The sequence below is a fragment of the Hakea prostrata genome, chromosome 3, assembly GCF_041222555.1.
Source record: "Hakea prostrata isolate BN-2017 chromosome 3, UWA_Hpros_2, whole genome shotgun sequence".
NCBI lineage: Eukaryota > Viridiplantae > Streptophyta > Magnoliopsida > Proteales > Proteaceae > Hakea > Hakea prostrata.
The window spans coordinates 33,239,826-33,311,914 of NC_142602.1; the positions used below are offsets into that span (position 1 = coordinate 33,239,826).

The following is a 72,089-nucleotide window of genomic DNA, read 5'->3' on the forward strand; positions in this document are numbered from 1 at the left end:
ATGTGGATCGTGAGAAGGAGACTGTAAAGATGAGAGAGACAAGAGAAATAGAGGTCAGAGGGCTGGGCGAGAGACAATAGAGGTTTTAACCTTAGTAGGAAGAATTTGTTTATTTGTTGCATGAACGATGGAGGAAGTTAGAAGTTGTGTATGAAAGAAATTTGGATCTAATATTCTTTTTTGTGCCTAATCTTTAGATGTGTTTTTTTTGTTTTGAGAATGACGAAACAGGTTAAAGTTATCTAGCAAAAAGCCTTTTCATATGCAAAAATTGGAGTGATTCGTTTTCTAAAAACGATAGAATGAAACCTATTTTACCAAACGCTTTTGGATATTTTTTGGTGTATGAGAACGAAAGAACGTAGAAGACTGTTCATTGGCTCTTTGTCAAATGTGTCTTTATTTCAATTGAAATGGATACAACATGGTAGTGTGGCAACCAAATGACACTTAGCAGGATATTCTTATGTACCATTCCCTTATGTTAGTTCAAATCTCTCACTTTATGTGACTCAATGTCACAAGAGAATATACTTTATGGTTCTTAATGATACAATATCTTGTTTGACTGTCCGAGCTTGGTTCCTACAAAAACATGTTGGACCTTGTTGGTCGAGGTACACATCCGACGAGCAAGTCAATCACAAATCAAGTAGTAATGGGCTAGAAGCTCAACTACTTTTAGAACCTAGAGTAATTGTTTTCACCAGAAAAACTTACCTTCCTTTCCTTGCCTGTGGGGTTTATATACCTAAGTTGGTAGAGTTCGATCAGAAGTCAAGTTGTAGATAGAGTGGGGAACCGTTTAAGGTAAAAGTATTTCACCCCACTACAAAGTTTTATTCCGAACATCTTGGTGGTTGAAGCACCATTAGTAACTAAATAACTTGATTACTTAACCTTTACGTTTTCCTGTGGTTGAACTGGCCGCTTGGTTAGTTTAGTGAACCAAGTCAAATAGGTTTTCCTAACCTAGTTTGCCCATTGTGTTCTTTCTGGCCATTAACAGTCTCATGAACATATATGTCATATTTCAATAGCTCGAGTTTAACTTTACGTGTTATATACCTTAAAGCTAATAAATAATTGCCCCAACCTTTGCTTAATGTTCACACACCTTAAGACTTAAACATTATGTAACATGATAATAATGTAGACATCCATGTGCCAATGCACATGTAAATAAATGTCAATAGACAGGTACAAATGAAGAACATTATCAATTGATAGAGCAACTCCTACTAAACAACCGTATCTAAGGATGTTCGCAAGCCCTTAGTCACTGCATATGTCTCAGAGACCCTTAGTTAGGGGATTTGCACCCATATAATCCGTATCAGTGTATTCTATTGTGATATCACCTTGTTTAGTCTTTTTCTTGATGATCAAATATTTGATCTCCATGTGTTTAATTCTATCATACCTTCATTATTGTTAATAAACAACACAATTGAAGTGTTATTACAATGCAACCAGATAGGTCCAACGTTTGAACCAAAAAAAAAAAAAAAGAGAAGAAGAAAAAGATAGTTCCATCCACAAAATTAAAGAGTGTCAACTACCTAATGAGAGTTCTTAGCCAAACTAGTCGAGTTGATGCTCCATAGCAAGTTCTAAACTTTGTCTGCATAATGGAAGAAATAATCATACCATCCTTGGCACATTTCGATGATACAACTCGGAAAATATAACTTGATGTGAACTTCCTAATGTCTTGACAATTAGCAAAGTTAAATTTTGTATATACTCTACCAGTTGTAAGTATCCTATATCGTCTTGACAACCTACAAAACTAAATTCTTGGTGAGGAGAAGGGAGGGGAGAAGGTGGGGTGGGGTGGGGTGGGTGGGGTGGGGGGGGAGGGAAAGCACAGTGACTAAAAATAAAAGCTAATTTGGATATCAAATCTAGGGTTTTTTTTTTATGGTGGGGTGGTGATGGTGTTCCTCCCCCCCCCCCCACCCTTTTGTGGGGTGGTTTAGGTTTTTGGCGATGGTTTCAGTAGTGGTTTCCACAAGGTGAAGGAAAAATCTTTCACCCATCTATATGGTTGATAAGAACAGGGTATTGAGGGTATTTTAGTTATATCATATGTATTAAACAATCATGAGGGATATTTTGGTCCCTCCAAGTTTAAATAAATAAGAAAAATTAACAAGGAGAAACAATGTTAGTTACTTTAGGACTTAGACGTAATTTATTATACTAAGAAGACCCGCACACATAAAAAGCTCTAAATTAAAAATACTGAAATGGGAGAATTTGATTAAAATAGACTGAAATTGGGAATTAATTTTAACATCAAATTTGAAAAAAAAATGCATTAAAACCAAAATTAAAAAAATAAACTTAATATCAAAGTTGAACTAAAATACCAAAATTGGGAAAAGAATGCAAATAAGTAAAAGGATAAACTAAACCAAAATTGAAAAAAAAAAAATAAGGCATATTGAAATGAAAAGAATACAATAAAATATTAAAGCTACAAATATATTTGTACTCAAAAATAAAAACCTGCAAAGTGTTATAAAATGGAGAAATATATTCAAGACAAGAAAGAGAATTAGGACAAGATGAATTTAAAATTTTTTATTAAGTTATTCATTACATATTTATAATTGAATTAAAATCTTCTCTGATATTTCTCTGATATGGAAATATCAAAGTCTACAAATAAATACAATATATGATTCTCACATACCATAAAATTATCTTAATATGGAATAATAGATTACTAAGATCTTTGGTTAATATGGGAATACGGAACATCAAGATCGCATGCTAAGATGGCTAGGATCTTCATTTCGAAGTTACATCTTTTGGTATGATTTATTTGGGATAATGGACATTCATAAATAAATATTATTTATAACACAAAGCTTGTTTTATAAACATAAAGTTGAAAATAAATTCAAAATTCAAAAAATAAGTTTAAAAATCCAATTGGAAAAATAATTAGAAAGAGAAATCAAGAATAGTGAAATTGGAGAATTAGATTAAAAAAATCATTAACATTGGAAAATTAATTGTAAACCGGAATTTAAAAAATGAATTAATAACCAAAATTTGAAAGAAAAAAAAAATCAAAAGTATTTGGAATTCAAAAGATAGATTTAAGAAAATAAATGAAAATCATTACAAAAGTAAGCTAAAAACTCAAATTGGAAAAAATAAATTCATGAGCTTATTTCTTCTATGAGACTTTTATCAAATCTTGTCATAGTTTTGAAATTCTTCAAATCTTCTTGTGGTGGAGATTTAAATAAGGTGGAAGTTTGAGAGGGAAAAGTAATGTTTTGTTCTAAATTTTTTGTAATTTTACCATTTTACTCTTGCTTAAGTAGTAATTATGCATGTGTTCATCAATAGAACCTGAAAAAAAAAAATAAAAAAAACAAACAGTTGATGACAACAAATGATAGACAACTCTGTCTATTTATGAATTTACATTTAAACAAATTCATTTTAATGGCAACAAGGTGTCATAAATCATAATAAATATATTTATTTATGTCTATATGTCGAGTAATCATAAATTTAAGGGATAATTACTGTTGCCCCCTCTAGTTTGCTTTTATTACTAATAAAACCCTGTTCTTTACAAAATTACTGTTGCCCCCTTTCTTATAACGGTGTTAAGTAGCCGTTAAGTTTGAATATGTAATATCTAATTTGCCCTTCATTAAAATTAAGAAATCCAAAGAGGATGTTACCCCATTTATAAAAGTCCGATTAAATGTCAATTTTACCCTAAATTTAATTTTTTTGAATTAATGAAATGGGCAAAATTTAAATCCGATTTGGTTTCCCACCTTCACTAAACTTCATTTATTTTGAAAATATATTAGGTGATATTCAGTTTCCAATTTGAGTTGAATTTGATTTTCCTTCCTCTTCGATTTTTATTTGAGTTTTATTCAATTATTATTTCTTTATTTGGTGGTTTTTTTTTTTTAGAATAAAACGCATTATAGTTACTTTTTTCTCCAAAGTTAATTAAGGGTACTATTGTAACTTGACAAAATGGTAAATAAGTAAAGAGGTAAGTATAAGGGTATTTTGGGGTTTTTGAGAAAATATAAAGATGCCACATCATCAGTAAACTAACGGAACTTAACGGTAGGGGGGCAATAGTAATTGTAGACAAAGTTAAAGGTCGGATTAGTAATTTTGAAAAGTACATGGGATACAATAGTAATAAAATCAAAGTACAAGGGGCCAATAGTAATTATCCCTAAATTTAAACTACACCAAATAGAGCCTTCGGTAATTAAACAACTTTCACAAAGAATCTAGAGTATTTTACGTGGGGGTTTTCTTAGTAGAACTTAAACTAATATTTTTCCTAATCCCACCATTAAGTTTTTAAATTTCAAAATTGAAAAGACCAAAATACTTTTCATATTGTTCAATGACCAACATATCCCCTCTACATATCATATTTTTCATTCTTATGCTACACAACTGAACAACAATGTAAGAAAGAAGCTAAATAGTTGCAAGCAATGTATATATATATTGATATATATATATATATATATATATATATATCAGTACTACACAATTTATAACACTAAACATGAAACTCTATCTTGATAGAATGTGTAATACTTGCTTCTGGTAGTTGCTGATTTCCGCCTTTTAGCATCACCTTCTCCGATGCTGATGAAATCTTTTCTAGAGACAACTTAACAATGGAGATGGTGAGAACGCCATTCTCTAGCTTAGCTTGAACTGAATCCAAGTCCACCTTTTCAGTCAGATAGAAAGGTCTTTTGAATTAACAATGTCATATTGCTAGAAAAAGCAGAACCCTAATGTCCAGGTATTATGTGTAAAAATATTTTTTTTCTTTTTTAATATTTTGATACAAACAAATATGTTCGGCAGGTGAAACAGCGTAGATGACGAAAAGTCCTAGGGAAAAGTTAGTAAACACATAATTTATGAACCTAGAATTAGAGATGAAGACATCAAGAAGTAGAAGAGAAACCAATGGGTATCCTTGAGCAACGTTCTTGTCACCATGTATCTTCTAAACCAGCCCTTGAAATGCGCATACGGAGGACAAAAAATAGAAAAGATTAACCTGTGTTTTAGTCCTATTTGGAGCATGGTACTGCTGTATGGTACCTCATTAGCTTTGCCTCAGCTTCCAAAATGGTGGTTGGTTTTATCTTCTCTAGCTAGTTTATTCTTTTCCATCTATGTTTAGTGGCAAATGTCATCACCTTGATTTCTCTTTCCTCTTCTTTCTTGGGGAAGTGGGTACGAAGAGAGAGAGAGAGAGAGGCGAATTGTACTCTTGAAACGGTTCTATGTTGGGTTTTATTGGATGTTTTTCTCATTGTAAAATGAATGGGGGATTTATAGGAAGCTACTGTTCTTCAAGCACCCATAGCAGTTCTCCACCTTGTCCGCTATGTTTCTCTTCCTTTGGATTATTGGACATGGTAGATGGAATGATGTTAGTTGCCCATAATTTGTCAAGAGACATCTTCACATGGTGCAAATAATTTCCGAGAAAAAAAAAAAATCCTCTGTTGTGCACAACAATGCACTTTTTATACCAAATAACAGGTTGAGATTTAATGCTTGACTTCAAAGTTTAAAAGTCCAAAATAGCCTTGTAGTTTATTTGCTTCCTCAGCTAGTTAGTTGGCATATATGTACATGCACCGAAGTGCATAGCGAGAGAGAGAGAGCTGTGCACAACATATGATGTTTTTTCAATGATCCCCTTTCTTCTCCTCTTCCTTCTTCCTTTCCTAGCTCACCTGCAACACTCTGTTCTCGTCCATTTCAATCTTGCGTTCATCTCTCTTCAACCCTAATTAACACAGCCACGACTAATTTCAGAATTTTGGATAAATCATTCCAAGAAATCAATAATAGTAAGACGACCATGAACATTGAGCATTATGACATGTGCTTCGGGAGTTTCTTTCTAGTCAACCCTAGCAGGAGATACGACCATGTCATCCTTCTCTTGTACAAACTATGCCTCGAGAGTTCCAACATTCTAAATGAATCTGGTAAACACAAACTAAGTGGTCGATCCAAAAACTACAGCTGTGAATCCTCGATGTGGAACAAGCATCACAACTACAAGTATAGGATTCGGATGGTTGGAATAAGAATTTTGGTCATTAAACAATATGAGGGGTATTTTGGTATTTTCAAGATAAAATTTTAAAAAATGTTTAATAGTAATAGATGGTGTTAGTTGATTTGGGACCTGTAATTTGTTGCACTAGAAAAATTCAATATTAATTTATATTCTACCAAAAAATCCACACATAAAAAAACTCAAATCAAACAGAAATATTCCAATTAACCAAACCGTTTTGACGTGAATTTTCTAAAATTATATTTTTTAGAAAAGGGTTGCTCAGGGTAAAACGGTCATTTCCTAATACAAACTAAAGTACAAACGACACATGCACTTCCTACGATGGGCCGACGGCATAGCGCACGCGCTTATTAGTTCCTAATCATTTGGTCTTTTCCTTTTTTTTTTTTTTTCAATGAAAATCGTTTGGTTCTTGTCTGAAAAGCGCATCTGATTCTTTTAATCTTCCTACTGTAAATATTTAATCCGCAGAAAACGAACGATTGTGTCTGTCAAATCTTATCTTCTTCTTACCCCAAAAAAAAAAAAAAAAAAAAAAAAAAAAAACTTATCTTCTTCAAAGTCTCTGGTTAGGCGAATCATTTTCTGTGTTCTGCGTGAGGATTTGATGAGATTGATTCCTGCCTAGGGTTTTTGTTGTTTTGATAGAAAGATTTGTTCAATGAATTTCGATTGATTTGTTTGAAGCGGTGCATTTTGTTAAGACGGGAAGGGAAGCTCATAGCTCTGGTTTCTGCGGCTTCTTACAGTTTTCATTCGATTGGTTTAAAGATTAGGTTTTTGAATTCAGAAGCTCTGCATAGCTTCGTGGTCTTATGTGCATGAATATTTTGGATTTCTGTTAGACCTCTCCATATCCAGGTAAGAGCTAAGCTTGGTTTCTCATTTTTTATTGGTTCTGATTTTCTTATGATCTTAAAAATGCACATTTGTTTTTGTTGGATATCATTGCATCTTTTTAGGTTTTTCTGCAACACAATTTATGGAGAAGGATAAATCCCCGAGCCAAGGAGGAGTTTTGCCGCCTCCCTCAACTCGTTACTCCTCTTTTCCTTCATCTGGAAATAGCTCGAATAGCAAATCTGAAGCGTCGTCATCGTCGACTAATATGCCACCATCAGCCCCAGCGGCGGATTCTAGCCATTTCAGCCATGATATTAGTCGAATGCCTGATTTTCCACCGAGGAATGCTGGCCACAGAAGAGCCCAATCGGAGACACTCAGTCTACCTGATGATCTTAGTTTCGATAGCGACCTTGGTGTTGTGGGTTTGGGAGAAGGTGGTCCTTCCTTTTCGGATGAAACTGAGGAAGACTTCTTTTCCATGTACATTGACATGGAAAAATTAAACTCATCATCTGCCACATCTGGATTTCAAGGAGGTGATTCATCTGCTGGGTCAGTTCCATCTTCGAGTCAACCATCTGCAGTGGCGAACATTTCTAATGAGCGACCTAGGATACGGCACCAGCATAGTCAATCTATGGATGGGTCAACTTTAATCAAGCCAGAGTTGCTAGGTCAAGAAGGTGCTTCTCCCGCGGAAACAAAGAAAGCTATATCAGCTGCTAAGCTCGCTGACCTTGCTCTGATTGACCCTAAGCGTGCTAAGAGGCAAGTTTATTTAGACATAAATTTAAAATGTATGTAAAGTGGATGAGCATTATGAAGTTCATTGAGCATATATCCCTATCATATAATTCGTCATTGCTTTCCTCGTTAGCTTATCTATTGCTCAATAAGTCTGCTGGGTTTTGAACAATTTCATATGTAAAGACACTCTTCAAGGAGCCCCATGGATATGGTCAGTGTGCTAAATTCAGAATCCATATTCACATTCATACCAATTGCTTTCAGGTGTTGAGTTATTGACTATTGTGTTAAGTTTCTATAATTATTTTTCAGTCTTTGGAAATTATTAGCTCCTGCCCTAGTTGGTTCTTTTATTATTTAATAATGAATGAAGTGCTGTGTTTGATGCATGCATGTAAATCTTCTGTGATTGCATTTGCAATCATGGAAAGCATCTAATTCATATCAATGAGTGTTCTGTTAATAGGTAAATATTATTGACTCACTAGTTTATGGCAGAAGAGTGGTTTGGGATTTTCAGACATGGTTATAATAGTTGCACAATATTGAGTGGACACAATGTTTGTAAAAACCCTTTCTATTAATTTCTAAATGTAACCTGCAAATTGCATTTCTTTTATACATACTAAATGGGCTTTGCATGTGGAGTGTCCTTCCAACAATCATACAGATCCATGGTTGGGATTTTCTGTATCAACATCCAACAGAAATAGAAATCTGTGTATGCTGTAAAACCATGTCAGAATTAGAAAGCTAGCATTTAACAATTTTAGCAACTGAAAAAAATCTAACATAAGTTCCAATTTGCAAGTATATTGACCATCTAATTTAAGACAATTTTGGCCTCGTGAAGGCTCCTAAGAGTCAAGATAACGGCTGTTATACCCGGAAATATCGGTGATATTTCGCCGATATTTCGGGGTTTTACTTGTTTTGCCGCCCAACGAACTACCGAACCGAAACGATAATTTCATACCTTGGATCCAAACGCTTAGTAAAATAGGATTTTTTTTTTTTTGGATGAATAAATAATCTATTAAAAGGAACCAAGGAACAAGAAACAAATACAAGGGAGCCAGGAGCTCACATCAAGAAGAGGGGGAGAATTGGGAGTTAAGACCCCGTAACAACAATAGCCGCCTTGGGGAGTCAACTACCAAGGGGGGGGGGGAGATCCTGGACATCGAATATATGCATTCCATATGCGTCTTGGGTGGGTTTGGTTCTGGTGCAGTTTCGTTCCCACCAGATGATGGGCCCAAACACCGCTACCATCCGATCCGTGGGAGCCGGGACTTGCTCAATCCAAGACCGCCGGCCACCCGGGCGCGGCGGGGCCATGTCTGGCTTTCCTCCAAGGGCACTAGATAGGGCAAGTATGATGCTCGTGTCCTCGGCACCATTCCGGGATACATTTTGGGTTGCGGATATGCGGTGAATAAGGAAAGATTGGGTTGGCGGGGCTAGGTTTAGGGCTCTCCAAAGGGTGAGAGAGTGCGGGGATATGGTCTTTAAACCAAACCGGGCGGGCCATGGGGGGGGGGAGGGGGCACGGTTCCAGCGGGGCATGGTGTGTTTTGGTGATGGGGGGTCCAAATTATAGTATCATGAGATGAGGGTAATAGGGGGAGAGAATTCTAGCGTGTGAGGCTTGTGTGGGGGGCCCGTGCCTTTAGAGATGAATTCCGGAGAGGGGTAGATTTGGGATTCGAGACTCATATACGGTGCGGGGGGGGCGAGGGGTGCCCATCGGTGCCACGGATCCCGCCGGGAGTAGAGGAACCGGAGATGTGGGTGGTATACGTTAGGCGCGGGGCCGGAGGGGGCTTCCTCCAAGTCCAGGGGATTAGGGGGATGGGCGTCCAAGGGTTGGTTTGAGGGTGAGTGAACCCATTTGACCCGGATAGAGTCATTTTTGGTGACAATTTTCCGGATGAGCTTGAGCAAGGCGCGGATTAACTTCTTGGATTCGCAAATTCCAGCCCCCTCGTTTGGGCCGCAAACATTGGACCAACTTATGGGGCGCATGTCGGGATCCGACCTTTCCGGGAGGCCGGAAGAGGATTCCATGGCGGGATTGCTTTAGGTATCGGGAAGTGCCACCCTCGGGTTGGTTGGGTACCGATCGAATGAGTTCTACCCTACCGCGGGAGGGCGGCTTTTCCGGGAGCACTTCGGATGTGATCTAACATGGGGAGCAATGTGGCGGAGGCCTACCCGGTGGGGGGCCCGGATGGTCACGGGGAAGGATCCGGCTTGCCCCGGTTTGGAGTTGGGCGAAGAGGCTCGAAACTCCGGGAGAGTAGTTTGTCTAGTTGACCCTAAGGTCGGGATAGACTCAAGAAGAGGGTAGAGTGTGGAGGAGTGGGTTGAGGTCCTCTGAGAAATCATAAGATCATCAACGGGCGAGTGGGTGAGTTGTGGCTTTACACTTAGGAATAGGGGAGATTGGAGTTGATCGGTCTTGGCTTGAGGGCGGGATAGGCCTCCAAGCCGGGGGGTAGGGAGAGGGGCCCTTGCCGTGCCACGAGGGGGGCCCGCCGCGCCATTAGTTGACTGAGTGGGGAGGGCAATTTCGTCCAATGGATGAGGGGGAGGGATCTCATGGCAAGGAGACATCACTAATAATCCCCGGATGGTCGAGCTTTGTGGAGTCCACTTTGGGAGGCGCGGGGGTGGGACCTCTCAAACCCCGCATCTTTGCACAGGGTATTATCCGTAAAATAGGACTTACTAGAACCCAACCTTAGGAGATAAGAGACTTAACTCCAAATAGAACTAACTCTTAAGGTAAGATCCCCTTTTTTGGATGAGGAATCTTATCCACAATTAACTAATTGAGCATGAATTTTAAAGGATTATAACACTCAAACTACTGACTCAAACAGAAAAATAAAAGTAAATCCATGATCCTTGGATCGAGGGGATTTTGTCAAGACCCATATTCAGCCCTAAAAATGGGGCTGGAAAAGTGATCAAAATACTCTTGGGGTATTCAGCCGGCTTTAAGTGCTTTTTTTTGTGTCTGGGTTTTGGGCCCTTTTTTTTTGTGGGGGGGGGGGGGGTGGGTGGAGGGGCCCCAACCCTGGTTACATCAGCTCTCCCTTTCTTAAAAACATTCATCTCCTGATGAATGTGCTTGTCATCTGCTTCTGGGTCAACTCTTTGGAGGGCTTGCATGTGGACTCGACCTCTCATCTGGCAGTGAGGATGAAGTAATAGATGCATGGCTGCTTGCACCTTTCCTTGACAGGACCTTGGTGGAATTGGACTGGGGGCAATGTAATCTTCAATCCTAGGGATTGAACCTGAGTGTTAGGAGCCCTAGGAGGGAGGATGGAGTTGATTGCCATGCTGTAGCCTCTTACTGTCAGCGCTTTTATCATCACTGTCACTATAGCCCCTTGCATGTTTATAGTCTCTTCCCCAAGAAGGAAAGTGAAACCCAAGGGAGGTCCAATCTCACTTGGGAGCAGTGCTCGTATGGACCTAATATCTGTGGGCAGAAATGCTCGTCCTGTACTGTAAAGAACCCCTAGAGGAGTGGGTGCCTCAACTCCTTCCTTAGTTGCCATGACCTTGTCAGGCTCTTCTATCACTTCCTCTATAGGAAACTGTTGGATTTGTGAAGAGGATTCTCGATCTGGTTGTGAAGCCTTGGCCTTGGAGTTGGTGGTGGTGTCTTGGTTGACTTCTTGACTGGGTCCTTCAGTTTTTTGGATCCACCAAGTGCTGTGTTTGGTATTGGGGTCGTTCTGAGTTTTTTCGAGGGCCCACTTCTTCTTGATCTCTGTTGATAGGCCGAAGGGTAAGACTACAATTCTCAAGCCTTATGTGTGAACTTACACTTGTATTCCCTACCCATGGTAGTTACATCATTAGCATTCAACCAGGGTCTCCCTAGAATAATGTCAGACAATCCCATGGTACTACATCACACTATATCTCCTTTGAGTAAGAATGGAGACTGATGGGAACTAGGCACCTATGAGGGATTTCTAATTTCTCACTATTTACAAAGGAGATTCTATGGGGTTGGGGATGCCTCTCAGTCTTAAAATTGGCCCTCCTTACAAATTCATTAGTTTCCACATTGGAGCTACTACCACTGTCAACCATTACCAAGGCTTTGTGCTCACCTGATTGGACTCTATTGTAGAAGGGCCAACTCCTTCTTCAGTCTTCAGTCTTCTTCTGCTTTTTGCTCTTGTTCTTCTTCTTGCTCTGCTGGAAGGATATTGTAGATAACGTTGAGGGAGGGGCTGTAATAGAAGTCATCCATGGTGCTGGTTCTTGAAGCTCTGATACCAATAATGCAACCTAAGGTTTTGGGTTAGACATTCGGGATCTTCTTTGAAAGGAACCAGCAGAAAACCAGAGTTTCTGGGTGTTTCAGTTTTCTAAGCCTGCTGTGATTGATGATAAAGGTCTAAAATTTCAAATAGAAACCAAATTAGGGTTTAAAACAAGGTTCGGCCAGGGTTAGGTCAAGCTCTGTCATTGCTGTTTCCACAGGTTCAGTTCTTATTCTAATGGTTCTGGAGCATGGACAAGGTCTGAATCAGCAAGGGGAAGGGAATTCTAGGGCTTGCCGGAGGTAGAGGGGCTGCTGGTTTGGTGCGGTAGCAGGTATGGGGGCTGGGAATGGTTGCACAGGAGAGGGAAGGGGTGGGGGAAGGCCTGTACTTGTATACTGAGAAGGTTTCTGTAAGTGTTGCCTAAGTGCTTGAAGAAGAAGGGGAAAAATTGCAGAATCAATAGCTCAAAACCAGCCGCAGGTCATCTCTAGGGCTCCCATGACTCTCACAGTCAATTCTCAATCAATTTTAATTCATAAACTTAAGCTGAAAAACTTACATTAAGGACTAGGCTATTTATAGCCTCCAAAGCATACTAAACTCAAATAAGGAATTTCTACCTACAACAACAACAACAACAACAACAATAAGCCTTGTCCCAATTAAATGGGGTCGGCTACATGGATTCTTGCCCTCCAATCAGTTCTGTTCGAGGCCATGTTAGATACAAGACCTAAGCTATACATATCCTTTCTCACCACTTCTCCTAAGGTTATCTTAGGTCTACCCCTAGCTCTTCTAGTTCTTTCAATATGGATTATATCACTTCTCCGTATAGGAGCATTTATATAGGTCTCAAAGTCTTCGTTGAACGTGGCCGTGCCACCTCAAACGACTTTCTCGAAGCTTATCACTTATGGGAGCAACTCCCAGACCAACTCTAATATGATCATTTCTTATCTTATCCATCCTAGTTTTGCCACTCATCCATCTTAGCATCCTCATTTTTGCTACACTGAGTTTATCTATATGATTCTTTTTAACAGCCCAACACTCTGCACCGTACATCATAGCTGGTCGAACAACAGTCCTATAAAATTTTCTTTTAAGCTTTAATAGAATACGCCGATCACATACGCACCTCTCCACTTCATCGACCCTATTTTAATTATTTGGGAAACCTCATCCTCTAAATCACCTATTTTACTTATGATTGAACTTAGTTACCTAAAACAATCACTCTGAGGAATCTCTTTATCGTCAAGTATCACCACCTCATCATCTGCCCGATCATGACTAAAGTTTCAAACTAGATATTTTGTCTTTGATCTACTAAGTTTAAAGCCTTTTGATTCCAAAGCTATTCTCCATGATTCTAATTTGATATTAATCCCCACTTGGGTCTCATCAATCAACACAATATCATCCGCAAAAAGCATACACTAGGGGACCTCATCTTGAATGTCTTTGGTTAATTCATCCATTTCCAGTGCAAATAAATATGGGCTTAAAGGAATTTCTACCTAATTGGGATCCAAACACTTAGTAAAATAGGACTTACTAGAACCCAACTTTAGGAGATAAGAGACTAACTCCAAATAGAACTAACTCTAAATACAAGATCCCCTTTTTAGATAAGGAATCTTATCCACAATTCACTAACTCAACATAAATTTTAAAGGACTATAACTGTCAAATTACTGACTCAAACAGAAAAATAAAAGTAGATCCTAGATCCTTGGATCGAGGGGATTCTATCAAGACCCATATTCAGCCTTAAAAGGGGGCTGTGAAAATGAGCAAAATACCCCTGGGGTATTCAACCAGCTTTAAGTGCCTTTTTTTTGGGGTCTGGTTTTTGGTCCAACCCTAGTCACATCAGTTTTGCTGTTAAGAAGAGTAATATTAGCAAGTGTAGCGGAGATGAGGATGTGTGGCATTAAGGAATGGGGTTGCACCAATCTAGAGCGAGCTTTGTAAGAGCCACTGGAGATGGTATGGTCCAACAGAAACATATTGAGGAACCAATAAAGAAGAGTAACTGGATTCATTCAGGTGGAGATTGAAGTAGTGGGGCCATGCTTATCATGATTATTAGAGAAGTAGTAAGAAAGGATAGGCATGTGATAGAGCTTGATCTTAGTATGATTGTGGATAGAATTGTTTGGAGGACGAGGACTTGTGTTGTTGACACCGTGTAGAGGGATGTTCCTTGGATACTTCCTTTTTACATTTTGATCCATGTAGCCAATCTCATTTAGTTGGAAGAAGGTTTGGTTGTTGTTTCAGTTTGAGTCCTACCTTTGTATCTCTTGAGCTGAGTACCAACTTGTTGAGATACTTTGAGGACCATCTTCATTGAGCATACTCTAAAATTGATCCAACTTTGGTGTTGATTTAATCGGGAGTTTGTTAGTGAACATGTCCGTTTACTTTCTATTTCTGTGCAATTTATTAAACCTTGGGTTCTATAAAATTCTGAAAATATTATTTTTCTGTATACTCCATATGGTCGATCAGAACTGGGATTGATCTAACCCTTGGTTCCCTTTTGGTGCCAGAAATTATATCCTCCAGACTTCAGTACACAGTCATACTTGTGGATGGGGTTTAGTTACTTGCTTTTTTAGTGAGTCTTTCCCTATAATTCTGCTTCCTGTTCAACCTCCTCTCTGAATACTAGTTTTCTTGAGGGCATCCATGACATTCTGCACCCCAATCATGATTCTATGGCCGTTCATTCTGTTCATCAGTTACAACCCCCTATGGGTTTGTCTCGGGTTTTATAAGGTCTCATTTTTGTTTCTGCCGAGCCCTGGTTGCTTTGACAAGGCTCTTGTCAACAATAATGGTGGGGTGCGTTCTTTCCTTTAGGCATGACCAAGGATGAAGTTTCAATGGTGACCAAAGTTATGACCAGCAAAGAACTGAAATTTGGTCAAAAGTTGTGGAAGCCAGGTAAATTTTGGGTGAAACTTGGCATGAGCTGGGCTGATCAAAGAAGTTGAGACCATTGAAATTGGTTGAAAAAGTGATGTAGATGCCCAACTGTTTGGCAAGAAATACTACATAAGAGTTAAGGAGAATAGCTTGGTTCACTTTTAAACCAACCCCTGGGGCCATAGGGCCAATTGGTTGCATAGCTGTACCTCTAGAAGAAAACACTGTTTCATATGAACAGTGTTAAGAGTTCTTTCTTTGGATCTTAATGAGAACATTATTAGAAGATTTCATGGGACCTACTTGCATATGCAGCTTTGCAAGACTGAAGATTTTAGTATATTTTATTTAGTTTCTATCTTAACTGTTCCCTGAGTTTCTAAAAGTTAGTCTCTATTTTAGTATTAAAAAATGTGGCCGATTGATAAAGCCTAGTCTTTATATGAATTCTTGTAAGTTTGTTTTTGTCAAGAATATTAACTAGCTCTGTTAAGGCTAGTAGTTTCTATAATTTATATAACTGGGAGAGCAAGTATTAGCACTTCATAAATATGTAATAGGCTGTTCTCAGCCCACGGATGTTATGAACTGATTAGTGAAGCTTTTGCTTTGGTTTGTTCTCCTGTCTTTCCTTGAGTGACAAGAAGGGTGGAGACCTTGCTATTGAGAGCTAAACATCTGGGGCTGAAGGGGCCTTGCTGTCGAGAGCTCAATCCACCTATCCTCCTCCTTTGTGCTCTTGTTGGATGCTTGTTGCTGCTCCTTCAATACAACCAGGTGTGTAACTGAAAACATAGTTGATTGAATCCTCCTTTTTGCCCTTCCATCTCACATTCCCCATCATTCAGACCATTTTGCATCCGTTCTTCACCTTATTCAATCAATAAACCTTAAGTTTCTATTTTCAGTCTACCACCATATCTTTCTATCTAACCATTGGAATCAAACGAAGCTTGCAACAGTTGCCTACTACCGCATTAGCTTCACTTAAACCATACTGGTCTTATTTCTGAGAACTGGTTTGGTACAGACCCTGAAGTCAGTACCACACAAGTGGTATCCACAATCATCAGCTTTGGGTCAATCATTTCTGAACTGCCATCTTGAGTGGACCATCTTTGAGTGTGTCACCTTTGTTGTCCATATTTCCTTCCACATCTGATCTTCCTTTTGTAGATTGTATCATGCTTGACACCTTCTCAAGAAGCCCTGTATGGAGATTACAGCGATCTGTAGAGAAACCATCTCTAATGAATAGGATCAGAAGTTGTAAACATCACCTCATAATGTAGCCAGGTTCAGTTTTGCTGTAAATAAATGTAGTCCCTAAGGGCTGTTGGGTTCAGAATTAGAAAGGACAAAGTAGGTTAAGAATTAAAGGTGGAGGACAAACTAAGAATTAAGACTAAAGTAAAGGCAAGGTAGAGTGAAGGGGTGGGCATTAAAGGGGTATAACAGGAAGTTGAAAAAAAAATATAGGAAAAAAATCCAATAGAGAAAAGAAGGACAAAACAGAATTATTTAAAGGGGTTGACTCTGAAAACGAGACCTAAATAAACTCATGGTGGGAGATCTCGCTCGCTCGAGATCTCGCCACTCCAAAATAAAGAGATCTCGACCGAGATGGCGAGATCTTGGTCGAGATCTACCAAAATTTTGGCGTAATCTCGGTGACCCATCTCGGTGGGTTTTAGGGCCCCGGTTGGGCTGAAATTTGGTATTTAGTCTATTTAAGACCTTTTGAACACATTGGTGGCCTTAGAATTGTGAGAAAATAACCCTAAGTATGTCTTCTAAGTCAATCCTATGTGTAAAACCGAAATGTAGAGATAGTAATTCATGTTATCAACTATAAAGTATTAAATGCATTACACATCAAACTATCAAAGAACTTAAATGTCTTCAAAATTTTACAACCATAAGAAGTTTTAGACTTTTAGTAAGTCATAAATCATAATCCATAAGTTCACAATCACAAGAGTATGTGAGTAATAAGATTACAAGACTACAAGATAGCAAGAGTATCACTCAACATTCTGCATCAACTGATTCTGAACGGTGGCCACATATGACTCCCAAGTCAACTCATCACTATAGTATGTCACATATAGGTTTAAATGTCGCATTAAATTGGTTTCCATGAAAGTTAGATCAAAACTTGTGGATCAACATATATTTACACTAGACTCACACATCCATTGTAGAATATTCTATTTGAAAAAATTCAAATTTGGGGGAAAATCTTACCTTTGTTGAAGATTTAGTTGAAATAGGCTTGAATGATGACAATTTGATGTTGTAGATGTTTAGAAGTTGAATCTCCCAACAAATTCCGGCAAAAAATCAAGTTTCTGGCAAGTTTTGATGGTTGAGTGAGAGAGAGGCGAGATCTTGGCGAGATATGCTGAGATCTTAGCGAGATGTGGCGAGATCTCCCATCTCGCAGATCTCGTCTTTCCTCTCGTCTCGCTATCTCAAAATAGCGAGATATCTCGCGAGATCTCCCACCATGAATAAACTAAAGAGTCAAGTGGGGTAATTAAGGAATAAGAGAAAATAAATAAATAATGAAAAGAAAAGTTGGGGCCGGGGGGGGGATACCGAAAAGAGTCTATTTAGGGTTTGCTGATCCAGAGAGGGAATTGTTGGAGTGAGACAACTCCAAAGGAGATGGACTACTTGTAGGAAGCTTTGAAACTCGGTATGTCGTTCTTTTTTGGGGTGTGGTTTTGAATCTCTGTTTCTCACTTCTCATCCTGACTGGGCCCTTCCCTTTTGTTTCTCTCTCTGTCTGTGTGTGTGTCTCCCTCTTGTTTTTTTGTTATTTCTGGCTTGGGATGGAGGGATTGAGTGAAACTGTGGGAGATAATAGACTGAGGCAGGTGGGGAATGTTGTAGCAGGGTATCTTTTTTTCCTTTTTCTGGGTGTGTGGGTTGGGAAAGAAGAGGGGCTAAGAAAATAAGGATGACGTTTTTTTTTTTTTTTGACAACTGATATTTTATATATACCTTTACCCTGTTGAATGAAATTGTAGCTGTGGGATGGAGTATGAGGGCAGCTGTGGGGGGAGGGGGGGGGAAGGGGAAGATTCTTAGAGGTCTCAGACTTGGGTGGTAGACAAGAAATCATGCAAGAGAGTCTTTTTTTTGGGGGGGGGGGGGCGGCTTGGACAGGGCTTGCTGGCTACTCAATACCAGAATTGACAATTTCCACTCTATCCAATCTACTCAATGTATTGGTTACAAACATAAAGATAGTAAAAGAAACAGAGTTCAATATCCTACTCGGACTATTCCTGCCTAAATTAAGAAATATCTGCTAGAATAATACCTCTGTCTGGACATGTTACAGGATCTTGTTCTTAAGGCCAGAAGCATCTCACCAACTCAATGAAGTGAGGGCATTCAATATCTCAGCAAGGTCTCGCTGAGTTGGTGGATTTTTTACCCCCCAACTCAAGGGGCATTAAGAGTTATTTTGGTTGTGAAACTTCTTGTTCATCCTATAGCAGCCCTTCTGAACAGACTGGTGACCTCAGTTTTATGAAAAGTAATAGTGTAATTGTGAGTTCCTACGTCAAACCCCAAGTTGGAAACCGCTATGCTGAAGTGAAACCTTAAAATGGCCTATTGTACACATCATGTTTAAATTGATTTTGAAGTTCAAAGTTCAAACAAGTCTAATTCATTACACATGTTCATAGTTCAAATTATTAAGTTCAAAGGATGAATCAGTCATCAAAGTTATGACTCAAAAATCTATGCGCTAAGCAAATCACTTCGTCCTGCTAAGTGGGAAACACAAGATACACATGAGATATCACCAAAATCTCATGAGTTCTCGTACTATGGTCTGGACTCAGTTCTTAGTCTGGGTTCCCAAAGGGGTTGGATTTTGTTTGGTCTAAATAGTGGATTTGCATCAATTAGGGACAATTTGGCCATGCAGATATGATACATGGATCTATAGATTAAACAAAGTCAGATTCTATATTTGTGAGTTGTGACTATATCCCATCTTGTTTACAGAAAGACTCTCAGTTCTGAAAGTCCAGAACCCATCCAAAATCTCCAACCAAAGTGGTTAAAAGACCACAATCACAATCATTAAGCCGACTCTGTTTGGGTAAATGGTCTCTGCTTTAAAGGTAATAGCATCACTGATGCAGTGTAGTAAGGCCAATGAACCCCATAACCCTTAAGAGGGTGTCTTAATGGTAAATATGTAAACTAACCCTCTCCTCCTGTGCCACTGCTAATTTCAAGGTATGTTGAATCCTGTTTCTGTAGTGATGCTGCACCAATTAGTTTAAATTTACTTGGATGATTTAAAAGAACTTCCCTTACTTTTATACTAGAGCACAGGAATGTTAATAAGTATTGGTATGTGTCATCTGTTTAGGATCTGGGCTAATAGGCAGTCAGCTGCAAGGTCGAAGGAGAGGAAGATGCGCTACATATCTGAGCTGGAACGCAAGGTGCAGACGCTTCAAACAGAAGCAACTACCCTGTCTGCTCAATTAACAATGTTGCAGGTGTGTTTTTCTTATCGATTTGCTTCTCTACAAAGTGAAGAATTAACTCTATTCATAGAAATAGAGGCTATGGTTCATTATTTGTGCTCATTTTGCACCTTTTTTGGGGTTCTATATTGTGGTTCAAATTTATCATTTTCATTTGGGCTTCCCTTGTGTAGAGAGACACATCGGGCTTGACTGCCGAAAACGCTGAATTGAAATTGCGTTTGCAAACAATGGAGCAACAGATTCATTTGCAAGATGGTAAGGAAATAATATGACAATTTGGTTTATTTTTTGAGTTTCTTTTACTTGGAAGGTGCCAGTCACTAGGGCAGTTTGACAATTGGCTAGCATCCATTGTGTTCAGGTAATGATGCAGTTTCGTCTCCGGAATGGGCTTCTTGTATTAATACTAGGTCTATGGTTGGGTGTTTGGTCCATTGGGTTTTAAATGTTTTAGGCCCCTTTATTTTGGGCCTAGAACATGGGTATTGGTAGTGAACTTATATACAGGATTCCCTCTAGTAGGATTTAGTTTCTTATCGTTAGTTTATTTTTTAAGTAATTTTGGGTTGATTTAATTGAATTGGTTATCTTTGGCACAATTTAAGTTGCAAGTAGTTGTTATTGAGTGTTTTACTTGGCTGGTTTATGCTTCTTCTTAAGTTCTGTCGTTTCCTGAAAGTATCACTTTCTAGTCATTTATGCTACCGTTTTAGGGTGTATAAGTAATCAATCCCTTCACCCCCAAGGAGGGGAAAATGGTATTATTAGGTTCCCAGAATCCCAGGTTGGGTGTATTTGCTTATTTATAAGTAATATGTGAAGTAAATGAAATTCATTCACTTAATTAGTATTTGTCATGAAAAAATGCATAAGGGTACAAGTGGCACTTAAATACTACCTGTCCTGGTTCCTCAAGTTTTGATGGGAATAAGTAACACCTAGAAATGCTAGAAGGTTCAAAGCTGTTTTGAGAGGCCCTACTCAGACCCTCTCTTGAGTGCCAAGGGACTTCCTCTTAGTCTCCCTTCTATGGTTGTGTCTCTTGTTGTTGATCTTCTTTCTTCTAGATCTTTGAGCGTCAAGGTTCCCCCAGAAAATTCCTTTTTCTTGGTTAGAAGTCTTTTGGTGCTTGCCTGTGGCTGGTTGGTTCGAACACAGTTTGATGGTTATTCTACTGGGATCTCAGGAAGGCAGGAATTATGATTTTCTTTTCCTTTTCCTTTTTCTGTTTTACTTTTAAAGAGAGGGGGTGGGGAGGCTGTCAGAAATGAGAATGCTCAGGTTGTCTCTAATTTCAGACCTTTTCTAGGTGTTGCAACAAACTTTGCAGCTGAATTCCTGGCATTCATCATTGGTTTGGAACATGCTGGGTTTGTGTATATCAGAGGTATGGGTTCAATGTGACCCGTTGTCGTTGGTTAATTTGTTCTCAAAACTCATAATTCCTTGGTTTGCTCAGCAGCATTGGTTGGCCCTCTGATGCTTCTTAGAGGCATTCAGTGGGGAATCACTCATTGCTATTGGGAGTCGATGTAAACCAAATCCAGGAGTTCCCAGTGAGGGCCAAAGGGTTTACCAGCATCCTACAACCCTACCAGCAACCCCAGTATTTTTGTCCAAGTATAGCGGTATTTTGGTAATTTTCCATTTCTGGGTGAGTCCAAGTAGGGTCTAGTTGGGTCCAGCGTGTGAGTGGGACACTGGATCTACTTTTGTTTTTGCAATTGAGTCATTATTTTGCAAGCTCTCCTTGTCAATGTTGGAATCCCCTAGTGGCAGTCTACTTTTTGTTAGGACCTAGGACTCCATATATACTCTAAGAATCCAAATTGGATCTTCCCAGAGTAAGATATGAAAGAGTCCTTGTTTATGTGAGAAGTTGTTAGTCAAGCCAGAGTCCTAGTTAGAATTACAAGCTCAGTTTGAAGTCTTGGGTTGAAAATTGCTCCGCCCAACAGACATAACTATTAAGGTATCCCTCTCTGTTTTATCTATGAAAGTCTTGGGTGGTAATGTCCCTGTCCCCTTGGAACTTTTGAACAATGCCTTGGAGGTCCTACTGCCTTCCTGTGGCTGATTGTTGTTAGAGCTCTCACCTACCTCTCGACTGCCAGCAACATTTTTCCAGCTTCATGTTCACAGCTGCAAACATCCGCTGCATCGTCTCCATCAATTCTTGAAAATTTCGATCTTGTGCAGCTATAAGAGACTCCATCTCTGTCTCTAATCCATCCAAGCATGGATTGGCCATGCTTGGCTCTAATGACAATCTATAACGTTCACACACGTGGGATTGGGTGAAGTGTTCGTGAGAACTCAAGTTTCCTCGGATGGAATCTTGAGACAAATAAGAGAGCTCGTGATTGACCTTTGTTCTTATGTCTGCCTATTTTGAGAAAACGGGAGACAAGTGGTTTCTTCGAAGGAAAACCGATCCTCCAAAGTCAAATCATTAATTTTTAAAAGATATGCAACTCAACAAGGATAACCATATTTAAGGAATCCTTCTCCCTCCATATTTAAGGAATCCTATTTTGAGAAAACGGGAAACACAAGTGGTTTCTTCGAGGGAAAACCGATCCTCCATAGTCAATTCATTAATTTTTTAAAAGATATGCAACTCAACAAGGATAACCATATTTAAGGAATCCTTCTCCCTCCATATTTAAGGAATCCTATTTTGAGAAAACGGGAAACACAAGTGGTTTCTTCGAGGGAAAACCGAATCTCCAGAGTCAATTCATTAATTTTTAAAAGATATGCAACTCAACAAGGATAACCATATTTAAGGAATCCTTCTCCCTCCATATTTAAGAAATCCTATTTTGAGAAAACTGGAAACACAAGTGGTTTCTTCAAGGGAAAACCGATCCTCCAGAGGCAATTCATTAATTTTTAAAAGATATGCAAATTAACAAGGATAACCATATTTAAGGAATCCTATTTTGAGAAAACGGGAAACACAAGTGGTTTCTTCGAGGGAAAACCGATCCTCCAAAGTCAATTCATTAATTTTTAAAAGATATGCAACTCAACAAGGATAACCATATTTAAGGAATCCTTCTCCCTCCAAATTAAACTCATGATACAATTTGCTCATTAAAAATAGGAAGACTAACTAATAGACCCAGTGTTATAGACTCATAAAAATAGGAAGATTAACTTACCCACTTACCTACTTTCTAACCCATAACAACCAAATAGGATACGTTACACTCAATCTAACTAATTGGGCCCCACAAATTCAAAATGAGAAAAAAGAATAAAACATAGTAATAAAATTAACGAGAAACCCACATGCATAACAGAGGACCATTGGAAGAGGCAGTGGAGCTTTCCCACGATTCTCTGGTTGGAATCAATTCACCTTAGATGTTGAAGTTGCGTTGGATGATTCATACACATACCGTGGTGACTTTGGTTGATTGCAAGGAAGAAATTTCGACCCAGGAAAAGGCTGAAATTTCCAATTTTCCACCGAAATTTCGGTCGAAACTTGTGATTTTTTTACTGAAGTTTTGAACTTCAGTTTTGGGCATCAGATGGACTCAAAATGATCTGGATTCTTGCATAATACCTATTTCAAGCATAATAAACACTATGAAACTACTAGTTTACCAAAAAACACATTGAAAAGGTAACATTCAAGTATATAGTATATATGAGAAGAAGAGAGAATATTACCAATTCCAAGTCCACTCTATGCCATGTCTCCCTCTTCCGTCTGCACCTTATACAAATGACAATATAAGTCCCATGATGTTTGCCCCATATAGTTGTCGACGTAGTTAGCAACTGCAGCTCTATATGTGGCCTCAGCCACATGCCTTAGATGTCTTGATGGTGGGAAGTTGTGAATCTCCGGATAAGGAACTGGCTCAATTGGATATGGAAAGGCTGATGGTGGCTGTGCGAGTGGAAGATTTGCTTAACGAATGAAGAAACACCCTGGTCATCGGTAGGGGCATGGACACCATAAGCTCCGTACTAACAATAAGGTTTCAGTGGCTAACTCCAATAGGTGACAATGGGAGGGACACCATAAGCTTGACCATAAGGCTCCATTGGTAGCTGACCCTGAGTTTGAAAGCCAAGAGGGATACCATAAGGTCCATAACCATAAGCTCCATAAGTCAACCCAGTAGAACCGATGCTTTCCTCAACATTATCATATGAGGACTCTACAGGTCTATGCCATCCGAGTCCTCTGGAGGTGGAATCTCTGGAATCATCTATGCTCATCAATCTCATAGATCCCACCAAGCTCTTTGCATTAGCTAGACGGTAAGATCCATATGATGGTGTGTCCTTCGTGCTATGTCTTTGCTGTCTCTCCTTCTCCTTCCTCAAATATGTTGAGGAAACATTTTTGCCTTGAGATGCAGCTCCAATATAGTCTGAATCATGTGTCGTGTGGGTGCACTGACTCTCGCCTGTGAGTCTCGGTGGTTGTCCTCCCACTCCTTGACTCTCATGTACTACTAGTGTTGGTGGTTTGTCCCTAGGATCATCGGAATCTTGATCATGAGGTCCAACACCCTCCTCATCCCCTCGATCATCATCATCGTCGTCGTCATCACCATTGTCGTCATCACTAGGGGCTTGAGTCGCATCATCTTCGGTGTCGGACCAGACAATCATATCCTTATTCTCTGTGGATGCACTAGGGTGTGGCACGAAGGGATGGGCGGGCACTACATGTGCACTCCCCTCCTGGGCCATGAAGTCCTCCACATCAACCCGCATCTCCTCTACAATCTGTCTACTGGGACGACCTCCCTCCTCATCTAGCAAGGGCTCTCCATTGTCCCTGATCTAGTCAACTATAGGGTTATCATCATCATTCATCTCAAATATGTCGGCCAACTCGATATTGTTACTCTCTCTATCTATCCCCTGTCTAATATGATCCTCCCTCAGTCTCATATTATAGTGTAAATAGACAAGGTCCTTTAGGCACTTCACACCCAATCGGTTGCGCATCTTTGAGCGGATGAGGCTGAAGGTGCTCCAATTTAGCTCTCAACCAGTGGCAGAATATGTCTGGGAGAACATTTTGCTTGCAATCTTCCTCAAGTGGGGTGAGTCACGTCCAAATTGCAACCACCATTCTGCTGCAACAAACATAGACTCCAAGTTATTTCAATACTTAAATAACTAAGTTAAAGATAGAATATAATTAATTCAATATATAATGAATTAACTTACCCCCAAGGGCGGATTCCCATCCCGATACGGCCGTTGAACGACTGAAGCTCCCAGTGGCATCCCTAAATGCCTTTATCTAATATATAAAGAAAAAATAATAATAATTAGGTTAATACTTAAATTAACTTAAAAACTTAATATAAAACTATGAATTGTGAATATCAAATCACTATCTCACCTCCATAAGGATGATTATCTATTTAGATGGATCTGGTTCCAACCTCTCCACTACAGTTTGGACGGCATCCATCAAATCTTGCCTCATCCCAAGATTGTCTTTGAAATGATACTTGGGATTTAAATAGCATGCTGTGTAAGAAAAAGCAAAAGTAAGAGAGAATAGTCAATACAGGATGGACCAGCGGAGTTTGAAGTATCTTTTGGAGCAAAATGTGGTGGCTACCAACAGGCAAAAATGGGCTATGAAATTACTGGGTTACAATTTTGAGGTGCAGAGAACAAGGCTGCCGATGCCTTGTCACGACAGGCCGAGGGGCACTGTCATCTTCGAGCTATATCCTCAAATGTCTGGCAAGAAGGGGAATAGCTGATTGAAGGAGTGAGAAAAAACACTCGGTACTGGGCCATTATTCAGGATTTACTTAGTGGACTAGCATATCATCCCAAATACCAGTTGAGAAATGAGGTTTTGTTCTACAAAGAGAGACTGGTAGTAGCGCAAGATTCCACCTTGATCCCCAGGCTGCTGTCTGAATTCCATTCCACGCCATATGGAGGGCATTGGGGATGTCTATGTACCTACAAGTGCATTGCAGCAGGGTTGTATTGGGTAGGTATGAAGAGAGCCATCCATGATTCCTGTAAGACATGGTCCTGTTTTTGTGCTGCATTTCTGTTGTCCTAATTTATAACATTAGATGTTACATGCTCTATATTTTGGCTATTAAGGATGATTTTTCTAGGGGGAAAAAAGGAAAAAGAAGACAAGATATTATGAACTAAAACATGGTAGTAGTGCACAAGTGAATAATGCGCAGTTGGAGTGATAAACAGTGGAAGTGGATTAAGGATGCCTTTATGTTGCTTATCCTTTCATCCTGTGAATGGATAGCTTAGCATCAATTTTTTCTATTATACGAATGATACTGAGCAAGAGTATTTCAAGGTTTGAGGAATTTGGTTTGGAATCATCTTCACCTGTCTGATCCGAAGGGGTACTGTTGCCAGCTGATCCAGAAGGCTCAATCCAGTTAATCCAGGCTATAAACACCCAGAAAATTCTGCAACTTCATCTTTGCTCTCCCAATTCATTTCAGACTTGATATCTCCGTCAATTTGAAGCCAAATTAATTGACGCTTTTTATTGTAGATCTGTCAGAGTTGATTTTCCAGAAAGCACGGGTAATAGATTAAATACCTGCAATTTCCTGCACCCTTGCTTGCATACTTCTTTTGTTTTGGGTCCAAATTACTTGAAATTTTGGGATCTTTAGGTTTTTACTGTTTTTAGGAGGGTAAAAGACCTACTGGAGCCGATCTTCCGGAAAATACAGTGAAGAAGATCAAATTCACTAGAAACTAGAGTTTTGGAGTATTCACGCAATCAGGTTTTTTTATTTTAAATTTTCCCTTGGGTTGACGGTATTAGGTCATGATTTTCCAGTGTGGCTTGTATGTTGATGATCTGCAACTATTGTAGAGTCTGCATGCAAATGCATGAAATAGTTACTAAAGGTTTGAGTTCCCATTCAGCATCGTTCATGGTTGTTAGGGCGACAAGGCGATAGAGGGCAGCGAAAACCAAGGCGACACCAGGTTGCCTTGACCCAAACGGCCGCCTAGGTGGATGCTTTGACAACCGTGGTGTTGTTAAACTTATGTTTGTGCTTGGAATATTGATGCAGATTTAAATTTTGTATTTTGTAGGATAATTGAACTCTGATCCTGTAAAGTGGACTGTTGGGGAGGTCTTGGCTGATTCCTGGCTGAACCTGCCTATATAGGTTAAAATCGGGTTGGAGATTCCATGGGGGATCCTGTTCCGAATTCTGACTTCTACAACATTGCGGATCTTCTTTGGGCTTCCTTGTTACTGTTGTTTGGTCAGTGTTCGCAAACAGAGTTCCTGGCCTTCTCAAAACATTTTTAGTGGTTTTCCTATTTGAATCCACTAATTGCAATTTGCAAATGATAATCTGCTTTTTGGAACCAATGATTTGTCTTCTACAGGGTAGAGGCACAAATTGTGAGCATCTGTGATGTAACCAGGGAGGAACCCTGCCCTGCTTCCTGTGGCCCTCCAAGAAGGCCGAATCTAATCAGGGCCAAATTGGTCATTTTGATCTCTCTTATGTTGGGGGGGGGGTCCCTAATGGATCTTATTGGATGCAGAGTACTGTTAGAAGTCCATATATACTTCTATTTTTGAATTTGAGTTAGTGTTTGATTGGTTTTGAAAGAGGCTCAATTAGAAAGGGATCTCCTTAACTGCGCCGTGCTTCCGACAAGGAGTATATCTACACTTATTTGTAATTTGAATCATCCTATGAGTTGTGTGAGAGTCCTTAGTACCGTGGGAGTCCCAAGTCAAGTTGAAGTCCTTCCTTATTTTGGTTTCTAAGTGGGAGTCCAATCTCAAAAGGGATTCCTTCTTAATTAGAAGTCTTTATGTGTTTGCATTTTTTTGTAAGAGTTCTTGCTTGCTTTGTTGTCCAATTTGAGTCCAATTAGAAGTCTTAGTTTGAATCACCTTCTAATGTTGAGTCCTAGAGTGAGACTGTTCACGTAAGCTATAAATTAGCCCCCAAAAGTTGTGACAGACTTGATGATTAATAAAATTTGAAGAATTGAAGGTGACTTGAGAGGAGTCATGGGTTTACCAAGGTGGGAGGCCTGGGGTTGTTTTATGCTTACTATTTTGCTGCAAATTTCAATCCCTTTTCTTCAGTAGAAGAGGCAATCAAAACCCTGCAGCACCTGCTGTTTGTGATCTTCTTCATCAAGCCCTCACCCTCAACAGTAATCGACATGTAAGTAAACACCTCTTCCCATCCCCTTGACCCTAATTCTGCCATCACAGCCCTGTTTCCCCATTGCGTAGGTTCCCTCCCCTTTCCCCTACCCTGCGGCAGCCTCCCATTCCCTCCCCCAGCCCTAAATCGCTAACCCCTCCCCTCCCCAATCCTAGTAGGTTATTCATTTCCAGCCCCCGCTCCCTCTCTTTCTTCTTCTTCCCCTTTCTAGCTTGTGGCAGCTTAGGGTTTTTCCAGAAAATTCAATAGAAAATTAACCTTACGTAAAACCCTATGCTTCTGCTATCTGATACTAATGCCTATTAGGAATTAGAATCCCTTCCCAATCCCCTACCTTCGACCATAAGTTTCAGCCCCTCCCTCCCCTCTAAACCTTAGAAAATTCAACAATTCATCTTCTTCTTTAGGAAACCCTAAGCTCAAAAACTTTGAAACCCTAAATCTCCTTAACACCTCATCCAAACCCTAAACCCTTTTAGGATTAGCCTTCGTATTACCTATTGAACACTCGATGCTAACCCTATGCCTAATCTAAACCCTAGAAACCCTAAATTCTTAAGAAGCCCTAAATTTCATACCATAGACTCAAAATTCAATTTTGATATTTAAATTACCGCAAGGTTTTTGACTTGGCACCCTAAAGCCTGGCCTCTAAACGCTAGCCTGGCCTAATTCCCTCAACCTTAGGGTGTTACAAACCCTAGAAGACTGCTGATTCACTTGAAGAGGATCTTGAGAGTGAACCTAGACCTAGGGCTTGCATTAATCTATTGAGTCCTGGATCCTGGTTCACGTCAATCAGTATGGTGAAAGGATATAATAACCTAATGAAATTGTCAGTGACATACAAGGATATCCCTCAAGTCTGTCAGCACCTCCTCAGTTCTAGTGGGTGTTAGCCAGTTGGATTTTTCCCCCTCCGGTCACTTGCGTATTTGAGCTCCAACACCAAGTTACGAGGATAGCTCTTCAATTCTGTCAGCACATTCTTGGTTCTTGAGCTCTAGGGGTGTTAACTGATCAGTATTGGCCAGCCCTTGGTCCTGCACATCAGAGTCCCTAGGTTGAAACTGAATGATTATACAAGTCCTTAGAGTGAAAACCAAGACTGATTAATAATCGGCTGGTTGGTTTCAGTTTTTTAATTGTTTTAGTTAAGTGGTCGTAATTAATTGGTTCTGTCACTTTAGTCCCTTCTCTGGGGTTTCGGTTTTTTGGGGGAGGGGGGTGAGGGGTATTAATCGGTTCTTAACAGTCAGGTTATTAGGTTCTTGGTTGGTCTGTCAGGTTAATTGGGTTGGCCAATACTATCTGCTTACTAAAAAAAATTGCCCAAAAGTTGGTTCCATTAGTCTTACTCAGTTGAGTAAGGCCTTTAGTGGGGGTTATGAATTTGACACTACTACCGGAAGGTTTCTTTATGGATGGTGAGCATTTATGGGGAATGCTCATTAATGGGTCTTACTATGACCTTATTCCTGTTTTAAGATAAAATTTGTCCAATGTCTTGGTTTTTCTTTGGCATATATAATTTTGTGGGGACAGAAAATCACAGATTAGTACCTGAGCCTTGTGCACTAGGCACGGCCTGTCAGAAAGTCAAAGATTGGCCTGGGATTCACCTAAAATATTGTGTGATGAGGACGGTGTTTACTAACTCTTTCCAATTCATTCAAGTCATTTATTTGTAAAGCAGAGCTTGGTTAGGACTTCTGACACTGCCTTCTTTTGGGATGACCTGATCCTGCTTTATGTACACTACAAGCACGAGGACATATTCATAGAAGAGGGGTGTTTGTTTTTTATTTTTTAAACTAAGCGGTGTGTGGGGATTGGGGAATGGGGGTGGGGTTGGTAAGGACTAGCTCTCCAATGTATATTAGCAACATTACTTCATCCAGGGAAAAAAAACTTAGCAACGTTATTAAGAGTTAGGTGTTACTGGTAATGTATAATGAACTAGTTAGTTCTTTTTATTTATAATTAGCAAATTACATCACTTCTTTTTATTCGTAGACCTAAATGAAGCACTGAGAGATGAAGTCCAAATGTTGAAACTGATGACTGGACAACCCGTTCCAAATGGTGGTCCGACAATGAGTTATGCGTCCCACTTTGGAGCTAATCAGCAGTTCTACCCAAACAATCATGCAATGCAATCTCTCTTACCTACTCAACAGTTTCAGCAGCTTCAGATTCGTTCTCAGCAGCAGCAGCAGCAGCAGCAACAGCCACCCCAGCCTCAGCAGCAGCAACAGCCTTCACAGCCGCAGCCACAGCACTCACTTTGGCATCACCAGCATCAGCAGGTGCAGCAGCAGCCACAGGTTCAGCAGCAAGACCTGAAAATGAAAGGTGTTATAACTTCTTCAAGCCAGAGAGATGGTGCAGTGGACGTCAGTTCATCCGAGGATTAAAGGGTGAAATTTGCCTGAGGGATTGGCATCTCTTTCCAAATCCTTCATTTGGACTCTTACTGGATTTTCAACTAGTTATTAGTTGACAGATGGATATAACTTATTAACTTCTCAGAGATTGATAGAAACACTGTGGAATGATTTTCCATTCAACTCTGGAAAGGGCTGTTCATCATTACACCTGCATCTTACATTAGAAGTCCAAATACTTGATGGTTACTACAGTTATCCACCTTGTAAAACTTTGTGCTGCAAGTTCTCCAATGTTTGCAGGTTTGACTGGATTTGGCGTGGTATATCATTCTAATCCCAAAACTGAAGTAGACGCAACCAATCCAGTGATGTGTTTTATTTAATTACTTATTATATGAATCCCCCTCTTTGGAGTCCAGATTTTCTATCCAGATGGGTATAGGTGGAGGACAGATCTGAACCATCTGTAGGATATGGATCTCATACCTGTAGGGAAGATGGATGTCCATCTCTTCTATATAATTATAATACAAATATTACTTTATGATTTGATTTCTGAGTTGTAATTCTATAGATTTAATCAACATTATTTTATTATTTTAATTACATCTTTGTTTTCAATTATAATTTCAATTAAGCTTACCTCAATTTGGTGTTCGATTATAATTTCAATCAATTTTATGGGTTTCTAATTATGCATTTCAAATTATAATTTATTCAACCTTACTTTATAATTTCAATTTCATCTCTGTTTTTAATTATAATTTCAATCAACTTTACTTTCTAATTTAGATTTTTAATTGTAATTTTAATCAATTTAATCGGTTTTTAATTATGCATTTCAAAGTTTTATCTTACCTCACTTTATGCGTTCGGGTCAATCAGTTTTACCTTTCTCCTTAATGATTTATATTAATGACAAAAAGTTGCCAAAATATTCTTTGATAAAAAAAAAGACAAAAAATCAGTGATTGTTCTCCGATATATTGTAAAGTTCGTATTGTAGCCCCATTTTGTACCACTCTCTTTTGAAACGGCAAAATCGACTTTTACTACCATACTTGTGAGATTCAATGAAAAATCTACTCACTCACAAAGGTTTTGCTTTCAGTGTGAGTTTCAGTGTGAGCCCAAGCATTAATTTTTGGTAATTAAACTTCTATTGAGAAAGGCAGGAACAACACACTGGCTTAACTCTCTCGAGTCAAGGAACCAGGGATTGGAAAGTGGTCAAAACGTCTTCCTTGAAACAGACGTAGCCTTCCTAGCCAGGCGGTCAGCCGCTCTGTTACCTAACCTGGGAACATAAGAAAAATTACAATCCACAAAGGACAATACCCAACTGGGTAACGTCCGATACAACCTCTCTTACTACTACGGCTGCAGGCATACCTCCATTAATAGAATTTATGAGTTCCAAGCTATCAAACTCAGCAACAATGTAGTCGATTCCTTCACCAATGGCCAATATGAGACACTCTCTCATTGCTAAGGCCTCCCCCAGCAAAACATCACCAAACCGGACTAGGTCATAAACTGCAAGGCAAACCTCTCCCGTATGGGCTCTAATGATAAACCCCATGGCTCGCATCTGAATTTAGCTTGAAGTAAGGTTCCACTGGTGTCCTCCACTTGGATCCCAAGCATATTGACTTTCGATAAAAGTGATGTGCTCAAATTTAATTGAGAAAATTTACGTTTTTTATTCGAAAAGTAAGCTTTGTTTTGAAGAAACGAAATGTCTACAGCAGGCAACCAACCAGAATCCCTTAACAAGGGTTAGGCTGAAGGGAAGGAAGGGGAGGGTACCCCACACAATAGAGGCATTGCTTCCTACTCATTATCTTAATAGAGAACACAACCCAATTGGGCGCTGTAAAAAAACAAAGAATTTGCATATGTTGGTTGATGCTATTGTCTCACATATGCTTACATTCCCAATCAATGCTGATTTCCCATTTCATTCCTTGCATTTTCCATGGTCTTTGGATCCTTCCATTCAAAATATAAACATCGAGCTGGGAATTAGATCTAATCTAATAGATGGCTCCATGATCCCCTCGGATTTACTGATCTATCTAGTCTTTACAGTTCTTGCTTATTCCATATCTGAGACTGATGAAAAATCCTCTTGTTGTATTTTTAATATAATAAAATAATAAACATTTCTTTTTATTGGATTTAAAAGTGCGGAAAATTTTTCTTCATTTATTTTAGGAAAATGTTTTTTTATATAGTCCCACATTGGAAACCGAGATGTCGGAATCCAAGTTAAATTAATAGGTACTGCTTATTAACTTTAATTTATAATAATAATAAGACACGCCAATGATTTTTTAGCATTTAGCACTTAGCACTGCTTCGAGCGAGACAAGATTTTAACCGTGTATTTTGATCAACGGCAGATTTAGGGCAATGGAAGTAGACCCATAAATATCTATTCGATGGTTCATTCTGGACTATTAGATCGTGCGGCCGAACGATCCGACGGCTCAGAGTTACGTTGAACACAGACATTTGTGCCCCTACAGAGAGGTGCACCCATACGAAGTCATGAACTATTTAGTAGATGCACCTCAATGTCTATAACTACACTCTAGTTTCTCATTAGCAAGGCAGTAGAAAAATCCGAAGTTTTTTTTCCGTTCTTGAGTTTTTTCTATGCTTTGCAAAACTTGGGATAACAACTTTGAGTTGGGCTTCTTTGCATCCTAGGAGATGGTTCACTGGTACCTCATAGCACCTTCCGTGAGGGGCGAATTACGTCTTAAGGACAACGATATAGTAACGTGCATAGAAGTTTAAGTTTTCACACAGTTGTCTCGTGCTCATGATTCTAACAAGTTTTTCAATGCCTCATTTTTCCCAATAGAAATTAACATCTGTTATTAAACCCAGGCGCAGAACTAGGATTTAATATTGGGGGGGGGGGGAAGAATGGAAAACACCAATGGTTTTTCGCTACACATATTGTATGGGTCCTTAAGACCCATTGAGGGTCTCACGTATGAATTATTTTATTATATTAAGGAATAACCTAACATATATTTTGTGGGGCCCACATATATTTGATAAAAATAGGTAAATTATTGATAATGATAGTTTTTTCAACAAGATATAGATAAATTAAAGCATCAATAAAAAAACACATGGTTTAAACCCTAAAATGGCAGATGCAAACCAAAATTTTTTTTCACAAGATCAAGAAATGACAACTTATGGTTTTTATGACCAAAATACCTTACTATACTAAATAGACATTTGTCATTTAATAGTATAAAATCAAAAAGAAAAAATTTGTAGATTCCAAACCTATTTAAAAAAACAAAAAATATAAAATCAACCAATCCGGGTTTTTCCCTTAACTCCGTGGTAAATTTTTGAGATCGGTGATTACAAACACTAATTAAGCCTTCTTTTGAGGCTTGTTTATTGAATCTTGTTTGCTATTGGATGCAAAATATCTTTCACTTTTAATTTAGACTCACCCACACAATACAGCCTCTTTTGAGGCTGTTTAGGATTTTAGTGCTATTCGAACACGAGTTTATAAACAAAAAAAGAAAGAATATAAAATCAAATAATAAAAAAAGAAACAATAAATAACTACCCTTATAAAAAGGGAAGAATAAATAGGAAAAAAGAGGAGAGATAACTACCCTTATAAAAAGGGAAGAATAAATAGGAAAAAAAGAGGAGAGAGGAGAGAACAGATATGAAAGAATGAATGAATTGAGAAATAAAAACCCATCCTTGTAAAAAGGAAAGAATAAATAGGAAAAAAAGAGGAGAGATAACTACCCTTATAAAAAGGGAAGAATAAATAGGAAAAAAAGAGGAGAGAGGAAAGAGCAGATATGAAAGAATGTATGAATTGAGAAATAAAAATCCAGAGGAAAGAGCAGATATGAAAGAATGTATGAATTGAGAAATAAAAACCCACCCTTATAAAAAGGGAAGAATAAATAGAAAAAAAGAAACAAGAGAATAAATAGGAAAAAAAAAAACAATAAATAACCACCCTTATAAAAAGGGAAGAATAAATAGGAAGAAAAAAACAAGAGAATAAATAGGAAAAAAAGAGGAGAGAGGAGAGAGCAAATATGAAAAAATAAAAAGGAAGAAAGAAACAAGAGAATAAATAGGAAAAAAAGAAACAATAAATAACCACCCTTATAAAAAGGGAAGAATAAATAGGAAGAAAAAAACAAGAGAATAAATAGGAAAAAAAGAGGAGAGAGGAGAGAGCAAAAAACACTATAAAAAAAAAAAGGAAGAAAGAAACAAGAGAATAAATAGGAAAAAAAGAAACAATAAATAACCACCCTTATAAAAAGGGAAGAAAAAAACAAGAGAATAAATAGGAAAAAAAGAGGAGAGAGGAGAGAGCAAATATGAAAAGAAATAAATAGGAAGAAAGAAACAAGAGAATAAATAGGAAAAAAAGAAACAATAAATAACCACCCTTATAAAAAGGGAAGAATAAATAGGAAGAAAAAAACAAGAGAATAAATAGGAAAAAAAGAGGAGAGAGCAGATATGAAAGAATATATGAATTGAGGAGTTAGTTTCTAATTATAAATGACATTTTGAATGTATAATAAGATTTTTTTTTCCAAAAATTTCCTTTAATCCACGTTTATAGAAAGAGATAAGAATAAATAAGAAGAATAAATAGGAAGAAAAGACGTGAGAGAGAAGTGGGGAGATTAAATAGGAATTGAAGAGTTAGTTTTTAACTAGAGATGACTTTTATATCCATTATTTTACATTTAAAAGTTATTCTCAATATTTGGGGGGGCCATTCGTGACAGAAAGTGAGAAATTATATAAATCTATTGGGGAGCGGGGGAGTGGGGGAAGGTTTATACCCATTATTTTACATTTAAAAGTTATTCTCAATATTTGGGGGGGGGGGCATTTCACATGTGACAAGAGAAAAAAGTGAAAAAATGAAGAAAATTAATATAATAAATCTAAAATTTAAGGGAATTAACTAAAATTTTGAAAAATCCGGCCCCCCAGACCCCCTAGTAGGTCCGCCCCTGTTAAACCTCTACAGAAGCTTCTACTCCAAATAAAACTCCATCAGAGTGAAATGCTATATCATGTGTAATAGTGGTGGTTTAAACCAAGAATAGGCTTCAAGTAAGCAGTCTATTACTTGAGGTAATGTGAATGACTGACTAATACCACCTGATCTCTGGTTCTTTTGTCTCTACAGATTTCTGTTTTATTTCTTTCAGACCACAGATGCTGAATGGTTGCACAAAACTTATGACAATACCTTGCCTATGGAATTGCCTTTTGCAATCTCCTGATCAATTTGCATTCAGTTTTTTTTAGCTTAATTACTAAATAATTATGTAATTATGTCTACATTTAAGTATTGAGATTTCTCTACCTAATTATGTAATTTAGAGAATTCCAGACCAACAGAACCATATAACATTAGGGCAAACTCCATATAAGAACAGGACCAGAAGCAGACTTACGAAAACAACATGGATCCGGAAAAGCAACTACACTACTTTTATTAAGTAAAGAAACAGAAAGATCTTCTTAATCATAAAATCTCCTGTTGTTTGGTGCAATCAGTTGGCTTGAAGGAGACCTTCCCACCTTCAATATCATAGCCAACCAAGAAGTTCACCTGAGCTATGTTACCAAATATGGCCAGATCATCACCACCAGGGACTAACGCAAAACATACTATGTCATCAGAAACCCTAACAAATGTATTCACTGGAAACAACTTCACATCAGCACCAGCAAAATGTGCAGTGATTGGAACACCAATATCCTTTTTAGTTTCATAGCATAACTTGAGCGGGCCATCAACAGGAGTAAGATCAATGGCATCCTTCACAGCAGCTTCAGTCTCATCATAGAATTCTGTTGGTAAAATTGTTAATGTTGTTCCGGAATCTATAATTATGTTACCCTCTTCATAGCCTTCTTCGTTCGGCCTCTTCGCGGTTGCGTTCGATGAGTTCTTGTATCTCAATTTCTTGTCTCCAACGCTAAGACCTTCAAGGGTGACGAAATAGAATGTGGCAACCGACTTTGACACTAATGGGGTTGAAACCACATTTTCTCCAGAAACCTCAGCTTCAGAACCAAAACTCAACTTACTTGTAGCATTTTCAGCTGAATATGGCACCAAACAGTAGGAGAACTTGCCTTTAATTGATGAACCCAGTTGGGTGATCAATGACAGAGCACCACCTCCAAGGCCTACCAGACCTGCAACATTTTTATCAAAGGTGCCATTGTTGTTATGTCCACAACCAAATGCCTTCCCTGGTAAGGAGAGAGACTTGCCAGAACTGGAACCCATAGTGAGTGTTTCTGTGGCAAGATTGCCCATAGTGAAGGATTGATCACCATATTGATAAAAATATTTACAAGAACCCCGATGACAGGAACCTCCGTCTAGCTTTGCACAGAAACTTGAGTTACATGAAAGGTCCTTATAAGTTGAGGAACTCTTAGGATCAAATAAAGGGGCATTTTGCTTGTAACACCCTTTACAAGGCTTGCATTGTGTCCATATAAGATCACTTCCAGTATCAGCTATGGCCATAATCTCTACTGGTGGAGTTCCAATGGAGATATTCATGAGATACGCACCATCGTCTGCAATCACAGTAGATGAAACTTCTTTTTTGCAAAGCCGTTTGAAATTCTCAAGACGGGCTGCTGAACGATGGAAAGCCTTCTGCAATCTGTGAAAAAGAGCGTCTGAAGGATTGTAATATGGAGATCGCAATGAGTCACGATGGATGAAATCAATACTGAAACCATCACCACCATTTCTGGCATTGATGAGGGAGAGGCTAGAAAGACAGAAGAGCAAGAAGAATGAAACTAAGTTGAGAAAGGTTGCCATGGTTGAAGCCTGAAGGTAGAGAAAGAGATGAGAATGCGTTAGATCCGTGGGTGGTGAATTTAAAGATGGAGAATGGAAGGAGAAGCGGAACCATGCCTGGAAGGTGAAGAGTGATATTGGGTGATCATTTATTAAAAGTTTTCTGGATTTCAATAGTTTTCCTTAATTGCTCGGTTATTTAATTTATTTCCAAAATATCTTCAATTTATTATTATTATTATTTTTTAAATCTACAAATGAGGGAAATGAATCCTATGTATCTAGTTATATGTAGTATTTGCTACTGACGGCCATTGGACTGGTATTATAAACCAAGTAGATGAAATATATAAATATGGTTACGCCCAGATCGCCTACCTGTCAAGGGACAGGTAGGTGCTCCCTTGATTCTTTTCTACCACATAATAGGGATAGAGATTTATGTGAGACCCACTAAGGTCTTGTGTCCAATTCATTTTGTTAGCATTTAGAGGTAGACCTCACCCCTCACCTCTTCTGTGTGGTAGAAAAACATTTATCTATTCCCCCAAGGGGAGGAGATATAGACCTTATATGTGTTTTTATCTATTTCCCTAAGGGGATGTGATCTAGACCTTATATAAACAAAACAATCATTTGTTTCGCATTAGATTTCGAGTTCACATCCTCTACCCACAAGAGTAGAGGATTGTGAATTTTTTTTTTGGGATCAGCATTCTGTTAGGGTAGCACCCGACGGCTTTACCATGACAAAACATGTGGGGGCCCACAACGGTTGGATGATGATTTATTTTTTATTTTTTATGTTTTATTATTTTTAACCTGTGGGCCCCCCATGTTTTGAGGTGGTAAAGCTGTCGGGGAGCACATGGTGCTCCCCTGACGGGGTGCTAATCCGGACTCCGAGGATTGTCTTCCCTTCACATTCCTCCAACTTGTGGGTACCCAAGTCTTAAATATCTATTTGTGCCATTGGATGTATACATTCACATATTGATACCACTCGATCTAACATGATTAACTATAGATAAGACTGCTGCAACATGCACGGCCATGCATTAAATTTTTTACCTTACGAATATACTCTTCTCATGTCACCATGTAAGAGTTCCTAATGGTGTTTAATGAGGTCCTTTTGTTTGCTCGTAACTGTTAATCAAAAGAATGCAACTGAGTCTCCACTGTTCTCTTTCTTTCCATAACGTTTGGATTAATATCGCATGCATCTCATAGCGATCTCTCAGTTACAAGTCTTGTGACCCAAATCAGTTCTAGGATTCAAATCAAAATTGTGGCGGAACCTACACGGGTTCGATTTGATTATGGTGCTAATTCGGTTTAATTTTGTATTATCTTAAATGGATTTTTTTTGGGGTTGTTGCATCCAAATCTGACCCCTAGAGTAGATTGCAACAAAGCCTTGTAAGTTCAGTTTAAAATTTGTTTCCAGAAACAAACAGTAAGTGTAGGCCAACCTGAGTGAACGGGCAACTACCTCCGACAAGTAAGTTAGACAAAAAAAAAACAACAGTATCCCAAGATTTGGGTTTTAAGAACTCCAAGCTAAGTAGTTAAAGAGTAATATGAAGTAAATGAGCATTACTTTTAAGTGAAGTAGGTGAGATAGTAGAAGACTCAATGGCTTTGTTGAACAGGTTTAGACCAATTTTTTTTCTTTCATATTTCTTGCACTTGTATGGTGATGCCCACCTATTCGCAAAGGGGCTTTGCCTTTTAGAATTTCAAAAACTTGGTGGAGTGGGGAGTGGGGAGTGGGGGTGGGGAAATAGGTAAGGGGTATTTATAGTGTAACTTGACCATTGAGAATAGTCAGATGATTCAATTGGCATGGATCTTCTCCCAGCTTGACATGTCAACCCTTGTAGGCATAAGTTTTGAGTAGACACAACGGGCCTTGCAACGTGTAGCGAACAATTTGATGGGTATGCTGCCTACACAGATATGGTGTCAATCAAAGTATTATATGCCTGGAACGAGCTTGGGAATACCTAAGATGATTGGATTTTTCTCAAGCTTTATCCTTGTGCACAAGCACCTGGGAGAGAGATGTGTTGAAGTCTAGGTCATTGGGAGAGATGCACGAGTGATTTTGATTGCATTTTCCGGAGCATCGACCTTCTTTGTAGTTCAATTGTTATTCTGAGGTCTAGGGTCAAGCCCTCCAAACTACTTTGGGTATGTCTGGTTGGAAGTTATGGTCTTGATCAGGCCATCGATTGAGGATTGATCGAGGGTACTTGGTGCAATTAGCACAACAGGGTTGAAACATTTTAAATAGACTAAGCCTATCAAATAAGGCCGCTTTGTTGAGTTGGTTTTGCTTCCCTTGAGGGTAGCGTCTTCACTTCCAACATCATACAATAATAGGGAAAGGAGGGGTGAGGGAAAGAGAGGTCACCTCGTTTGCTTTAGCGGTGGGATACCTGTCTTTTTTTTTTCTTGGGGGGGGGTTGTTCAATGGATATCTCCTAATTATGTGATGGAAACTGTGGAGAATTCTGAGAGGTGGTTCCAATTCTATTTTGTCACTTACTCATATTCTAATGCGTGAGTCTCATTCATGGGGATGGGGACCTATCAAAAGAATAGCATTGATGCTAAAATGAATATTGAGTTTGGATCCTCTACCCTTGCATTGTGCTTTCCTCATACTTCATCATCACACATTTAGGAGAAGGCCTACCTCTAAGTACTAACAAGATAAACTAGAAATGAACCCTCTCCTAAATATGTGATGTAGAGGTATAAGGGGAGCACAATCTTTTACCTTGTAGGTAGATGACCCTAACTCATAAAAATTCACCTAATTTGGTAGTTTGGAACCTTGCAAGGTCTTTGGAAAGCTTCATCAAAGGGTTAGCAAGAAAAAAAAGAGAGTTCTTTTGTTTGGTTTGCATGGAGAATGCTACAATGATCAATTAGGGGAGAATTTAGCGAGAAAAGAAGGAACACTTCTACTTATATCAAAATATGGAAGATACTTGAAAATATGGTGAAGTAAATGAGCAAATGAATATCTCAATACCATCAAAAGGTTGCTCAATTGGTAATGATCAACATCTCTTAGTGACAATACCATGGGTTTGGCTCTCTTTGGTGATAGATATAATAGTCCGTACCCCCAATAAAAATCTACTAGTCCTTAAAATAGAGAGAGAGAGAGAGAGAGAGAGAGAGAGAGAGAGAGAGAGAGAGAGAGAGAGAGAGAGAGAGAGAGAGAGAGAGAGAGAGAGAGAGAATTCACATTAATCAATTATTTTCTCCCATTTTCAATTTTGGGAAGTAGTTTCCTTCTTACTTATTTGTATAATGAATTACTTACATTATTATTTGCTTGACTTAGAAACAAGGTATAATTACTGTTGCCCCTTGTACTTCGATTTAATTACTACTATATCCCCTGTACGTTTTAAAATTACTAATCCAACTTTTAACTTTGTTTACAATTACTAATTCTCCCAATCGTTAAGTTCCGTTAGTATACTAATGATGTGGCATCTATATATTTCTTCAAAAATCCAAACATAACCCTAGAGTTATCTCTTTACTTATTTACCCTTTTGTCAAGTAATAATACTACCCTTAATTAAATATAGAAAAAAATGAACCTAAAATCCATTTTTTTCTCAAAAAAGAAACTTCCAAATGAAGGATATATATGATTTTTCTTCTTTAAAAAGAAACCATCGAATAAAGGAAAGAAATGAATTTTATTTTCTAAAGAGAAACTACCTAATAAAAGAAAGATGAGATTAAATAAATTTTTTTTTCTAGGACAACACTTCCATTAAAGATGAAACTTACCTAAAAATTTATATGATTTATATTTTTTTAGTGCAATACTAAGACCTTCATTAACAAGTATTACGCTACAACAGAGATCATTGTTGTTTTGTTCTTTTGTATAAATTTCAAGAATTACAACACACACACATAGAGATTCATTTATTTTCTCCCAAATCACTACGCCTATTGTTAAAACTTAAATTTATACTGTGAAATAGTTCTTCTTTACCATGATGCATATTTTGATGGAGTTAAGGATGAAGAAGCAAGATCTCATGAGGTAATATTCTTTACCATGATGCATATTTTGATGCATATTTTGATGGAGTTAAGGACGAAAAAGCAAAATCTCAAGAGGTAATATTCTTTACCATGATGCATATTTTGATGGAGTTAAGGACGAAGAAGTAAGATCTCAAGAATTAATTTATTATTTATAAACTTTCTTGATCTGGATCTTTATCACATTTTAAATGGAGACGACTAGTACTTTTTCAAATCCAAAATTGATTCTAAAATATAAGATTTTAAGGCTATAATTGGCATTCAATATAGTTTGTATAAATGAGGGTAATGTCATCTTTTTAACTTCTTAATTTTAATGAAGGGCAAAATAGACATTACATATTCAATGTTAACAGTCACTTAACATTGTTAAAAGTAAGGGGGACAATAGTAATTTCATAAAAAATGAGGTTTAATTAGTAATAAAATCAAAGTATAGGAGGCAATAATAATTATCCAAAGAAACAATTTTGAATGCAAAACATAAACAATGGCATTGCAATTTGTTTGTCAAATTATAAAATTATCAAATATTTGCCTGTCCAAGGCTCTAAACAAGTTGTTTAGTTGATCAACTTAAAAACCAAATCTTTTTGGTGAAAACTATTTGTTAACGGTCTTCCCTAAGAACAACGTTTAGAATCGTCTTTAGATGTTTTCATCAAGGAATGGTGGTCTGGGCACAATTTTGTTGAACTTTTAAGAATGGTTGTTGAACAAATTGGCATTTGGTAATTTATGTTCTTAAAAACAATTTCTATGATAAAAAAATGCCAGTATTACATCTATAAAATAAGCCCTTTTTTTTTTTTTTGTTGAAATTTAATATACTAAATCATGTATAATTTTTAAAATACATGAGTTGGTTTATTACCTTTTTAGTAAATACATAGTAATAATATAGAATTGTGAATTGTTTTACTATTTTGTGTTTAGAATCAATGTCAGGTTTGAGAAGTAGGCTCGACTTAACCCCACTCAACATGTTTAGAGCTAGATTACAATACTTAGTGATGCGTCCAAAATCTGCTCAGCCCTTAGATCACTAATGAATGACCTGCAAAACAATCGTTAGATGTGGTCCGACCGTGGGGGTCGGGAGTCCACCTCCGATGGCTAAGTCAGTTAATGAACTGATCACAAAGGCTTTGGCTAATTGTAGAGCTAAAGTATGAATGCGATTATTGGGAATACGATTTTGTTACCTTCTTCGTACGTTGGTTATGGCTTATATAGTGTGTACGTTCTAATCCTGTTCGTTGAACTCGTTCGAGCCTTCTTCTGACGATCGTCAGATCTTGACGGTTAGACCCGTTAATGGGGTGATGGACAACTTCCCTTGATCACACGATCTTTTGTTGCGGGTGTGGCGGTTATCCAAGTTTGCACGATCGTTTGCTCTCGTGAGTGCTGGATAACCGTCTCTGACAGGTTAATCCATCCCGAGAATCTCGGACTCGTGCTTGCCTGCTGATCGTGTAAGGTTTCTTCCTTAGCATGCTATCTTCAAACCCGGTTCGTACGAACCTAAGTTGGTCGGTTTGTCCCTGACCGGGGTCAAGGGTTGAACCAAGAATGGACTTGGTTCAACGATATTTTTCCCGTATCACGAGCCCCCCCAGGGCAAGCGTTGGGGAACGCCGAGGGCTTGGTTTGATTTAAACTGAACATGAATACCGAACAAGGTGTTGCTACACAATCCTGTTCGTCCCTTCAGCCGGTTGAACCTGCAAGAATGAGCTCGACCATGGAGGTCAAGTTTTCACCGCCGACGATCTAGTTAGGGATCTGACTAAAGAAGGCAAGAAAGTAATGAACAATAAGAATTCGAATAGTGATAGTTCTATTCAGCGTACCTTTCTCTTGTGTTCTCATACCTTTTTATAGATTTTTAATGTATGAGTTTGAGTGGGACTCAAACTTAGTCAGGTTGCAGTATGAATCTTAGTCATTGAGTCCTACTCAAATATGAGTAGTTGAGTTTTGATTGAATAGCGTTTCTTTAGATAAGAGTCTTATTCATATTCACTTTGCTACTTAGCCTTTGTACTTATTCGACCGACCTTGACTTGGTCGGTTTAACTTGATCCGAGCAGGTCGGACTAGGTTCAAACCGAACTGGTTCGAGTTTAACCGAACTGGTTCAAGTTTATTTATTCTTTCCTCATCATAAGCCCCCTAGTCTCTGAAGTCCGGGCTTGATTTTGTTCGGGCTTTAGAGATTTGGCGACCGAACATGTCAACATTTCCGACCAGCGTTACCTTGGTACATTCACTGCCTGGTTTTGGAAGTTTTATGGCTGACGTCATCTGACAGGGTACTGCGCCGTAAAATGGGAAACGACGGCGCACATCTTTTTCGCACGTCTTCCTTTAATGACATGTGGCACTGTATTGATGGCTACTAATAATGACCTTTTGGGATTTCAAAAGGCTGAGAAGATTAACCGTTTTCAATCCAAGATCTTCAGCGCTAGATTGGAATCTTCATGAAGAAAGCTTATATTGGATTGTTGGATGGGGAAGTCCTTAAAGTCATTAGATTAGGATCTGTCTATACATTTCCTTTTTCATCCATTAGATTTGGATGTTTTAGGAAGTATATAAATCTATCCCTCCTTTTTTCATTTCACTTTTTACTGTGCTCATTGCTGTATCTGGGGAGAAGATGAAGGCTGCAGGACTTCTATGACCTTATTTTGACCTTTAAAGGAGCTCTCTTATTCGATTCCTCTTACAAGTGGGTTCGTTTTTTCTTCACGAACCTTTTGATGGTCTTTGTTTTTTATTTCGAGCTGTATTCTGAGTGTATTTTCCTTTTTTCTTTATCTTGGGCTCTGCTTGTCATTTCTTCCATTTCTGCAAATGTAACTCCTCTGTAGCCTTAGTTTCTTATCTGTAATGGGTGTTAAAAAGAAAGCTTTTAAACCCTCTAAGATTCCCTCTATACACCCATCTTCTGAGGGTGAGGCTATTCGTTCTGGGAACAGTGAGGCTTCCTCTTCTGGGTACAGTGACACTGAGAGTGATACCTCTGTTGACCCGTCCTTGTCTCCTGGTGTTGTCCCAACCTGCTTAGTGATGAGGAGTTTAGGACTTTAAGTATTCGTGCTTGGTTTGGCACGAAAAGGAGGAAATGGCTGAAAAGTCTTTCTCCTTCCGAGCTTGAATTTGAGAGAAGTCGTCCTAGGACCTCCGAACATATAGACTTTGATCCTAGTAGTTCAGGTCCTAGCTTTTTTCCTTCCGAACTTACTGAGAGTGACTTGGAACTCATTCGAGCTCGGTACGTGATACCAGATGATATTGTGCTTAGAGTCCTTGTTCCTCATGAGCATGCTCACCGACTTCCTTCGGATGAGTTTGCTGTGTTTGAGGATGCTTTTGTTAGTGGCTTTAGGCTTCCCGTGCACCCAGTCTTTGTTGAAACTCTTAATCATTTTGGGATGTGCCCAGGGATGTTAGCGCCAAATAGTTGGCGTAACATTTGTTTTTGGAGCTTCTGTAAGCAAGGTGAGGTCGATGTGACTCCGACCTTAAATTTGTTTCTTCAATTTTTTCATGCATAAAAAGCAAGAGCAAAGTCGTTGGTTCTATCTCTCCAAGCGGACTGCTCTCCAATCTGGATGGGAGGGTAATTTCGTTGGAACAGGAACCCTTCCCTCAAATACTAAGGGTTGGAGGTCCAGGTATTTCATTGTTCGTCCTCCCTCTCCTCCTGATTTTCCGATCTTGGCCCAAAAAGCCTAGGGAGGGTTCAAATATCCTTCCTCCCCTTTCATCATCCGAGCAGGAAGCAAGGGATTGTATTCGGATGATCCCCACTGAAGATCAGAACTTGGTTTCTGTGAATGGATTTTGTCCGGAATATCCTAATATTCTTCACCATTGGGGTTTCTTGACCGGTAAGATGTATGCCTTTTCTTTTGCCTTATCCATCTTTATCCTTATTTGCCAAGTTATCTTACTCGGGAAATGATGCAGTGTTGCTCGGTGAGGATGACTTTGAAGATGCTGCAGTTACTATGTTGGAAGTGGAGGCAAAGCATTCGACCAAGCCGGATAAAGTACAGGCTGATCGGGCTTCTCCATCTAAAGATAAGGCTGCTGCCAAGGATAAGTCATCTTCTCGTGTTCGGAAAGGAAACCCTTCTGAGTTTCTTCCTGACCACCAAAAAGGGTGGCCAGTAAGAAGAGTTCAGATCCTGATCCTCATCCTTCCTTAGGTGAGGATATTTTTGGTCAAGAGACTTCAGCTGAGGTCAGGGCTTCAGGCTCTTCGGGCTCCACCAATATTCTTCGACCAAAATGGTCATTGGATGGTAACTCTTCAGTATTCAAGGGCGATTCCCGCTCAATGTCTAGAGTTGCCAACGAATGGTTAGGTGGAGCTATTCTTCCATCCGACCTAGAATATCTTCAAAGTTTTGGTTGTCTGGCAGCGCACAGTATTATTGTGAGGTATACATACATTTCCTTCTTGTGTTGAAGGTTATTTTATTTCATTTGTAATCTCATTGCTTCTTCTTCTTCTTCTTCTTCTTCTTTTTTTGTGTGTGTGTGTGTGTGTGTGTGTGTGTGTGTGTGTGTGTGTGTAGGATATCTTGTGCTTTGGTCCAATCTCTGGGTCAAAGTATTGACTCTGCTTGGCAAGATTTCTTTTCTCTTCAGGAAGTCGAGCAACGCAACAAGAAGTTGGAGGAGGAGCTGTCAGCTTTGAAGTCAAGTAACAATGCCTTGGTTGCTTGGGAGGCCGAGCTGATGAGTGAGCTGGCAGCTGTGAAGGGGACTAACGAGGCATTAGTGCTTGAAAAATCTTCTCTTCAAACTAATTTGGAAGAAGTTGAAGGCTCCTTGGTCGGTAAGGATGCAGAGATTAGTAGTCTTCGAGCTAAATTGGAGAGCTCGGACAGTGCCGTTGCTTGGCTGACCAAGATGGTCGAGGAGAAAGCCCCCTGCGTTTTTGAGTATCTTTCTAACGAGCTTCGCCATGAAGTTATTAAAAGATGGGTCAAGACGGCTGGGTGCAGAAAGTTTATGGCCAAGGTTGCGTCTCCGGGCTATATCTATGCTCGGCGCCAGACCTTTCCAGGCATTATTGGAGCTTTCAGGGATCTGGACCTGGAGAAGTTTCAAACGTTGATTGATCCGGGGATTTACGACGACCTTAAGATACCTCGACCACATTGGTGTGCAAACGCTCCTAGATTTCCGAAGCCTCAGAATGTTGAAGTGGTCGGTTTTTTAAAGTCGGATTGGGATCCGATGCCTGAGACAGGGACTTCAAAATCCTGTGTTTTTAAAGGTGGAACCGACCAGGCCAAAACCGACTAAGTTTTTCTTTTTGAACATATGTATGGCCATTTTGGTCCTTCTTTTAATTTATACCATTTTCCCTTTTTTTGTAATCTCTGCTTGCTTGGAACGGAATAGTTTATTTTTATTTAATACCCAAGGTTTTTTCTTGGTCTATTGATGCCTCTGCCTTCCCGAACAAAAGAGCTTGATTGTTTGTAGAAATCTAATAGATTTTTGATCTTTTGGTGCCCAAGGAGATTAGGTCTTCTCTTCCTGACCTTAGTAGATCGGTCTTTGTTGCCTAGTAAATTTCTAGGTCTCTTAGTGTCTAAGGGACTTAGGTCTTATATTTCCGACCTAAGTAGGTTGGTTTTTGTTGCCTAGTAAATTTCTGGGTCTTTTAGTGCCTAAGTGACTTAGGTCTTTCAGTGCCTAACGATCTTAGGTCTTTTAGTGCCTAAGGGACTTAGGTCTTTTATTTTCGACCTAAGTAGGTCGGTTTTTGTTGCCTAGTAAATTCTAGGTCTTTTAGTGCCTAAGTGACTTAGGTCTTTTAGTGCCTAAGGATCTTAGGTCTTTTGTGCCTAAGTAGCTTAGGGCTTTTTGTGCCTAAGGAGCTTAGGGCTTTTTGTGCCTAAAGGATCTTAGGGTTTTTTTGTGCCTAAGTAGCTTAGGTCTTTTTATGCCTAAGTGACTTAGGTCTTTTAGTGCCTAAGTGATCTTAGGTCTTTTTGTGCCTAAGGATCTTAGGGTTTTTTGTGCCTAAGTAGCTTAGGGCTTTTTTGTGCCTAAGGAGCTTAGGTCTTTTGGTGTCTAAGTGACTTAGGTCTTTTTGTGCCTAAGTGACTTAGGTCTTTTAGTGCCTAAGTGATCTTAGGTCTTTTTGTGCCTAAGGAGCTTAGGTCTTTTAGTGCCTAAGTGATCTTAGGTCTTTTTGTTACCGACCTTAGTAGGTCGGTTTATAAATTTTAACTCCTGTCTGTACTCCCCCGATCATCTTAGCTAGGTATTCTAGCTTGAGCTGTGATGATATGTAGAAACTTCAAAAACTTTATTCAATAGAGAAAAAATCCATAATGTCTAATCACAGACTATGGCGTGAATATCTAAAAAAATTTAAAAGAGACTGAAAAATTCCAAAATTTGTTGAGGATTTAATACTATACTCTTGATAGTATTTCCTCAAGTTGTTTGAATTCTAGGTCCGAGGTATTAGTTGCCCGGTCTTTGGATCTCGCAGCTTGTATGCTCCAGGGGCAACTTGTTGCACTACAATGTACGGTCCTTCCCAGTTTGGAGCAAGCTTTCCTTGATTCGTGGGGTCAGAAGCAGATGATTTGTGGAGGACTAGATCTCCAGGGAGATACTGTCGTGGTTTAACCCTTGCTTTGTAATATGTTGCAATGCGTCTTTGGTATTCTTCCAGGCGATATTGTGCTTTATCTCTAATTACCTCAATGAAGTCTATGTTTGCCCTCATTCCTTCAATGTTTGCTTCTTCATTGAATTCTTCTTCTCTGATAGATCCGACCTTAACTTCCACGGAATCCGAACTTCTACTCCATAAGCTAGTCAGAATGGAGATTCGCTGGTGGTCGTTCCGGGCGTAGTTCGGTAAGACCACAGAACTTTAGGTAACTCCTCTACCCATCTGCCTTTAGATTGATCCAATCTTTTCTTCAATCCTTCGAGCATTGATCTATTAGTAACTTCTACTTGACCATTACTCTGTGGATATGCTACAGAAGACCAACGGTGCTCTATGCCTTGCTCTTTACAGAATCGTTCGAATTCAGAATTTTCGAACTGTTTACTGTGGTCGATGACGACGATCTTTGGGATACTATACCGATACATGATATTATGTGTGACGAATTTTTTCATTTGGTCGGTATTGATGGATGCCAGTGCTTCAGCCTCCACCCATTTAGTAAAGTAATCAATCACCACCACCAGATATTCTCTGCTCCCTGCAGCCTTTGGTAGTTTTCCTACTAGGTCTATCCCCCATCTAGCAAATGGCATTGCAGGGGCATGAGGTATGTTGGCGTGTTCCTGACATTTGTCACATTTGCGGACATAAGTTTTTGAATCTTCTTGTAGTGTGGGCCAATAGTACCCTTGCCTTATTACCTTGTCTACTAAGGCTCTGTCTCCTATATGACTTCCATAATTTCCTTCATGAATTTCTTTTAGGATGACAGCTGCCTCTAGAGCCTCTACGTATCGTAACAATGGTCGGGTTAGAGACTTTTTGTATAACTTGTCATTTCTGACGGTGTATCTAACTGCTCTTTGGCTTTACGTTCTAGCTTCTTTTGGATCTTCCGGTAGTAAATCACTTTCCAGATAATTGATTATTGGAGTCATCGAACCGTGCTCGGTCTGTACGTGCATCTGGTCGGTTAGACTGATGCTCGGAAAACTGTAGCTCTTCCATATATACGACTGGTTCTGCATCCATTTCATATGTAGCCAACCTAGATAGGGCATCAGCTTGCTCATTTTCTGCTCTAGAGACTTGTTGGATTTGGATGTCTTTGAAGCATTGTCTGTATTGGTTGACCATGGTCAGATATCTAGTCATTCTCTTTTCTTTTGCTTCATATAGCCCGTTCACTTGATTCACAATTAGGTGAGTCGCTTTTGACTTCGATGTTTTGGATATCGAGGGCTTTTGCTATACGAAGACCTGCTATTAATGCTTCGTATTCTGCTTCATTGTTTGAGGCCCTGAATTGGAAGCATAGTGCATACCGTATTTGGAATCCTCCTAGGCTTATTAAGAGTAATCCCGCTCCACTCAGTGCGGTGCTAGAACCATCTACTGACAGTATCCATCTTTTGATACTTTCGGAGGCGGCTTCTTCTTATTGCTTATGCTTTGGTTTAGAAGTTTCGAGGATGAAATCAGCTAGGACCTGTGCTTTAATAGCTGGTCTTGGTAAGAACTCAATTTGATGTTCGCTTAGCTCAACTGCCCATGATACCAGTCTTCCGGCCAAGTCTGGTCGGTGCAATATTTTCTTTAAGGGAAAGTTTGTTAATACTGCGATAGGATGTGACTGAAAATATGGTCTCAGCTTTCTGGCTGCTATGACCAAGGCCAAAGCTTGCTTGTCCACCTCTAGATATCTTGTTTCAGCATCAAGGAGTACATGGCTCACATAGTAAATGGGGTTTTGTTGTTTTCCTTCATCTTGCACTAGCATTGCACTAACAGCCAGGGGCGAAGTTGCCAAGTAGATGATCAGTTCCTTTCCTGTGGTCGGTCGTTCGAGCTGGGGTGGAGTAGTCAACTTTTCTTTCAGATGCTCGAACGCTTGTTGATACTCCTCGCTCCACTCTGGTACTCCTTTTTTGGAGATGTTTTTTAGAGCTTGAAAGAAAGGAAAACATCTTTCTCCTGATCGGGCTATGAACCTGTTTAAGGCTGCCACCCGACCAGTGAGACTCTGTATCTCCTTGATGCTTTTTGGTGGTTTCATCTCTTGTATGGCTTTTATCTTCTCCGGATTAGCTTCTATTCCTCTTTGGGATACCATGAACCCCAAAAATTTTCCTGAAGATACTCCAAAAGCGCATTTTTCTGGGTTGAGCTTCATTTTGTATGCTCGGAGTACCTCAAATACTTCTGCTAGGTCTTTAAGGTGGTTGGATTGAGATGTGCTCTTTATCAGCATGTCATCGACGTATACCTCCATATTCTTGCCTATCTGCCGCTTGAAAATTTTGTTGACCACTCGCTGGTAGGTTGCCCCATCATTTTTTAGACTGAAAGGCATTACTTTGTAGTAGTCACTATCCCTATCCTTCATGAATGCTGTGTGTTTCTGGTCGGCTGGATCCATCAAGATTTGGTTGTATCCTGAGTAGGCATCCATGAAACTGTGCATCTCATGACCCGTCGTTGCGTCGATGAGCAGTCTATTTTTGGTAAAGGATAACAATCCTTTGGACATGCCTTATTGAGGTCGGTATAGTCTGTACATATTCTCCATTTTCCGGTTGCCTTTTATACCATTACCACATTGGCCAACCAAGTTGGGTGGTCAATGGGTTTGATGAATCCGGACTGCTTTAGCTTCTGAACCTCTGTTTGGATGGCCTCGTGCTTTTTCAAAGAAAAATTTCTTCTCTTTTGTATCACTGGAATTGCTTGAGAGTCGATGTTTAGCCTGTGCTCGGCTACTTCTCTGTCTATTCCGGGCATATCTTCTGCCGACCATGCAAAGACGTTAGCATTTTCCTGTAGAAATCTAGTTAGACTATTTTTGAACTTTTCTTCTTGTTCTGCTCCTATCATTGTTCCCTGATCTTCTTTTGAATTCAGCATAATCTTTTCCAACTTTTCTACCGGTTCCGCCCTTTGCATGCTTTCTTCATCGTGATCATCTCTGACTTCGACCGCCATGGTAGAGCTTGTTTTTACTCTTTTTCTCATGTAATTGGCGTAACTCTGCCGGCTTCCTTTTTGGTCGGCGGAACATTCTCCTATTCCCCTTTTTGTAGGGAATTTCATCTTCATGTGTAAGGATGATACTACTGCTTCTAGAGTACAAAGGGTTGGTCGTCCTAAGATCACATTATAAGCAGACAAATCTCGGACGACCATAAAATTCGATTGAATGACCCTATCTCTGGGGTATTTGCCGACACGGAGATCTAATCTAATGGTGCCTTCTGCTCGGGTTGAGGTTCCTGTAAAACCGTACAAGTGTGTTCCATAGGGGACCATCATTTTCTCGTCTAGCTATAATTTTTGAAAGCTTCTATTGACAAGATATCTGCCGATGACCTTGTATCTACCAGAATTCTATGGACCTTTGTTCCGGCCAAAGTGACTTTGATGACAAGGGCATCGTCGTGGGGAGTATTTACCCCTTGTTTGTCTCTGGATGAGAAGGTGATTGGTTATGAAGTGACCTTCTCATCTGGCTTTTCAAGCTCGACGTTCCCCACATATCGTGCTTTTCTTTTGGCTTGTCTACTGGACTCCTCGGTTGGGTCACCGAACACGGTAAATATTGGTGGTCGTTTTTGGTCATCTCCTCCCTCCCGTGGTCGGACCTTGTTTAGGTGTCTTTGTCTGCTTGGAGATCTATATCTTTTTTTACCTCCTTCTACTTGCTTTTGACCAGGTTGAGTAGGTCGGAGGTATTTTGTGAGCTGCCCTTGAGAGATGATCTTGTCAATTTCTGCTTTTAGTTGTCGGCAGTCATCTGTCCAGTGCCCGTGATCTTTGTGAAACTTGCAATATTTGCTTTTATCACGATCTCCTGGACGGGAGTGTAGCTTATTGGGCCACTGGAGAATCCCTCGATCTTTAATTTGCATTAGGATTTCTGATCTCCTCATAGTTGGTGACCCTACCTGGTCAGGTCGACCATCCCTGGTCGGGTCTATGGTCGATCTTCTGACGAGTTGGTGTTTTTCTTTGTGTTCTCTTGCTTCAGTGGTTGGATGCTCCTTTTTTCGAGATTCAATTGTTTCTGATATCTCTACTTGTTTGTGGCATCACTCCCTGAGATCATCATACGTTTTAGGCATGTCCAGCAAGAGTCTCCCGAGTAGGCCTTCATGGCTGAGTCCTTGGTATAAGGCGTGGAAAGCTATCTTTTCGTCCAGATTTTCGAGTGAATCTCGCAAGGAAATCTCTAATGGACTTCGTTCGCCCTTGTTTTACAGAGAACAAGGTATCCTCCCTCTTTTTGGTTTCTACTCCGCTTTGGAAACGCAATAAGAAAGTCCGACCTAGATGGTCGAAACTTTTTATTGTGCCGTCAGGCAGAGCTTGGTACCAATCTATTGCTACTTCGGTCAATGAGGCCGGAAAGCTGCGGCACATAGCTGCTTCATTATGTCTAAAAGTAGACATGACGGACTTATAATGGGTGATGTGATGTTTGGGACACTTTGATCCGTCGTATGCGGTGAAGGTAGGGTATTTGAAACCTTTTGGTATCTCTGCTTTCGAGACGCTTTTGATGAAAGGATCCTCTTTTAAGACGGCATATAGCTCGTCTTTGCCAGGATTCTTCAATTTTTTGATGGTTTCGTCGAGGTCGGTGATGCGCTTATTCATCTCTTCATCCCGCTTGTTTGAACCATTGTGGTTCTTTTTGTCCTTTGAAGCTTTTGCTGGATCTGTGTTGCTTCCTCGATCTCCGTCTTCGTCGACTAGAGGATTCTTTTCTGGAATAACTTCTTTCGAAGTTTGAGAGTTTGCTATCTCTTTCTGCAGCTCCTTTTGAGATGGTCGAGCTATCTGGTCGATCATGGGTGGTCGATCATGCCTGCTCCCTTCGGGACTCTTTTGTTTTTTTTGGAACCCTGCTTCGGGAGCGATTACATGACGCATGGCCATCCTGATCAACTCGCTCAGGGATGAGATTTCTTTCCTGATTTCAGACTGCTCCTTTTGAACTTCGACAATTTGATGCATTGTCGCGTATTGACTTGCTTGAGGGTCTGGAAGAATTGGAGGATTTTGCAGAATTTGGAGTTCGGGAATTTTTTCCATTCCTTGGTCGACCTCCTTTTCTCCGTCAGACCCATCTTCGATTACCAAACCTGATCTTGTCCTCATAATGGCTTTTTTGATAAGAGTTTCCCACAGACGGCGCCAATTGTTGCTACACAATCCTATTCGTCCCTTCAGCCGGTTGAACCTGCAAGAATGAGCTCGACCGTGGAGGTCGAGTTTTCACCGCTGACTATCTAGTTAGGGATCCGACTAAGGAAGGCAAGAAAGTAATGAACAACAAGAATTCGAATAGTGATAGTTCTATTCAGCGTACCTTTCTCTTGTGTTATCATACCTTTTTATAGCTTTTTAATGTATGAGTTTGAGTGGGACTCAAACCTTAGTCAGGTTGCAGTATGAATCTTAGTCATTGAGTCCTACTCAAATATGAGTAGTTGAGTTTGGACTGAATACCATTTCTTTAGATAAGAGTCTTTCAGATTCACTTTGCTACTCAGCCTTTGTACTTATTCGACAGACCTTGACTTGGTCGGTTTAACTTGATCCGAGCAGGTTGGACTAGGCTCAAACCGAACTGGTTCGAGTTTAACCAAACTGGTTCAAGTTTATTTATTCTTTCCTCATCACAAGGAATCCGAACGACTGCTTGTTCTCTTGCATGTCAAGTCGCATTTATTGCTGTTGCGTCATCGTTTTCCTTGAGTTACTTAAACGTCTTTGGCTTTCACGCGGGAGTCGCCACGTGTCTGTCATAGCCGAAACCATCATTGTTTTTAACTCGAAACGAAGGTTCCTCAAAGTGTCAATTTTGATTTGATTCATTTGTGCTTTTTCGAAACGCCTCCCGATCACGATCGCCAATCATGATCGTTGATCTGAACTGATCCTGATCGTACACTTACTTATTGACTTGCTTATTTAAAAACCATTTGTTGCTTTTTTCAAATTTCATTCTTGTCTGCAACTTGAAACTCGTCATCGTCTTCTCTGCGCACTAACTGCCTTCCCACTTTCAAGCTCTTTACTCCGGTGAACAAGTAAATTCAGTAACTTTCTTGCCTTCTTTACTTACTTTAGTTGCTCCTTTCACTTTCACATTCATTTTCTTTATGATTTAAAAACCACAACCAGACTTTCCTTGCAATGGGAAGCGGTAAAACCTCTGATGAGGGTTCCTCTGAACGTAACGCCGGTCAGGACGATTTTGGTGACGAGGCCACTGTCTCCGTCTCCGTTGACCAATCGGGTAATGAAGAGCAGAAATTAACTGAGGTTTGGCGTGAGTTTGAAGAAGTGAGCCAAAAGAAAGAGATTGAGGTTCCAACCCTGCCCCACCAATTCCAGATCATCTAAAACTTCGAAAGTAGCTGCCAAGGCCCCTCGGCAACCCAATAGACCTAAAGAAGGCCCAAGTTCTTTTGTCTCTGAATATACCAACGCCGAATTGACTTCGGCAACCGAACACTTCGATTTCCCTCTTGACTATTTGCTACGAATTCCCAATCCTGACAAGAGGGCCAATTCGAATCCTACTGATGAATTTTCGCTGTATCTGGATACTCTGGAAAGTGGAGTTCGGTTTCCCTTTTTCAATCGTTTGTTTTCCGCAGTTTTGAACCACTGAGAGATTTGTCCCGGAACGCTCCTTCCCAACAGCTGGCGTCATATCATCGGCTTTCCTGGTTTGTGCTTTGAACTTAGCATTGAACCTTCTCTTGCTCTTTTTGTACTCATAGCCATAGTTGGTTATTGGGATTTCCTTTTCGGGAATATCCAGAATATGATAGTCTGACTCCTTTGGAGCCTTGTCGAATCTTGACAAAGACCAGCGTTCAGGACAGGCCTAGGCTTTGTCCTTCTAAAGTCTCACTTAGTGAAAACCGATGCTTCGTCCTTCGAAAGTCTCACTGGATGAAAACCGATGCTCCATCCTTCGGAAGTCTCACTCGGTAAAAACCGATGCTTCGTCTAAGGGTCTTAATCGGTATCACCCGAAGCCCCGTTTGAGTTGTCCTTCCCAAGTATTGCGTTCGGCCTAGTCCTTCCGGAGAAGACCAAACATTTTCCCGTATTTATTTCTGGGTTAACTTTCACAAGAAATTATAACGTTCCTTCGTATTTATTGCACATGGGTAAAATCTACAATGACAAGTTAATTGTTTCATCGGTAAAATCTCCAGGAAGCAACTACACTAACAGTATTTAGTAGAGAAACATAAGGATCTTCTTAATCATAAAATCTCCTGTTGTTTGGTGCAATCAGTTGGCTTGAAGGAGACCTTTCCACCTTCAATATCATAGCCAACGAAGAAGTTCACCTGAGCTATGTTACCAACTACGGCCAGACTATCACCACTAGGGACTACCGCAAAACATACTATATCATCAGAAACCCTAACAAATGTATTCAATGGGAACAACTTCACATCAGCACCAGAAAAATGTGCAGTGATTGGAACACCAATATCCTTTTTAGTTTCATAGCATAACTTGAGCGGGCCATCAACCGGAGTAAGATCAATGGCATCCTTCACAGCAGCTTCAATCTCATCATAGAATTCTGTTGGTAACAGTGTTAATGTTGTTCCAGAATCTATTAGTATGTTAGCCTCTTCATTCCCTTCTTCGTTCCTCCTCTTCACAGTTGCGATCGATGAGTTCTTGTATCTCAATTTCTTGTCTTCAACGCTAAGACCTTCAAGGGTGACGAAATAGAATGCGGAAACTGACTTTGGCACTAATGGGGTTGAAACTACATTTTCTCCAGAAACCTCAGCTTCAGAACCAAAAGTCAACTTACTTGTAGCATTTTCAGCTGAATATGGCACCAAACAGTAGGAGAACTTGCGTTTAATTGATGAACCCAGTTGGGAGATCAATGCCAGAGCACCACGTCCAAGGCCTACCAGACCTGCAGCTTTTTTATCAAAGGTGCCATTGTTGTTATGTCCACAACCAAATGCCTTCTCTGGTAAGGAGACATACTTGCCAGACCTGGAACCCATAGTGTTTCTGTGGCAAGATTGCCCATAGTGAAGGATTGATCACCATATTGATAAGAATATTTACAAGAACCCCCATGACAGAAACCTCCGTCTAGCTCTGCACAGAAACTTGACTTACAAGAAAGGTCCTTATAAGTTGAGGAACTATTAGGATCAAATAAAGGAGCTGTTTGCTTGTAACACCCTTTACAAGGCTTGCATTGTGTCCATATGAGATCACTTCCAGTATCAGCTATGGCCATAATCTCCACTGGTGGAGTTCCAATGGAGATATTCATAAGATACGCACCATCGTCTGCAATCACAGTAGATGAATCTTCTTTTTTGTAAAGCCGTTTGAAATTATCAAGACGGGCTGCTGAGCGATGGAAAGCCTTCTGCAATCTGTGAAAAGGACCGTCTGAAGGATTGTAATATGGAGATTGCAATGAGTCACGATGGATGAGATCAATACTGAAACCATTACCACCATTTCTGGCATTGACGAGGGAGAGGCTAGAAAGACAGAAGAGCAAGAAGAATGAAACTAAGTTGAGAAAGGTTGCCATGGTTGAAGGTAGAGAAAGAGATGAGAATGCGTTAGATCCGTGGGTGGTGAATTTAAAGATGGTGAATGGAAGGAGAAGCGAAACCATGCATGGAAGGTGAAGAGTGATATTGGGTGATCATTTATTAAAAGTTTTTTGGATTTAATAGTTTTCCTAATTGCTCGGTTATTTGATTTATTTCCAATGATGTGGCATCTATATATTTTTTCAAAAATCCAAACATAACCCTCGAGTTATCTCTTTACTTATTTACCCTTTTGTCAAGTTATAATAATACCCTTAATTAAATATAAAAAAAATGGACACCTAAAATCCATTTTTTTTTCTCAAAAAAACTACCAAATAAAGGAAAGATTTGATTTTTCTTCTCTAAAATGAAACCATCGAATAAAGGAAAGAAATGAATTTTATTTTCTAAAATGAAACCACTAAATAAAAGAAAGATGCGATTAAATAAAAAAGAAAAAATTTTCAGGACAACAATTCCATTAAAGATGAACCCTACCTAAAAATCTATATAATTTTTATTTTTTAGTGCAACACTAAGACCTTCATTAACAAGTATCACGCTGTAGCAGAGATCATTGTTGTTTTGTTCTTTTGTGTAAATTTCACGAATTACAACACACACACATAGATATTCATTTCTTTTCTCCCAAATCATTGCTCCTATTGTTAAAACTTAAATTTAAATGGTGAAATAGTTCTTCTTTACCATGATGCATATTTTGATGGAATTAAGGACGAAGAAGCAAGATCTCAAGAGGTAATTTATTATTTACAAACTTTTTGATTCGGATCTTTATCACATTTTAAATGGAGACGACTAGTACTTTTTCAAATTAAAAATTGATTCTAAAATATAAGTTTTTAAGGCTATAATTGGCATTCAATATAATTTGTATAAATGAGGGTAATGTCATCTTTTTAACTTCTTTATTTTAATGAAGTGCAAAATAGACATAACATTTTCAATGTTAACAGTCACTAAACATTGTTTGTTAAAAGGAAGGGGGACAATAATAATTTCATACAAAAGAGAGGTTTAATTTGTAATAAAATCAAAGTATAGGAGGCAATAGTAATTATACCAAGAACCAATTTTGAATGCAAAACATAAACAATGGTATTGCAATTTGTTTGTCAAATTATAAAATTATCAAATATTTGCTTGTCCAAGACTCTAAACAAGTTGTTTAATTGATCAACTTAATAAACCAATTCTTTTTTGGTGAAAACTATTTGTTAACAGTCTTCCCTAAGAACAACGTTTAGAATCGTCTTTAGATGTTTTCATCAAGGAATGGTGATATGAGCACAATTTTGTTGAACTTTTAAAAATGGTTGTTGAACAAATTGGCGTTTGGTAATTTATGTTCTTAAAAACAATTTCTATGATAAAAAAAATGCCATTAATACATCTATAAAATAAGCCCTTTTTTTTGTTTTTTGAAATTTAATATACTTAATCATGTATAATTTTTAAAATACACGAGTTGGTTTATTACCTTTTTAGTAAATACATAGTAATAATATAGTATTGTGAATTGTTTAACTATTTCGTGTTTAGAATCAATGTTAGGTTTGAGAAGTAGGCTCGACTTAGCCCCACTCAACATGTTCAGAGCCAAATTACAATATTTAGGGTCAAGGTTAGGGTCCAAATTTTAAAGAACTGGCCCAAAGCAACATTTTTCAATTCTACTAGTAACAAATTAGTAACTATTCTACATTGATAATGTTTACTATCTATTGAAGTTGGGATCATACTGGAGTAAAGGATCAACAACTTTGGTGGAGCGAAAATCCTGGATTTTTGCTATTTCAAGTTCTCATCTTCCATTTCCCTTAATTCCACTCTAGGAACATGATCCATATGAAACATGGCTATTGGAATCCAACTATCACTTGTAAATCGTAAAAAATCTCTACAAATAACATAAATCTAAATTATATCTCACATATTAACATCTACTTTTCCCCAGCCTATGTCTAAAATAAATCTTGTCCATTTTTAAGTCTAGATCCTTTACTCACATGGAGAGAAAATTCTCGAAAAGTTTAAATACAAGACCTACTGGGTTTTACTATCTCTTCATATGGGTGGAGGATCTAGAGTCTATAAGAGACTGCAACCATTGTGCTAGAAGCATATCCACAAGACATATCTCATGATTAAGTAGAGTCCACAAGTATTGCATTTTCAATAGAAGCTCTGCTAGAATTCTCTTCAAGCTTGAATGACTTCTCTTGGTCTTAACTTTTCTTTTCAGGTTCTCCTTATAACTGGTCTAAACGTCAGAGCCCCACCCCTCCCAAAAAAAAATTACATCAGGAAGATTGGACAAAGTTTTTCTAGATCCAGAATTCTAAAATTTTTTTCCTAATGCTAAACTTATTATGTGAAATTCCCTATGATCTTAACTCGGAAATCCATATTATAGGTCTGAGAACTCCGAGCACGAGTAGAAGACACCTGTGGCCCATCCAAATAGAGACCATTGGGTTAGAACATAAACTAATGGAATTGGATGGTGATGATGATGAAGCTAGAGAGTTGTTGAGTCAGAAGAGGATCTCACTAGAAAGCTGACGGATATGGAAAGTGGACCAAGCGTTCATTGACGACACTTTTGGAAGGTCTCAGATATCAAGTAAGACCCCCCAAGTGTGGGTTAGTGTTGAAGAAGAGCCAATGGATGAACCACCCTCGTAACTGCTCCTGGAGCAATTCTAGGAGTATGGGTCTCCCAGGGCTACCCATATTGGTTACTGTGGATGAAAAATGGCAGTTTTGATATTTTAGCATTTTAGACCCCCTATTTAATGATTTCTTCGACTTAAAACGTGTTATTTCACTCCTAAGACATTAGAGAATATCAGAGAATGTCAAAGAGTATGTTGCAAAGAGAGAGATATTGCGGAGATCGTTCGGAGAGCTTTCTATGCACCAAGGTTTTTGAGGTTAGTTCACTTCTCCTTTTGCCTAGTTTATCTCCGTTTGATTCTTCGCCGTTAGTGGATCCTTGTGGAGAGATCCTTAATTCAAAGAGACCTAAACCCTATCTTTATTATTGCTTTAGAGTGATTCCCCAATTACTCTATTCTATCTTTTTCTTTTAGGACAGATTTCAGAAAAGACTTATTTGTGATTTGTTAGGTTTTCGATTTGATTTTAGTTTGTGAATGCTTGCTGTTGATAGATCTTGTTGTTAGGTAATCTTAGAACTTCGCTTTCGTTTTGGAAGAAGAACCAAATCCTGAAGTCGTCTGAGTGTTGGATCAGATTCTGTTCGTAGACCCATGTTGATAGACCCATGGGGGGGGGGGGGGTGGGTACTGTTCAAGTGACCATACCCCCCTTGGGTCAATTGATCAAAGCTTCCCCAGGAGACCCATACTGTTACTATTTAAGAGACCTATACCTGACAGTATTGGTTTTTGTTTCAATTTTCGACCTAGGACTTCTAGGGTTGTTTCTAACTTTTAGCTCCATTTAAATAGGATTATTTAGGACATGTTAGACCACCTTTTGATTCCTTTGAAGAAGTTCAACTTGCTTGCAAGTTAAGGACATTCATATATTTATGCTTATCTTTAATTCATAGTTTGATGTTAGACTTGTATATTGAACTATATGCTACTGTTTAGAGACTTTTATGTTCATTTAATGTTCTAAAATTGTAGAATCATGTTTGCTTATTGATGTTTGTTTACTGAATTATAAGTGTTATTGTTGAATTAGAATAAGAGTGGACTTGATCTTGGGTTGTGGATTAACCATTACCCTAGGAGCGTTAGAAGGAACATATAGAATATGTGACATGGTTAGGTACATCATCACATTACCCTATCGGCGGAGGTATTGATGCAGAGTGATGATCGTGTCGCTAACCAATTAAAAATAAAATCCTATACTAATCTAGCAAGCAGAAAGTACGGGGTCGAACTATGGGGAACTAAAAGGCTAAGTTACTAAGATTGAATTCAACAAAACTAAATTTAAATTAAATCTATTAATTAATGCAAAAATGTTAACTATGAATATGTGAAGATCTTTGGGATTTCGAATCCCCAATGCTTTTCCCTAACCGATATAACTCTACACTTCAAAACAAATTAGGGATGGTCTTCCTAGATATGCCCTATCTTCGCAAGACTATTGTCCTTCGCGGAAGCTTGGCACACTTAGTTTGCTGAGCTATAGAACATCTTTGGCCAAACTCAAACACAATCAACTAGAAGATATAGAACAATCAAATTAATGAAATAAGCATGGTTCATCTACATCCCAAAGAAAAGGAACTAGCTACTCATTATCACAAAGTTCATAAGAAAAATAAAGATGAAACATAGGGAGAGATTATCACAAAGTTCATAAGAAAAATAAAGATGAAACATAGGGAGAGAGAGAGAGAGAGAGAGAGAGAGAGAGAGAGAGAGAGAGAGAGAGAGAGAGAGAGAGAGAGAGAGAGAGATGTGGTCTTCTTCTTCAGCAATGAGAGAGATGAGAGCTGCGTTCGCCGTCTTTTCTTATTCTCTGTGGCTGGCTTCTCTTTTATGTCTCCCACACACAATGAATCCCTTCTCTTTACCCGTCGATTTAACCTTTATTCTTTCTGATTTTGGAAAAACACGAAACTGGAAAGTTGTAGCTATTTTCAATATTGTTCCATAGCATCTTGAATCACCGAATTCCAAGCTCATATGAGAGAGATATGCCCAAAATATTGAAGTTAGGTCTGTTTACCCGATTTTCAGATTTATTACCAGTTTTGTTCCTTAGACCTCCACCTATTTCCAATTTGACTAAGATCTCACTTTTCCTGATTTCTTGGGCAGCAAGATTGAATGCCATGATTTAAAATCCACCAATATCTAATATATTTGCCAACTTTACTCCATATTATATCTAATACCTAATATCACCTTATTTTTGGAAAATACACAAAAATACTCAATTAGCTCTCTTCAATTAAATAAGTATGGGGAATTAAATCAAATAAATAATGATAACTACATGCTTATCAAGTGACCCGTGGTAGAAGTGTGGAGGTAGTGGAGGCTCAAGAGCGGTAACCAACCTGTGAGAGAACACAACCACATTGTGGGAGTCATTCATTGGTGCATAATAGGCTTGGGCTCATGGGCACTCAAGATCGGTGAGACTTCATGAGAGGACATGAGGGCTTCCCATTCATTATATTTGGATCACCAATAGTGTCACAACCCACATACCGGTCTCGGTTACTCGCCCGACAACCCGTGGATGCGATCCGGCACAGGATCCACAATCTTACCCATCAATAATAATAAATGCAAGTATAGATAAATCAAGAGCAACAACAAGTTCAATAATAAATAAAAGGATTATAGGAGTCCAGATACTCCAATAAAACAATATAGGAAAGAATCAATGTTCAAAAAGAATAAAGAGTTCAGTGGAAGCAAACAAAAATAACTAAATAATCTTCTCTCAAGTTTCTTTTTCTAAAGCTAAAAAAATGCAGTTCATGCTTAGCAAGGAAGGGGGTTCTCCATTTCTCAATACGATTAGCAAAATGACAGGCCACCTGTCTCCTCCGTCCGTCAATGAGTGCTAGAAGCGCACACCATGTAACATCCAGCCCAAACCTAGCCCGGACACCCTATTTATTTTGGGATAAAGAAAGATTGGTTCAATGTTAGACCTTAAAAGTTGGACTTTAATTTCAATATTATTATCTTTGAAAACCTTAGGAAGCCATGTCAGACCTTTCCCTTAGGGTAGATCTGTAATGTCTGGCCTTATCCTAACCTTGACCCGGCTCGGGACCTGTTATGTTTGTAGGTCTGAAAACCCAAAGTGGGGGAAAAGATACTTGTGGACCCTTTTTATTGTTGATTTTGTGTCGGAGCCCAAGGCCTTGGACATTGACGATGATGCCCCTCACTTGAGAGCATTGTCAGTGTTAGTTTTGAATCTGCGCACCGAAGAGGGGTGAATTAGTTGAAATACCAAATGAACTCCTGTGCTCAATCCGAATATATTTCCCGAAACTAAACTTCTTGATGGACTTGTAGGAGAAAACCCCACTCCATTTGACCCCATATAGCCCTCCAAATCCCTGTCCGAAGTTGCTGAACTATGTCTGGCAAATCCTGCTTGCGCATCGAAGAAGGTGAGCTTAGTTGGTGGACCTAATGAACTCTCATGCTTGATCCAAAGGTATTTCTGGAAACTAAACTTCTTGATGGACTTGTAGGAGAAAACCTCACTCAATTTGACCTTGTATAGCCCTCCGAATCCCTATTCGAAGTTGCTGAACTATTTCTAGATTTTCTGATGAAACCTGTTACCTGTTTTGGTCGATGCTCTTTGGTCGATGCCATCAACCAAGGACCATCGACCAAAGTTGCCCAGAATCGAGGAAAATATGCTTTTTGGATATTCCTTCCTCTAGTTAAGTGGAACCTCGAACCTAGAATGATATTTTACTCATTTCAACACCTGAGAACGTGGGAAGGCTCCTCTTAGGCTCCTCCTTAGCTTGGGTGATGACCTTCTACAAGAATCCTTGTCTCTCTTCTCCAACTACCATCTTCTAAGATATGATTCTCTCTCTTGCTCTCTATTCTACTCACTTCCCTTCTTCTTTTACTGATGAGGCCATGGTCAAGGTGCTGCAACCTTGCAAACACCTTGCCATGAACGTCTCTTCCCATTTATACTTGCTTTTCCTTCATTCTTGCTATGCTTCACTTGCATCTTGATCCTTACATATACATTACCATGATTCCTTGCTTAACAACTTGATTTCTTATACTAAACTGAGATGTGGAGTATGATTAGTCTAATCTCTGGCTTGCAAATGATTGTAATCATGTTCCTAACCTATTCCCCAACTAATTCTCTAGCTTCCCTTTCAATTACATCAATTTCTCATGAATGCTAGGATTCTTGTCTTTAGAACATAGGACCTCAATTTGGGGGTTTTCATTTGGACCATTGGATTGTGATAATACTTGCTAGGTAGTGTTCTTACATTTGTTATTAATCATCCCTCCAAGTTTCAGATCGATACGAACCACGGAAGACCCATTTCGGACCAAAATCCCCAAAATCCACTATTCTGTCCCGAAGACAATTTTGGTCAATCCTTTTGGTCGATACCATCGACCAAGACCATCGACCAAACTTGTTGCTGACAGCAACCTTGCTCCGTTTTGATCCGTTTGACATCCGATCTTCCCGACTTCTTCTCTAACTTATTATTGATGTTTGTTTAGGGTCTTAACAATTGTTTTGGACTAATTCTTGGTATTCTCAATTCATCATCAACTCAACCTAAGGTAAGGATGGTTATCTCCATAAACATATAGATCATCAACTTATGATTTATGTTCTTATTTATGAATAGAATCTCTTGATTACTTTTAATCTTTATAAATCTGTTATATATGTGTTAGAACAGTAGTATTGAAATCTTTATACTCTTGTCATGTTACATTACTATTCTTGTTTACTTATGTCTATGATGATTCATTTCAATATCATGATTCAACTTGTATTATGAAGATGTATTGGATGCATGAGAAGTGATGAACTTGAATATGCGATTGCCTACGTATAACTTGGGATTGGGGAGTGTCCTATTGACGCTTCTGTCCTTGGGCACTGGAGGGAATAGTATGGGATGTTCTCCGAAGGTGCCTATCGACTCTTTCCCGGGTTATTGGATGACATACATAAGACTGTCTAGTGGTTTGGCTAGGATGTCCCTGTCGTATCAGACCCGAATCGGAAGGGCATTGAGACCGAACGATCCGTGGTAGCAGTGGGGATTTGTGGGCACTCAATACTGGTAACCAACCCGTGAGAGGTCATAAATCTCATTGTGGGAGCCATTTATTGGTAGGGTTGCAAATGGATAGACTTGGGCTCACGGGCGCTCAAGACCAGTAACCAACCCGTGAGAGGACGTGAGAGCTTCCCGTTTACTATTTGTGGATGACCAATAGGGTTGATGAGTCCGTAATCCGGGATTACGCTGACTCTAGTGAGAAGGATACCGGAAAGGATGGCCGGGGGCGAGGAATGGACGTATCTGGATCTAAGTTGATATGACTGAGTAGATGACTTGCATTGGGCTAGGCTTTACTGTGACATACACCAATACTTATACCAAATGGTGATGTGAGAGAGTGGTGACTAAATCCCCAACCATGGTTTTTTTGAGTACTTTACCGATATTCCCCGGGCATTCCCAAGATATGGAACGGGAGAGTGACAGACGACGCAGAGAAGTATGGTGCTATGACTTAAAGCATGTCTACCTTAGAGACCAACATTCATAGAGTTAGAACCATACTTGCATCATGTGTTCCATATCATATTGCATCATGTGTTCCATATCATATTGCATCATGTTATGGCTTGTATCATATGGTTTATATTTTATGGAATGACTACCTTGCTGAGTTCTTTCGAACTCACTCCTTTTTGCAACATATTTTGTTAGACTTTTCTGCAGGTACTACCACTGTTGACTGTGGCAGTCAACCCTTTGGAGGCCGAGTTGAAGATTTGTATCATACTGGTGGCAATGAACCAGTTGATAAAGAAGAGTAGACCGAGATCGGGACTTGTTTGTAGCAGCTCAGTTTTATATTTGTGTGTTAGGGATGGGATGTCGCCTCATTCCCTTTTTAACCTTTTTATTTGAATTGTTGGGACTATAGCTTAGTTGTTTCACTTGTTATTTGGTGAATCGGTTGTAACCTTTACTTTTAGTCGTTTCATCTTCCACTAATATTATAGGATGGGTTTCCTCCCTCCTTTTCACACTTGATTGTTTATACTAATGAAATCCTTTCCGCACTCTGATGTTATTTGTGAATCCTTCTGAGGTACTTTCTCGACTTTTATTATTAAATTATTTGGAAACAAGGAATTGTTCTTTCTTTTGATTATATTATTGTGCTAAGTGACTATGATCGTTCCTAAACTTGATCGGCGGGACTGTGATTCACTCCCCGGGTAATCCAGATAGGGTATCCCCTTGGTGGATTTAGGACGGGATGTGACACACCATGCACCCGCAGGATCTCCCGTGCACGCTATCTCCATCTCTCACTGACGGTGCACATCTTCTTCATATGAGAAGGGTCTTTCATACGGATCCACTCCAACTTCCAACGTTATGCAACCATTTGTGTAGTTTATATAATACATACAAGGAAAAGGAATGAGTTCTGACGAACTCAGTAATGATAACACAATTCTCATCCATATGTCAACGCAATCAGCAATGTATATATGATATGAATGACATGCGCTAGTATGAATGCTACTAATATCTAACTATGCAAGTCTCTAGATAGTTGACATGCTTTAAGATATAACACCAGTCCTCCTCTGGGTAGGTCTAGTCACTTTGATACCTCACGGACTGGCTACCTCTATTGGGATCTCGGGTAAAGGGGTAAAGTCCACACCAGGCAATCCATGGCTGGGGATAAGTCAACACTCTCTGACCATGACCATTGGCAATGAGTATTGGCACATGTCGGGGTTTCTAATCCAATGCAAGTCATACTAGTAACATACTATATGGAGTCCAGATACTTCCCCTATGGCACCAACCAACTCGGTTTCGTATCCTTCGCAACCTAGGAATGTGAACCCTCACAGACTGGCTACCGCTATTGGACTCTACTCCCTAACCCTATGGTCATTCACATATTATTGGGGTAGGATGCTCTCATGACTCCTCACGACACCCGATCCGCTCCTTGGACGTCCATTAGCCCAACCCTACCATTATATGAACAACAATGAACCACTGAGTCTCTGCATTGACTTGTTACCGCTGTAGGATGAAATAGAGTCACGTCACCATCGTCATGGGTCATTCGGCTTCAATTCCCCTTCTGAAAGGGTAATAGTACGTAGGGAACCTAGTCATACAATTCTAGACTTCCTAGGTATGTCATCCAATAATCATGATAGTGCTGGAGGCATCAGTGAGCCACATGCATTCAACCCCCTAGCACACGCTCACTGATGGCTCCAGCACTATCATGATTATTGGATGACATACCTAGGAAGTCTAGAATTGTATGGCTAGGTTCCCTGCGTACTATTACCCTTTCGGAAGGGGAATTGAAGCGGGATGACCCGTGACGATGGTGACGTGACTCTGTTTCATCCTACAGTGGTAACCAATCCGTGTGGAGACTCAGTGGTCCACTATTGTTCATGTAATGGTAGAGTTGCATATGTTAGGGTTGGGCTCATGGACGTCCAAGGATCGGGCCGGGTGTCGTGAGGAGTCATGAGAGCATTCTGCCCCAACAATATGTGGATGACCATAGGGTTAGGGAGTGGAGTCCAATGGCGGTAGCCAGTCCGTGAGGATTCTCATTCCTAGCTTGCGAAGTATATGGAACCGAGTTGGTTGGTGCCATGGGGGAAGTATTTGGACTTCATGTAGTGTGTTACCAGTATGACTTGCATTGGATTAGAAACCTCGACATGCGCCAATACTCATTGCTAGTGGTCGTGGTAAGAGAGTGTTGACTTAATCCCCAACCATGGATGTCTGGTGTGGACTTTACCCCTTTACCCAGGATCCCAACAGAGGTAGCTAGTCCGTGAGGGATCAAAGTGACTAGACCTACCCAGAGGAGGGCTGGTGTTATATCTTAAAGCATGTCAGCCGTCTAGAGACTTGCATAGTTAGATCTTAGTAGCATTCATACTATTACATATCATTCACATCATATATGCGTGACTGATTGTGTTGACATATGGATGAGAAATGTGTTATCTTTATTGAGTTCGTCAGAACTCATTCCTTTTCCTTGTATATATTATATAATTTGTACAGATGGTTGCACAACGACGGAAGTTGGAGTGGATTCTTATGAAAGAACCCTCCCGTATGAAGAAGATGTGGCACCGTCAGTGGGAGATGGATATAGCTTGTGCGGGAGCTCCTGCGGATGCATGGAGTGTAACAACCTCCGTATTTCTAACCCGAGATCCGTATTGCAGGTCCGAGAACCCGAAGGTCTAGTCGGGTAAATTTGTGGAGTGTCCAGATAGAAGTCCATGATCCATACCCTGAACCCATGGATCTGGATCCTTTGTCTGAAGAGCCGGCCTTGCTTGGTAGTTGGTTTTCTGGAAGACAAGTGTTGTTTGGAGATGTCTGGAATGAAGGTAAGATCTCCCCCATCTCTTCTTTAGGGCTAGGTTGTGCTTGGATATCAACCCCCTAGCAAAAGCACCCTTGTATGGCAAATTACATGGGGGCAGTTGCTAGTGGCGGTCGATCAAACCAAGCGACCGCCTGAGCGACCGCCCGGTCTGTTTTCGGAGTTTTTGCCCTATTTTGTCCCCTGACTTCTATAAAAGGTAACCCTCGTACAAGTAACGAATATTTTATTCGTGGTTGCTAATTTTGGAGGTTAGACGGCTGCGGGGAAGTTCCGCAAGTGGATCTAAAGTGCTGGCAGTGATCTGGAGATCAGTCCTTCCCTTTTTCTGGCTTTCTGAAGAGAGGTAATGAATTCACCCTTCATTCTTTATCATCTTTGTCTGTTAATTTAGTGTTAACCCCTCCCCTCATCATGGTGGTTACCCTCTTTGATCATTGTGACTCTCTTTCCAATCTACTTGAGGTGATTTCTCCAAAAACGAAACCCTGCTTTCGTGAAAAGGATAATCCAGTCAAGGGGAGAGTTCTGGGTAACCCAATGATGGTAATTGCTAGGATTTCCTTCACCCTTTGGCTTTGGGAGTATTAGATTTGAAACTTAGGCCATGATCACTCGAAATCCGGATTGAAAACGGGTGATCAGAAGCTTGAGTTTCGGATTGAAACTCTCTGTTTTTGGGGCGGTCACTAGTGGCGGTCGCTCAACTTAAGCGACCGGCTCGAGCGACCGGCTGGTAAACAGTGACCAAATGACTTTTGGTTTTGATTCACTTTGATTCAATTAACTCATATAATATTGTAACACTGTGTTTAGGTATACTCTGTTTGAAAAGAAAGACTTGTAATAGTTAACGGATCTCTTTTTACGGACAATTTACTTATATGCAGGTAAGGACAATCAATCCTATCTTTTGAATAGACTTGAACATGCTAGTCCAATGTCTATTAGAATTAGTATTTCTTTATATATGCTGCTGTATTCATGTCTTATATATTAATCTTGTTATATTACTGCTGTTTGTCTTGTTTACATATATACTTTGTTGATTATGAATGCTATGTATTGATGATGGTTAGTAAATGGTTCTGATGGAAGAAGTATTCTTTTAGGATATCTTAGTTTGGGATATCGAAGGGCTGTGGAATGGGACACATGCCTGTTGATGTCTCCAGCACTGTCATGACTTAGGTAGAGTCTAGAAGTGCATGGCTAGGTACCCCACATGCTACTACCCTTTCTGTAGGGGGATTGAAACCTAGTGACCCGTGATGACAGTGATGTGAGGTTGGTCCACTGTTAGTCATGTAAATGGTAGGGTTGCATATGTTAGGGTTGGGCTCATGGACGTCCAAGGAACGGACCGGGTGTTGTGAGGAGTCATGAGAGCTTCCGCCCCAATAATATGTGGATGACCATAGGGTTAAGGAGTGGAGTCCAATAGCGGTAGCCAGTCCGTGAGGATTCTCATTCCTAGGTTGCGAAGGAGACTGAACCGAGTTGGTTGGTGCCATAGGGGATGTATCTGGACTTCATGTAGACATGTTACCAGTATGACCTTGCATTGGATTAGAAACCCCGACATGTGCCAGTACTCATTACCAATGGTCGTGGTGAGAGAGTGTTGACTTAACCCACAACCATGGTTTGAGAACCAGGTGTGAACTTTCCCTTTTGCCCAGGATCCCTACAGAGGTAACCAGTCCTTGCCGGATCAGTGCGATTAGACCTACCCAGAGGAGGGCTGGTGTATATCTTAAAGCATGTCAACTGTTAGAGACCTGCATAGTTAGAAATCATAGTATCATTCATACCTTGCACTCATTCATATCATTTATGTATTTATGCTTTGTTGGATAATTGATGGGACTTGTGATTGTTTCTTATTGAGTTGTTTAGAACTCACGCCTTTATTTTGTATATGTTTATTAGCCTGCACAGAAGAAGGAATTGTACAGGAAGATGGACTGGTTTCCTATGAAGGAACCATCCCGTATGAAGAGGATGTGACACCGTCAGTGGGAAATGGAGATAGCCTGTGCGGGAGCTCCTGCGGGTGTATGGAGTGCGCTTATCGCACCTATTGATGGTCAGAGACGGAAGGTGGTTAGAAAGTTTGATTAGCGAATGGAGAAGAACTGGAGGACTCCTCACCTTGAGAAACTTGAGTCTAAGTTTATAGCCTTAGAAAAGGAAACTGGAAAGAAATTGATATAACTCTTTTGTTTACTTCCACTGAACTCGTATTCGTTTTATTTATTGTTCTTTCCTTTTATTATTGTTATTGGAGTATTTGGACTCCTGTAATTCCTTTAATTCATTTATTGAACATTTATTGCTCTTGATTATTTTTATTTGTATTTAATATTGTTGATAGACTAAAACCGTGGATCCTATGACGGATCACTCCCACGGGTTGTCGGGTGGGTAACCGAGACCGGCGGGTGGGGTGTGACATGGAGTGTGCTTATAGTACCCATTGATGGACGGAGGAGACAGATTGTCCGTCATTTTGTTGATCGTATAGAGAAGAACTGAAGAACGCCTTTCCTTGCTAAGCATGAATTTCAGTTTTTAGCTTTAGAGAAAGAAACTGGAAAGAAGATAATTTAGTTTATTTTTGTTTGCTTCCGTTGAACTCATTATTCTTTTTGAACATTGATTCTTTCCTTTATCATTTTATTGGAGTATTTGGACTCTTGTAATCCTTTTATTAATTATTTAACTTGTTCCCGCTCTTGATTTATTTATACTTGCATCTATTATTATTGATGGGTAAGACCGTGGATCCTATGATGGATTGCACCCACAGGTTGTTGGGCGGGTAACCGAGACCGATGGGTGGGGTGTGACACTCAACCTCTGAATTACAAGGAATCACTTGTTTTGCCTTTCACCCTTATTCTACCCTTGAAGAATATACCAAGGTGTTAATCAAGCTTGAGGTGATTGAAGGGTTTTGTTGGAAGGTCATTGGTGGTGCATCTTACTAGTGTAAGGGTGCTCTTGCCCTATAACAAAGAGTGCAAGGGTTTGATTCTCTACCTATCATATTCAAAGAGAATCACTAGAAAATTTTTCTCAATGCCAAGAGAGGAGTGGACATAGACTTGTAGAGTCGAACCACTATAAAATCCTTGTGTAGTGGATTGTGTGTTTGCAAATTTGTTAAAGTTCAATTTATTTTTGCTCAATTATATTTAAATTTGCATACTTACCTTGTTTTTGCAATTAAGCCAAAAAATTGGGTAAACCCACTAGTTGTAACCTATTCACCCCCATCTAGGTTGCCTTAACATTTGGTTTGTTGGTTTTAGGGCGTTTAGGTAGGAGTATCTTTTCTTGATAGTTACAGAGGCATTGTCAAGACTCTTTGTGGAATATAGACACCGTAATTGCTTTAATGGTACCAAGATTTCCTATTCTTCCCTTGAAATTTCTCATTTGTTTTTCGTTGATGATTCCTTTGTGTTTTGTTAGACATCTAAGGATGATGTATTGATCATTAAATTTCAGATTGAGCTTTTTTCAGACTTCATAGGACAAGTAATCAATTTGGACAAGAGTCAAGCTTACTTTAGTGGGAATGTTTCGAATTTTGATAAAAGAACGTATCTTGATCTGTTAGGGGATAAAGAAATGAGCAAGAATTCTTTGTACTTGGGAACCCCTCTATTTCACTCTAGGGATAAATCAAAGGATTTGAATGTTTTGTTGGATAAAAAACATGGAATGTTGGCTTCTTGGAAAGCTAAACTTCTCTCGTTGCGGATCATAAATCTATTTGCCATTCTATCCCTCTCAATCATTTATATATATATATATATATATATATATATATATATATACACATACTTGACTCTCATCTCTTAAAACACTTGCTGCCTTCCCCAAAAGTTGGGAGATTTGTGGTTTAAAAGAATGAAAGATTTTAGTAAAGCCTTACTGTTAATGCAAGGATTAAGATTTCTCACAAACCCTGACTCTCTTTGGGTGAAGAGTCTTAAAATTAAATATTTTCATGAATCATCTGTGTTTGTTCCAATGGTTATGAGTAAGAATGGTTCAGGAAATGGTGGTGGCTACGAATGGCCGCCGCCCAGATCCGATAGTTGAAGATGTCGTTTCTTATGCTAAAGTAGTGAGGGGGAGTTTTTTTTTTTTTTTTTTTTTTGGGGGGGGGGGGGGGTTTGTCCATCGAAGGGGGTTGCCTGAGCCAATTCAAGCAGGGAAGTTTACTAGTGTGAGTATTCTACAAGATAATTATGAATTAATACAATTATTCATATTCACCTTGATCGGGCAATTTGACTTTAGGAAAGCCGACATGGATGTTGTGAGGAATTAGAAATTATATGCTTAGGTGAGTTTGCATCCCATTTATAGAGGTTTTGTTATTTTTCAATTTGGTTTTGAGAAGTGCATGTCTGAAGTATGGAGACGCTTGTCGGATTGCTTTGCAAGTGGTTTGGTTTCAACGTTGGAGGCAAGATTTTAATGTGAAT

The 72,089-nt window shown here is 39.4% G+C and overlaps 2 protein-coding genes and 1 pseudogene across 2 annotated transcripts; 1 reads left to right on the forward strand and 2 right to left on the reverse strand.

Annotated features, from left to right (window-relative positions):
* Positions 1-6,542: 6,542 nt before the first annotated feature.
* Positions 6,543-30,631, forward strand: LOC149022133 (putative transcription factor PosF21). The gene is made up of 5 exons (XM_089150308.1): positions 6,543-6,994; positions 7,096-7,747; positions 19,367-19,499; positions 19,661-19,745; positions 29,708-30,631. The coding sequence occupies exons 2-5, from the start codon at positions 7,116-7,118 to the stop codon at positions 30,106-30,108; spliced, it is 1,251 nt and encodes a 416-aa protein (XP_089006434.1). The 5' UTR covers positions 6,543-6,994; positions 7,096-7,115; the 3' UTR covers positions 30,109-30,631.
* A 5,016-nt stretch (positions 30,632-35,647) lies between these two features.
* On the reverse strand, positions 35,648-36,973 carry LOC149022134 (aspartic proteinase CDR1-like). Its single transcript, XM_089147551.1, has one exon. The coding sequence runs from the start codon at positions 36,971-36,973 to the stop codon at positions 35,648-35,650; it is 1,326 nt and encodes a 441-aa protein (XP_089003677.1).
* Positions 36,974-55,060: 18,087 nt separating this feature from the next.
* On the reverse strand, positions 55,061-56,382 carry LOC149022135 (aspartic proteinase CDR1 pseudogene; annotated as a pseudogene).
* Between the last annotated feature and the right edge of the window lie 15,707 nt (positions 56,383-72,089).

Coding starts and splice junctions, on each gene's coding strand:
- LOC149022133 (XM_089150308.1), top strand. CDS start 7,116: ATGGAGAAGGATAAATCCCCGAGCCAAGGAGGAGTTTTGCCGCCTCCC. Junction 7,748..19,366: donor GACCCTAAGCGTGCTAAGAG/GCAAGTTTATTT, acceptor TCATCTGTTTAG/GATCTGGGCTAATAGGCAGT. Junction 19,746..29,707: donor ACAGATTCATTTGCAAGATG/GTAAGGAAATAA, acceptor TTTTATTCGTAG/ACCTAAATGAAGCACTGAGA.
- LOC149022134 (XM_089147551.1), bottom strand. CDS start 36,973: ATGGCAACCTTTCTCAACTTAGTTTCATTCTTCTTGCTCTTCTGTCTT.